At 42.9% G+C, this 71795-nt stretch overlaps 4 protein-coding genes across 9 annotated transcripts in view; all 4 read left to right on the top strand.

Moving 5' to 3' along the window:
• Nucleotides 1-6050, top strand: part of LOC311060592 (thyroid hormone receptor alpha-B) — a 169922-nt gene extending 163872 nt beyond the window's left edge. For all 4 annotated transcript variants that reach the window (XM_084078821.1, XM_084078820.1, XM_084078819.1 and 1 more), the window contains 3 exons: nt 1007-1156; nt 2643-2901; nt 5618-6050. In XM_084078821.1, coding sequence (XP_083934947.1) covers nt 1007-1156; nt 2643-2901; nt 5618-5868 — 660 coding nt within the window. In that variant the 3' untranslated portion in view covers nt 5869-6050. The remainder of the gene's footprint in view (nt 1-1006; nt 1157-2642; nt 2902-5617) is intronic.
• Nucleotides 6051-27812: 21762 nt separating this feature from the next.
• LOC311059751 (ATP-dependent RNA helicase DHX8) lies at nt 27813-44660 on the top strand. 2 transcript variants are annotated; one of them, XM_084077788.1, is made up of 23 exons: nt 27813-28009; nt 29593-29678; nt 29765-29837; nt 30519-30610; nt 30971-31077; nt 31778-32161; nt 32902-33046; nt 33448-33648; nt 34466-34553; nt 35546-35643; nt 36528-36675; nt 37098-37279; nt 37530-37724; nt 37843-38028; nt 38727-38937; nt 39385-39566; nt 40625-40765; nt 41373-41528; nt 41838-41975; nt 42164-42292; nt 42402-42598; nt 42770-42949; nt 43139-44660. In XM_084077788.1, the coding sequence occupies exons 1-23, from the start codon at nt 27901-27903 to the stop codon at nt 43356-43358; spliced, it is 3648 nt and encodes a 1215-aa protein (XP_083933914.1). In that variant the 5' UTR covers nt 27813-27900; the 3' UTR covers nt 43359-44660. The 2 variants fall into 2 exon arrangements, with proteins under 2 accessions (XP_083933914.1, XP_083933913.1); XM_084077787.1 differs by having other exon boundaries at nt 30516-30610.
• Nucleotides 44661-45855: 1195 nt separating this feature from the next.
• Nucleotides 45856-71162, top strand: LOC311059752 (ATP-dependent RNA helicase DHX8-like). 2 transcript variants are annotated; one of them, XM_084077790.1, is made up of 23 exons: nt 45856-45985; nt 47754-47839; nt 47922-47982; nt 48347-48432; nt 49046-49152; nt 49432-49749; nt 50466-50610; nt 51472-51666; nt 51829-51916; nt 52035-52132; nt 52335-52482; nt 55096-55277; nt 56434-56628; nt 60758-60943; nt 61362-61572; nt 62173-62354; nt 62671-62811; nt 63542-63697; nt 64435-64572; nt 65689-65817; nt 66077-66273; nt 66618-66797; nt 69371-71162. In XM_084077790.1, the coding sequence occupies exons 1-23, from the start codon at nt 45883-45885 to the stop codon at nt 69588-69590; spliced, it is 3552 nt and encodes a 1183-aa protein (XP_083933916.1). In that variant the 5' UTR covers nt 45856-45882; the 3' UTR covers nt 69591-71162. The 2 variants fall into 2 exon arrangements, with proteins under 2 accessions (XP_083933916.1, XP_083933915.1); XM_084077789.1 differs by having other exon boundaries at nt 48344-48432; nt 69371-71161.
• On the top strand, nt 58529-59724 carry LOC311059754 (calcium homeostasis modulator protein 5-like). Its single transcript, XM_084077794.1, has 2 exons — nt 58529-59002; nt 59187-59724. Exons 1-2 carry the CDS (start codon nt 58547-58549, stop codon nt 59538-59540), a joined length of 810 nt encoding a protein of 269 aa, XP_083933920.1. The 5' UTR covers nt 58529-58546; the 3' UTR covers nt 59541-59724.
• Nucleotides 71163-71795: the final 633 nt, after the last annotated feature.

Raw genomic sequence — 71795 nt, 5'->3', positions numbered from 1 at the left:
TGATAACGGCTGCTTGTGGCTAGAATTCCCGCAAAACACTGGGTCTAAAGCGGTGTGAAGTGTAATATTTTGATATGAGATAGAGGCATTTCCCACCGGCTACATCTTGAACCTTTCACAGGCCCTGACACGCAGCTGACCCAGCGCTGGCTCCATGTTGTGGTTTTGTTTTCTGAGCTACTCCACTTGAGAAGGTGGCAGCAGTTCAGCAGTCTCTCAAGCTGCTCTCTGGCGCTAGGAACATCACCGCCCCCAGACAAAGAAGCCCCGAGCTTTATGTTGGGGCCTTTGCGTGACAAGAAGTGTACTCAATCAAACATTATTATTCTGATTATTCCAATTTTCTATAATTTCCGGGCTCAGGGGGGCGTAGCGGAGCGATTGACTTCAATCATACAGGGTCATACAGTATGTGATATTTCTCCTGTTGGTTTGTGGGTGTACGGGGGATGCCACTTATTATTACATTACAACATTGGTTCTCAAACCGTTCTGAAACCGTTAAAAATATGTTAGGGTCCATTTGGAACCCCCTCAAGAAACCCAGACGATCCCTGGAAGAGGTCTTTTTTTCTGAGCTTGACCCTGATTCAAATAACTCTGTATGCTCATTCTTTTGCAGACACGCTATATGTCTGCTGACATTTCTCATGGACTTGAGTTCAGTCCTTCAGTTGTGATTCTATTTGATGGATATGTTTATAACACACTCAAATCTCTGGTTACTGTGAATAATGTGGTCAAAGGGATGGTGCGGTTCAAGTGCACAAAGTAACACGAGTTTCCCCCCGCAAACCAGAATAACCTTGTTTTACACCGATTTATTTTATAGTCGCGCAAGTGATATGATGCAACGAGGAGCAAGCCTGTGTGTGCATGCAAACACACACTGTACATAGTCACACTCTTAAGTACACTTATACTGTACTATCAATACACTGAGTTAAATTAAAACCAAGGATTATCCTGTAATTGTACCTGTGTATGTGTTTGTGTCGCTGTACAGCCGGACGACATCGGCCAGTCCCCCGTTACGCCTTCATCAGACGCTGGGGACAAGGTGGACCTCGAGGCCTTCAGCGAGTTCACCAAGATCATCACCCCCGCCATCACACGTGTTGTAGACTTTGCCAAAAAACTGCCCATGTTCTCGGAGGTGAGTTTGTGTGTGTGGGTGAGAGAGAGACAGATGGAGAAGTCAGATGTGTGTTTTTAGGACCAGAGGGAAGGCATCTGTGTCTGTCGGAGCTGCCTGCCCTTTACACACTGACTCCCGCCGTGCGCCATGCATGATGTCTGTCTGTGTGCGTGTGAATGCGTGCGCGCACTGACAGTTGAGGGCTTCATTTCAGGTCAATATCAGCCGCTCGTCCAAAATAGATAACATACGTTAGCTCCTGAGGCTCTCCCATTAAGTTTAACAAAGGAAAATGAAGGTCATTTCTCTGGCATTTCAACTTTTTTGCTGTATTGAAAAAAGCACTGAATCTGTGACCCCAAAATATTGTATTGAACCCCGTTTTTGGCCGCGGGCCAGGGGGGAGGGGTTGCCAGCCGAACGGGAAGGGACGAGGCCAGGGCGCGAAAACAAAAAGAAGACGGAAGGCCGACAGGCCTGCTAATCGCTCCGGCCCCAAGGATGCGTTTTGCAGCCGGGGGGGGGGGAGTTCGTGTCAGTCGGGGCGGCCCGGCCTTAAAGGGGCCTCATGCGCTGGAAAAACGGGCGCCCCTCGTTCCGTTTTTCTCACTTGTACTGGTTTCCCACTTGTACTGTAACATATATACTGTATATACACACAGTACATTACATCATGAAGTCCCTCATATATCCTTTATCACCAAAAAAAAACTAAAACATACAGTATATCTCTGCACTAATCAAAAAAGAAAAAACACCCTAGGGGATCATTGTGTTTGTCAATCTTCATGATTTTCCTGCAGAGAATCAACAGCAAAGCGGCGATGTTTGAGTTAGTAATCAGAGGAGGCGACATGTTATACTGTATCCTGTACGCTGCCCTGCCTTAATTAGCAGCTGCTAATCCTTCCTCTTGTTTGCACTGCTCGTAATGAGCCACCCCGTTTGATTGGATAATTATCAGGGTGTTGAATTGCTGGCTCGACTGCAGCGTGTGCATATGTGTGTGTGTGTGTGGGTTCTACATTCTCGTAGAGGAGAAAATAGCAAGTGTATTTTATGACCATTCATTTTGTTTAGAAATATACGGTGATCGTGATGTTACAGATATTTTGGGGTCATGTACTGCAGGCCCTTGCTCGGTCAGATTACTCATAAATCTTTCTGAAGAGTAAGGGGATCTGGAACAATAAAGATAACGTTGCTCAAATGTACTGTGCGTTAAACACAAAAACTACCGTCCATATCCTGGTATAGCAATTTATCATTTATTCAATATTATTAATAAGTACCAGATTACAAATAGTTGTTATGAAACATAACATACATAACATGGTGGTTAGCAGTTTTGCATAAATCAGTTTTGCATAAATCTTCCACTTTTTGGATATTGTATCTCATATTTGGAATAATATATAATTTTTCTTTTAAGAATTAATAAACAGTTCAGCATGTATTTAAAATGCACTAGTATTTACACTTTCTCTCTGTTGTCTGGGCCCAGCTGCCTTGTGAAGACCAGATCATCTTGCTGAAGGGCTGCTGCATGGAGATCATGTCGCTGCGCGCCGCCGTGCGCTACGACCCCGAGAGCGAGACCCTGACGCTGAGCGGCGAGATGGCAGTGAAGCGTGAGCAGCTGAAGAACGGCGGACTGGGCGTCGTGTCGGACGCCATCTTCGATCTGGGCAAGAGCCTGGCGCAGTTCAACTTGGACGACACGGAAGTGGCCCTGCTGCAGGCCGTGCTGCTGATGAGTTCAGGTCCGTATCAGTGTTGATTTTGACAACACATTTTGATTTTCCATTTAGTTTTAGTAATATTTTAGTCATCTGAAATGTTTTAGTTTTTGTTAGTTTTAGTTGACTAAATATCATAAGATTATAGTCGACTAAATCTACAGTTGATTTAGTCAACTAAAACGTATTTTGGCTGGTGTTGATGGCGCAGTATTGGCTGGATTTGCGCTTGTAGATCTGCTATATTCAGAGCGCAACACCCGAGCGCAACCAAATGGCTTGTCTTTTAGTTCTACTGGATCTCTTCTCCACTCGTCCCTCACTAACATTTTATTCTAGTTTTTATTTGTTGACGAAATTATCAATATATTTAGTCTTAGTTTTAGTCATCGTAGCTTCGTTTTTATTTTGTTTTCGTCAGTGAAAAAAGGTAGTCGACGAACATTTTTCGTCATAGGTTTAGTTGACGAAATCAACACTGGTCCGTATCCACGTCAAAGGGTGGCGTGTTACCGTGGAGGTCAAGCCTGATTTCTGCTTTGTTGTTGTCCGACGGTGGCACTTGCCAAAAAAAAGAATCACTTGGAAATCTGTTACTTTCAGAGCGCAACCACGTTGTACGCTGAATTATAAACAAGGCTTTATGATCAAGGGTTACGGCGGCTCAGTAGGTCAGTTTGCATATCCTGTTGATCCAGACTCAAATCCAATTCATGATCTGTGTCACAGGTAATCCCCTCTCTCTCTCTCTCTCTCTCTCTCCATTCCCTCTGGTTCCTGTCTCTCAATACTGTTCTGTCTCACAAAATGCACAAAAGGGGTCCAGATAACATAATTAGAACTCACAGAGTTTCTTAGTGCCCTTTGTATGCCCTTTGTACGCTAAATGTAAAGCTCCCCAAAGGAATTTCCCATCCCAATTAAGTGACATCTGTGGTCACGGGGCTTGGGCTTTCGTCCCATGCAGCCCTTAGTATTGCTCGCTCACAATGTTGACGATCCAGGAGTCAACATTCATTATACCACTGGACTTCAGTGTAAGTCCTTGTGGAGGCAACCATCAGATAAATGCCTGAAATATAAATGTAAAATGTCAGTCTTCTGCCCTCGTGAGGACACAGTTACTTGCCAGACCGTGTTCCTCATCATTAGTAATCTACTGCCTGCTATACACAGTAGCTGTTGCCAGATCAAGCTGTAATTATGGCCCGAGGACTTGGGAATGAGCTACACGGCTCATGAGCTAAAGCCAGAATGCAGGAGGTCAGTGGTCATGTAACAAAACAAAAAAGGGAAATCCCAGGTATTGAGCTTATAGGTACAGTTAAAAAGCCTTCTTCCTCTATTAGTTTGTGCATTGTGAATTAAACATAGTCCTGTTTTGGCTCTGCCTCGTAGCACAGAACACTTTAATTGAGGTCAAATGTCTCCCATAATATATGGGATTTGGAATAATAAGAGGTATAACAGGAAGGAGGGGGAGTCTGTAAAGGACATTTTTAGCGTTAAACAGGCAGAGATACATAATTCATCCCTCAAGCCTCAAGCTCTCATGTTTGTTTCCTCTTTGTGGAAGAACCCCCCCTTCCTAGGTCTTAGTGGAGGGTTGTATTTCTCTTTGTCTTGTTTAAATGTTTTCTAATTCATGGGTTAAGCAGCCAAATTCACATTTCCCTTCCCCTTTAGGGTCAGAACCAAGTCTGCCTTTTTTCTCTTGCCTCTGATTCTGTTTCCTTCTCGTATGATCAAATAGGGATGGGTAAGAAATCAGCCATGTCCATTATTGATCTGCACAGCCCCCACAGGGCGGGATATGCTGTACAGACATATCACATGCAGCTAGAGGCCATTTCTGGTCCTTGTGAACTCTGCAGTATGTTCTCCGTGGACATGAGAGCGGGTCAAAGGAGTGACGTAACCTTGTCACTCCTTAAGCATGAATGCTGCTGCAGGGCCATTTTAAATTGGGCAAAACACAGTAGGTTTATTGGAGCTAAATCTGGTCTCAGACTGCAAAAAGAAACCACATTAAGCAGCGTGCCAAAGACGCTGAAAAGTGGATTGGAATGCACTTGAAATCTGCAGACCTTGTCCGGCATGTTTCACTCCATTTAGCCTGGTCTGTGTGCGTCCTTTTAAAGAGTACCGTCAAGGAGCTCACTTTTGACATTTTAGTGTGTTGAAGCTCATAGCCGTACTTAATTATATCCGACCAATACTGTTATTATTCTATATAAATGTGGCTCAGTATTTTGCAGAGAGTTCTGGGTGATAGCATTCAGTATTCAGCTTTCTCAGATGTTCTGCGTAGCCATACGATATGCCAATTGTCCATTAATGGACGACAGTTATGGCTGAGCTGCCCATGCAGTCTGTAGTGACCATGGGAACTTTAATTAGGACTTGTGGATGGATTCACTGAGCTGGTCATTCATGACGACTTGAACAAATGCAATTTGGCACGGGGTCCCTCTGGGAGGGATGGTCAGGGTCATCTTATGAATTCATAATAAGCACACATTTGCTTGTTCACTTATGCGTTGATGTACAAATGTTTTAATGCTGTCCATCTCCTCATCTCCCTCCTCCTCCGTCCCCCTCCGACCAAACCTCCTGCCCTCCCTTCCTCATTTCTCCCCGCTCCAATCACCTCCTCTCTGCTCCTCCCTCACACTCTCTTCCTCTCTCTCTCTCTCTCTGTCCCTTCCTCTCCCCCTCTCCCCCCCCCCCCCCACTGCAGACCGCTCCGGCCTGACCTGCGTGGACAAGATCGAGAAGTGCCAGGAGACGTACCTGCTGGCGTTTGAGCACTACATCAACTACCGCAAGCACAACATTCCCCACTTCTGGCCCAAGCTGCTCATGAAGGTGACAGACCTGCGCATGATCGGCGCCTGCCACGCCAGCCGCTTCCTCCACATGAAGGTGGAGTGTCCCAACGAACTCTTCCCCCCGCTCTTCCTGGAGGTCTTCGAGGACCAGGAAGTGTGAACACGCCTCTCTTCTCCCTATACTCCTCCTCATCCAACCGAACCGAGCGACCGACTGACCGCCGGCCGACCGACCGAACCGACCGACCACAACCGAACAAGGAAGTTGGGAGGGCGAATTTTCGAAAAGGAAGGCACTGTCGTCGGTTTATTTTTTTCTTGGTTTCTTTTTCGTGTTTTTTTCTGGGGGGTGCGAGGCGCGGGAGGGAGGGTGGGAGGGGAGAGCCTTCACACCAGCAACCAGCAGGAGAGTTGAGAAAAAAAAAAGGATTTTGTTTTTTAACTCCTCCCTCCGTCCTCCTCTCCTTCTTCCTCCTTTCGCCCCGCTTTTTAAAGACCCGATTGGGGGCCCTTCTGTCTGAGCATGATGTCTTATATATAGTGAGAGTTGCAGCCATTTGCCAAGACACATACATAGAGAAAAACACACGTACACACACACACACACACACACACACACACACACACACACACACACACACACACACACACACACACACACACACTTACACAGCCACCTCAACTCCTCAGTGTGGTGCCCTACCTGGAGCTATACAGGGGCTTGAAATCTGTTTTCTAGAAATACAACTAAAACTAAAATGAAGAACCTGGTACCAGACCCTCACCTACCCCATCCAAGGGGGTCGGTCAGCACCTCTCAGTGTTAAACTCTGAATTAATGTCAGACAAAAATTTAGAGGACACAGTCAAACAAGGAATGACACACACACACACAGTATAAATATACGTACTGTAAATACGTACCTGTATACAGGCGTGCGCAAGCGATAGTCCTTCTTTTCCTGTTTGAGCAGATGCTTAAAGCATTACTCTGGCGTAAGACGACCACAGTAGAGCGAAGCTACCACATTTAATAATAATCAACTCCTCAACTCTTAACTGAGCCGTTTTAACTGTTTTTGTTTTGGAGCAGTGAGCCTTTTTTTTGTTCTGTCTTCAAAATAGAATCCCAGTTAGAACCCGGTGCTATATTTATAAAGGCTACTCCAATTCTATGAATCTGTGTCGTCTACCTTTTGGGGAAAAAAAAAGAAAAAAAAGAAAAAACGAAAACGGAGAAAAAAATAAAATAAATGGCAGACCATGGCTCCGTAACTACCTTCAATTCTGTCATTGGACCGGCTCCTGTGACACACACACACACACACACACACACACACACACACACACACACACACACACACACTGGGTAGACTTGCCTTGTCATTGCATGCACTGCTCGTGCCAGCAGCAGGACCCGTTATGAATGACAATTGGGCCCTTCTCGCCGCAAGGAAAGTCACCACAGTGACTGACTGAAAGAGAGAAGGGAGTGGGGGGCGGGAAGCAGGGAGTGAGTGGGAAGATGAAGGGAGAACAGGGAGTAGGAAGATGGGAACATGAAACAAGCGTTTGTGAGATTTAATAGCTGGATGGGAGATTCTGGGCCAGAAGTCAGAAGTCTGTGCTGACTTCTTCCACGCCCAGCCTCCAAGGAGGGTTTGAATAGCAGCAAGCAGGAGCAAGGCAGGGAAGCTCATCTTACACACACAAACACACACAACACACACAAACACGCACGTGCGCATACAAACACACAAGAAAATTCTACCTTTCTGTCTTTTTCTCTCTCTCTTCTCGGTCTCTCTCTAATTCGATCTCTCTCTCACACACACACACACACACACACACACACACACACACACACACACACACACACACACACACACACACACACACACACACACACACACACACACACACACACACACACACACACACACACACACAGTATCACCTCAGTATAACGTGAATGCCTCATTTTACTGTATGCACTGCACTGCAGTGATTATATATATATATATACATACATATATATATATATATATATATATATATATATATATGAATATATATATATATATATATATATATATATATTATATGAATATAGCCCTAACCTGCAGGGTTTGTTTTTAAGAGTCCTCTCTTGTCGGACTCAGCTCAGTGTGAGCCCCTCCAGGCTTCCGTACACATCTGCCTTTTTTTTTACAGCGGGCATCACTGAGAGCAGGCAGGCAAAAGGCCAAGATGGCTGCCATTTACCTCAAAGTGGGCACACCCCCAGGCTGGGGCAGCAACACTGCCCCTGTGGCATCAGGCGTCTACCTCACCTCTCTGGACACAGGGCAGCTGCCCACAGCCTCCATACTCTACAACACACACACACACACACACACACACACACACACACACACACACACACACACACACACACACACACACACACACACACACACACACACACACACACACGTACATGTACATACAAACAGATACACTTCACGTGTTTATCGGCATGTTTATAGTAACACACAAATGTGCATCATTTTGCATGGATGCAGCAGTAGATGTACAAAAGAACACAGACACAACCTCAGTGCTATGACTCAGTCGAAACAAAATACCACTGAAGACAGGAGGGCCGGCCGTTCCCCCGAGGCGTCTCAGTGTCGCTAGCTGGCCTCAGGGAATGGTACCCATTTCATTCGGGTTCGGTCTTTTTTTCTCCTTTTTTTTGTTTTTGTTTTGTTATACGGGACCAAGTGTCATCTTTTGGAATTTGGAATCCCTTTCTTTTCTGTCAAAACAGAAGCGGTCTCGCAGAAGCAAACGAAAGACACTTTGGATGTACTGCCCAGCATGCCGCCTAGCGTAACACGTAGCTGGAGGAAAGATATCGAGGAACTGAGAACCCCACCCCCCTTTGCCCCTTAAGGTGGTCACGCCCAGGGAATTAGGGTGGATTGAGGAGGGCACTTACGCTCGTACCAGAACGATGACCAACCGCAGAATTTCGACAGTGTCGTCGTGGAGGTGAGCTCTCTTACATGCATGGACAGTGTGTTAGACACAAACATTTTGGAACGTTGCAACCGAATCGCCGGCATCTTCAGTGGTAACTCATCAGCTTTCCGGGTCTCATGCACTTTACCGGTGCTCGTCTCCGCGGCGACAGTTTCGAACATTCAGTGGCACGGATTTCAAGTGTACTGGCAAAACTGTTGTTGAGCTTGAACAACCATTCAAGAATGTGGATTAGAAAATGAACTGAGAAATAGACACAAGACTAAAAATCTGTTACTTTCAATGCCAAGCAGTAGTTTATGAAACTGGGCAATGGGACAGGGTGGGTGTTCAGCACCACCCCTCTGAAGTACCAATGTGGAGGAAACGTGCAGAGTGTTGAGTGACACTGGGAGGAGACCGAGATCAGACCTCAGAGCCCTCTGGTGGGAGCATCACCCCGACTGACTCTCCTGCCCCCCCCTCGCCACACACACCTCCCACCCCCACCCACCCAGCTCACCATCCATCACTCACTCTGCCCCGCCCTGTGAGTCCTGCCTCCTCTCCGCTCAGACAATACCCCATTCTTGTGGAGCCTAGCTCTCAACAGACCGCACCCCACACCACCTCATTGTTATTGTCACGACTCCTCCCCAGCCAGGCTGGTGGGGAGTTTTTGCACTACTGCAGTGGTCCTCAACCCCCCCCACCCCCCCCCCATCTGAAATATTGTACCTGACCTCCTGTCTGTAGACTAAAGCATGCCCCTCATCCTGTCCCTGACCCGCTCTGTCTAACAGAGGCTCGCTGACGCCAGTGGGCTCGGTCCCAGAACCTGTCATGTTGTCAGTATTAGACCAACAGCAAACCTGCGCCTTTCCCCGTGAACTCCAGGGGCGGAGGAGGACAGAGGAGGGCAGGGGGAACGGGGAGTGAGGGGTGCACACCAAGGCACTCTCTGTCTTCGCAGCAGGGTCGGCCCAGGAACATTTCAAACACTCTGCCCCTCCCAGAAACAGCCCCCCCCCCCCCCCCCCTTCTACCTATCCGTGCTTGGGAGACCCGTGAGTCGGCCCTAGCATCACTGACACCAAACACGGAATCCAGGCCGCTCCCTTGTGAGACAAGGCTGGCCATAGGCGCCCTGCAGAGCGGCGCCACCACCGAATGAATGTGAACGTCAAAGCAGCAGCAGTGGGAGAGAGAGGTAGAGAGAATGTGAGTGTGCAAGAGAGAGAGAGAGAGACAAGAGAGCGCTTGGACAGACAGAAGGTCAAGGGCCTCGGCCCTCACCTCCATCGCAGACGCAGACACGCGTCGGAGGAGGCGGGGTTACGCAGGACAGTCGTTTAGACACTATTACGAACACTCTGGATACGGGAGGGGGGTGTAGACATGGTCTCGTCCCCCTCACCCCTCCTCCAAGCATACCCCGCCCTTCGTCTCCTTCAAAGGAGGGCCTCCAACTTCACGTGGTGATGGAGAGCCAAGATCCCTCCCCCCGGGACCCACCGCCGCTGGGATTCAATTCCAACCTGTTTTTTCGGGGTGGGAAAAAAAATACTTGTGTAAATGACTAAAAAGATCTTGCAATAGTGATGTCCTTCGTTCTCGTGAGCTGACTGGGTATGTGTGAGTGAAAAATAGGGGTTAAAATGCTGCTTTACCTTCTGAGTCTGATTTAGATTAAGAAAAAAAGATATATAAAATGATTATAAACCCATAAAACAAAATGAAAAGATGACTTTTTTAAAGACTCCAGAACAAAAGGCTTGGAGTTTGAGCTATTTTGTTTTGTTTTTGTTTTTTTTCATTTTATCAAATGTTTTTTCTTTTCTTGTTTTAGTTTTTTTATGCTTAAACTGCTCTGTGTAAAAGAGAAAAAACAACAGCCGTAGTCACTTTGACCATGCGTGCAGTGTAACATAGAAACCTATTTCACTTCTTTTACACATCATCTATATCTGTGTTGATAAGCCAACTGCTCTGTCGTTTGTGTATCTGTCCGATTGTCCGTCCCCTTTTATCAAGAGGAATTTACAACCAACAAAACAGGAATATTTTCTTTTTTTTATATATATATATTTTGTTTCCTTTTTTTAAATGAACGAAGACTTTGGGGAAAAAAACACAAACAGGAAAAATAATGCAACAGAAACTGAAAATACAAAAAAAGAAAACTGAAATACAATCTTGTCATACCTCACACAACACAAAACTCAAAGGAACGTGGGAGGAGTCACACTTTGCAGGCACATGTGAAAAGATTAATAGATATAGATATACTATATATATATATATAGATATATATATATAGGACAAAATGTACGTAAAAGGTAAAATGTGCATGTGGCGCGTATGCATCAGTAATAGTTGCAAAGAGTTCCTTCCCTTAAACACTGGTGCTCTTTAACCTTGAATAATTTGTTCTTGGGCGATAGAGGGGCGCGACAGAAACATCCAGAAGATGCCCTGGCATCATTGAGATTCTCTTAGTCACGTGGGATCCCGCATAAATGGTGCAGTACATGCAGAGTAAGGTGGTAAAGTTAAATGTGAATCGCCCGGAGTTAAAGGGACAGCGGCTCTTTGTAATGGCTGAGTGCTTTATGGTATTGAATGTAGCTGACAGGAATGGGGCTGGAGTTGAACCAGCACCCACAACCTTACTTCCACACACCAGCAGAACGGACAGTGGTAGAACTTACACACCAACAAACAGACAATATATTGCCACCATCTGCAAGGTGCAATACTATGTTCTGTATTTTTTCTTTTTCTTCTTTTTGTATGTTTTTCTTTCTTTTTATTTTTTATTTTCGGTTGATTTTCCTTTTCTTTTCCTTTTGGCCATAACCAAGGATGTAAATACAAAAGAAAAAAATACAAGGAAAATGAAAGATAAAATCAGTTTATGTAAAACCATATGCAACACTCTCAAATGACCAGATATGGTGGCAGATAACATTAACAACAAAAAAAACACACAAAAAAAACCTTTGTCCGCTCCATCCCACCAACCTGTAAAGTAAGACGAGAAAAAAAAATCTTTGCAAAGTAATGTGTAATGCTACATACATCTGTACGTGTGCGTGTGTGCACTCCCACACTCGCATGCTGATCCATTATACAGAAAGTGCCCCGTGACATGAATCATACGACCCTGTGCCTCCTCTTGTTTTGCAAAGAGATAGCTACCCACCCAATCACCCCCCCCCCCCCCCATATACTTTGGCCACAACATGCAACATGTGACACAGGAATGCCCACAGTGTGTGCGTTCACCTATGGAAACACAGTGAGCTCTACCTGGCTATTGATGTGAGTGGCGTTGCCGGCAGCCATGTTGGGTCAAAGGTCAGGAAGGCAACAGGGGCACTCCGTTGTTACAGGGATTTTGTAGTGGGAGGGAAATAAGACCATGGGGGAGGTAAAAACCTGGTTAGGCCTGAACCTCAGCTAACCTGGCCCTGGCACGCCCAAATATCATAGTCGGGGAAAAGTGCAAAACGGACACCCCCTACCCCCCCTCCTTCCCAATCCGTCCCTAGCCACCCCTCCGTAGCAGTCTTATCCTGGTTCAATCTAACATGTTGACCCATTGGACGAGATTGTCTGTGACGTTTTTGGTTTTATGGTTGTGTTTGGTTACCTGCCCACCCTCTCCCAATGCCAAATGTAGAGTTTGTGAAGACATGCAAGTAGCAAGATGTCTATGCAATTTCCCTCCAAAACAGTTCATGGTTAACTGCGAACTGCTCCAGCAGTCTCGTTGCCACAGTGATTGGACAAAGTCTATTTTCAACCTGACACACCTGTATCCCTAAGGTCCTTTGTTTGGCCTGGAATTAGACCCTTGCTACTTAGTGTGAGCGAGGCTCAAGATGGCTCACACAGGCTGGTCCCCTAAGTCAGTTCACCAGCTGGTCCCTGGGGTCCAGCCCTGCGGTCGTCAACTCTTTGAGACAGTCCAGGTCCCAGAAAACGTGTCGGTGGGGTGGCAGGCAGTGGTGGACAAAGTACCCAACTCCAGTGCTTGAGTATAGATATTCCTTGTCAAATATTACTCAACTACCAAGTGAAAGTTGCTCTGTCAAATTTGTACTCGTTAAACTACTGGAGTACTTGCTTTAAAAAAAATACTTAAGCATTCAAAAGTACATGCTTTTAAAAATACTTGAGTATTCAAAAGTACAAATTACAAAGTATATTTTATGTTTAATGTCAATGCATTGCTGTATTGGAATTCAAATTTTCAAATTCAATAATAGTGAAAATAGCAGATCGACAAGCGGTGTGAGTTTGCAGATCGGCTATTTTCACTGGGGCTTAAGTAGTTCATTCATAACATACTTTTTCCCTTCGTACAAATGTAGTGCAATCAAAAGTACAATATTTGTTTTTGAAATGTAGTGGAGTGAAAGTCATACATATCCAAAAATACAAATACTCAAGTAAAGTACAGATACTCAAGTGAATGTACTTAGTTACTGTCCACCACTGGTGCCAGGGATGATGTTGTGGAGGATGAGATGTGCTGTTTTTGTAAACTGCTCCGAAAGTGGTGTGTGTGTGTGTGTGTGTGTGTGTGTTGGTGTTTATATGTGTGTGTCTATGTTTAGGTATTATTTGTGTGTACTCAATCCAGTGCTCTCATTGGTCGGTGGGTCAGTGCTAGAAAAGACCACACAGCCTTAAATTTCAAGGCTCGGGCTAAGCCCTAAATCCTGTCACGCCATCAGAAATATATGTAACGCTAGTTGAGCTTTAAGGATTTAATCCCATGGCCAAATGAATGTAACGTCAGAATATCCTTAATAGGTAGTGAGCGGCATTGCTTAGCAAGATGCATGTGATGTGTGCAGTGGTACACCTGACTTGCAGTCAAAAGCCAATGCACCGATGAACAATCAATGAGCGAACTGTGTCACCTTGGAGAAAATTGCATCTTAAACCGATTGGTTACCGATTCTTAAGGCACTTATTTGAGATGCACTTTGAAAACCCCAAACCCAGCATTTGAGGAAAAATCTTAAGTGAATAATGATTGTGACAAGATGAAAGAAAAAAAATTGCCAAATGGCTCTTGCACAATTTAAAAGTTACTGTTTGAATTCCCTGAATGATTGAAATTAAATCAGCTGCCACTTGGAGGCAAAGGTAGTCTAAATTTTGGAAGTTGAAAGTATTATTATTATTTTTTAGTGAAGTGCAATAAGCGAATGAGTGAGTGACACTTTTGTAGTTTTACTAGTCATGTCCGACCCCTTTTCTTACAATTTTGTTTAAAAAACATTATTTAGCTTGTTGGTTTTCAGACGCATCCACCTATGAGAGCATCACTTAGGACACAGCCTCACTTCACAAACACACAAACACACACAGTGCACAAACGTGCACAGACCGCTTTTTATGACTGGGTAAAGAAAGCTATTGAAGGATTCTCTCAGGTAAAAGAACATTTTCTAATAAATGATGATAAATCTTAGATGAACCACCATTGTTAGCTCATCTTTATTTGTCTTCTGGAGAATGAGCATTGTTTCCCTTTTTGTGTTCTGTGGTCCTTTTCTTTTGATTTCTCATATCCTGTCCTGACAAATCAAGAGTCAGTGAATGTGTACACTGTAGACCTCCTGGTCTTGAGTGATTATAGCCGAGCATCTACTGCGTACACACAGATACAGTTCCATGTTTTCCCTCATTGCTCTCTAAAATCTAAATGAGAAAATATTTCATGGTGTGTGAGAGAAACGATGTGTACCGTATGCCCGTCTTTTAATTTGAATCTTTTTGCCTTTGTTTTATTCGAATGCGTGTTTGTGAGTTGTGTTTGCGTGGGTTTTGGCGGTGCACACTGTGAAAACACACAGAAAACATTTTAATTATTTCCTTTATTTGGGCCAGCTTAACACCTTCATTTTAATAATCCAGCTTCGCCATGTGATGCTGAATAAATCACGTATTTTTCCGCCTCTTCTCATAAAACACATGCTGAGTGTACAAAAGCAATTTTCGGCCCCCACAGTCAGCGGATTCCTGTTTGATATTCTGGTCTATGCGCTTTCTCCCGTTACGGTCAAAGTGCCAGCAGCAATACCCTGCTCTCTCTTGCCCAGTTGGCTCATGGTATACATGCATGGCTCCCATCCAAGCAGGCAACATTCCCCCAAGGCAGAGCAACAAGCTTTGTTCCTCTGTCCACAGGCCTGTTCTATTTTGGTGTGCTTAACTGGCTAAGACTATTGCGATGTACTGCAAGCTTGGTATGGCTGACATTAAAAGCTGTGCGTGTATATATGTGTGTGCATGCGAACGTTTAAGACTCTTATGTTCACGTGAGAACTGTCGTTCTGTGTGTGTGTGTGTGTGTGTGTGTGTGTGTGTCCGTGTATGTGTGAGGGTTCGGCTTTGAACGTTTGTTGTGCTGATATCTGACCGACCTGCTTTGCCCCCCCCCCCCAACCCCCCTCCCCAAAGAAAAAAGAAGAACCCCGGAAGCACCCTTTGAGGCCGCACCACGAGACAAGGCCGCTGTGAAACAGAGCCTCGTCACTGACTTGTATTATTTCCCTTGAAGAATGTAACCAATATTGTGTTGGGTAGGCTTGCGGGTGGAGAGAGTTAAGAGTAGGGGGTGGGGATCTTGGGAACTATTTGGGGGGAGTGAAAGACACTAGAACAGAATGCAAGCGTGGGTAAGACTTTAAAGGAGAGGGGGGCTGGAGTGACTCTTGGCCTGCAAATAGAAAGCAGACTGTTTCTTGTGGTACAGAGGGAACTGGTTCTTTTGTTGGCATTTGAGGCTTTTTTTGCCTCTAAAATGGCGGCCTTATTGATTGCATTTTGAATCCTTCCTCTGACTGTGGGATTGCCCTGCCTTGTTACATACAGTGATAGAGGGTTGGCGTGGACATTCACAAAACACATGCAGCACAGTAGTCTTCATTAGTGTGCGGGATTGTACGAGGAGAAAACTCCCATGAGTGAGTTTAGGTTATTGTTACACGCTGTATTAAATTACAAAATCTAAGCCAATATCCCCCCTTAGCATAACCCTCTGGTGGAATCGTGAACAGTTGAGAAAACGTAAACTGTTAAAACCCTATATACTTTATAGTGAAAATAGACGATCTACTTCTACTGTATAAGATCACAACGCATTGCGATGCGACACATTGTGAGGTTGTAGATAGGCTATTTTCCCTGTTTGTGACATTTGATTTGACATTTAAAAAAATGTGCCCAAAATAGGGACATCAGCATTAATGTGGTTAACTTTGTTAACTTAGCTGAGCAAAGTCAAAGTGCCATGCTGGCATATTAGCATCAGCACTGTCTATAGAAAAGGAGAATCATGTACGTATTACTGTAGCCTGTGTGTGATTCTGTGTTGTGCGGTACTTGTGACTGTTAATTATTGACTGTTGTTTTGTTAGCCCCCATCTGTATGATGTTCTTTCTGTGGCCATTCTAGAGACTGCAATTGAACAGACAACTGTATTTTTCAGTGTAATCGCACTATGACCCCTGCTTATAGCACAGAAAGCTCTATTCACTGACCCGCACTATGGACTGGACATTACACCCTAACTCAGGCTTGGATAGCTGTGATCTCGATGGCATATGAAGACCTTAGGATTAGCTCTAAGGGGACAATAAAATTGACCCGTTTTGAGACACTTGCCTACCAGACCAAATTTAGCCAGAGAGAGAATTAGTAGCACTTATAGTTAGCCTTGTGAGAGACGACTAGCGTAATGAATTGATTGGCGTAGTGCTGCTTTGAATACCTACGTATGTACTATGTCTGTTGAGATTTATAAAGATAGGGGTATTTTTGTAAGAGGGTGGGAGGTGACATGCCTAGACAGCAAAGAATGTAATCAAATTAGCTAATCTATTAGAAACTTAATCAGTCAGAGGTGGAGGGGCAATATTTTTTGATGACTAGATAATGAGTTGTGTGAGCAGAATAATAGTGTTTGTTAGGCGATCTGTGTTTATGAATTGATATGCAATGTTTGTCAGTTTGAAAAACGGGTTTTTGAATCGGTTCGGAAATGCTCAGGTTCGAAAGGCCAGCCTCGAAGGGTGCTCCCTCTCCTCCCTCTCCCCCAACCTCTATATTTTCCACACGCTGTCTCCTGTATTGTCCATGGGCTCTGCTCATTCAAGTACCCACGAAGCACACATCACCGTCTCTGCTCCGTCGGCACATACGCAAGCCCCTCAGATATGCGAAAACCAAATGCTCTCTGCTCAGAGCTAGCTTCAAAACCTAGCAAAAGGGATCAAACGATTCACGTCTTTCCAGTCCGTATCAGGTCCATGTAATTCTGAACGAACGGCACCATAAACACACCACCTCCCGCCTGTCTTAAGGCTGCGTGTCCATCAGGAGCCTCCGTCTGCAGCATTAGCTTCTTTCTGCTCCCTGTGATTACAGTGGAAGGGATGCTGCATATTGCTGAGGGCTTAGCATGTTCTCAGCATCAATACAAAAGGTGCCCAGTGGACACGAGGCCTATAAGCCCGGTATGCAGAAATGGGTGCTCATAAAAAAGATTCCATGTCAAAGTCTCTTTCTTTGTAAGCAGTCCTGAGAGGACTGCAGCTGTATACAGTACTTGGGTTGGGAGGGGTTACTTTGTACAGATGTGTGTAAACTCTGTGTCTTGTTTATTCACCTTTTTTACAAGTCCACTGTCCTGTTACATAGAGAGAGGCCTCATGTGCCAATCTTTATTCAGAAGGTCTTGAGGGTGCGTTTCAAATGAGACACCTCTTTCAAACCTCTTGTGTTTGTATATTTCATCAAAGTTTGACCAACAGCAGCACGCTGAGGGGAACCTCAAAATTCTGTAGGTGTGGAGTTTTCTTGGGGGGGATAAGTTTGTTTATTTGTGTCACTTAAATGTTGTTTCTATTGGGATTTCTATTGTCCTTTTCTCAGATTTTCTCAAGGACTCTGTTCAACTGGTCCACTTGCCAACTCATCCATATTTGTGATTATGGAAACACAGAACAGACTTCAAACCAGCAGTACATTTGTCACAAAAAATAATAATAATGGAGTAGACATGCAAACAAGCTATAAACTACTACCACAAACTAATACAACTACTATTCTTACTTTTGGATTTCTTACTCTTACTTTTGTATCACTTCTTCAAGAGTTCCTTACTTCACTTTGATTGCCGAGGCTCCTCAGAAAATGACGATGCTCTTTACACATGCTAAAAGGGATGCGATCCGATTTGTCAGGCCTGCCTTTGAATGCAGAGTCGGAGCCTATGACTGAGGAACACTTTCTCACTCCTAACTCGTCATATACGGACGCTTGGTCAAGAGGTGTACTTTTGGTGTACTTTTTAATACATCGGGTACCACTTTAGCCTAATTTTTCAATGTGCAGGGTAGTCTGATTTGTTGTCACATTATGTCCGAATGTGGAAGTTTGTCACGTGTCTGATGACGGAATGCGGACGTGATTGAGAACAAGGCAACATTGCCATTAAAACATTGAAAACAAGTTAAAAACAATGAAAAGAAGGTAGGAGCGCTATCAGAAGTAGGCATGAGCCCCAGGAGGTGTGAAGGATACGTGAACGGTACCTGACCAAGCATCAAAATATGACAAGTTGGATTGAAAGTAACGGGCATGAGCGATTTGAGCGAGCCTCTTGAAGCTCAATTTATACTCCATCGCATGACGGTGCCACTGGCCGAATATAACTGCAACACTTCGTAACGCGCTAGCTTGAAGAGCAGTTACTTTCAGCCAGCGACCCCGTCATGCAACTGAATATAAATTAGGCATTAGACGGAGATTATGGAGGATGGTTTTCTGGAGAAAATAAGCAGCCAAAGGAAAACATTTCCAGAGGGGTCTCTTGGTCTGGAGGTCCCCTCTGGAAAATAAATTGTGTGATTGCAGTGTACAAGATACACTAGATAGTAGATAACGGTGAGGTCTCAAACTGAGATTGCCGTAAACTGGTGGTGGGAGGGCACAGTATGTAGACAAACAATGTGGCCATTCACTGTAAGGGGTACACAACAAAATGGGTCAATTTTGACATGCTCAGAGTTAAATTAACACAATGGATTTGACCGTGTAGGGATATCTCTTTCTGTCTCTATTTCTAGTTTGACTCTCAGACCTGGGTCAGATAGTAGGCTATTTGAAATGTTAGACAGTCAAAGGAAAGTATTTGAAATGGTGTGACCGCTGGCATTCCACGCAGGTCCAAACAAAGTTTAAGAACTGCTTGCGATTGATTTGACCCAGGTCAAGTTCTTTCTTTCTCTGTCTCATCTACCTTTTCCTCGGATGCAGCCACTCTCACAGACATGCCAAGCAACAGGAACAGTATTCAGGACTCATAACCCACAAAGCACAGGGGCAAGCAAACTAGCAAGGACAACACAGTTACGCTTCAGGCAATGCTCTGGGCAAAAACAAACACTGTCTCTCTTAAAAAACAAACACACACACTCATGGGAAACCTCCGAATATCTACTGTGATCTCCTCACACCACCCACACCGTCATCACACCTGCCACCACCCGACCCCTCTCCGAAGGGCTTTCCCAAAGCCCTTCTCTCTCCCTCCCTCTATGCCTTTCCTCTCCGCGTACCCCTCCGATTACCCGGATAATCGGACCCCCCCCCTTGCCTGCCTTTCCTCTAACAAGTGTCCAGTGGGTGGTGTGATGTCAGGTTTTTGTGGTGGGCTGCTTATGACAGGTCCAGACAATCAGCGTGTTTGTAAATGTCAATGTGTGATTTTCAAATCTTTGTTTATGGTCAGGATTTTAAAGGAAGATATTTTTATGGTAATTGTCGCTGGTCTATTTTACTATATATTTATGTAATAAATATGTGACTAAATTTACTTCTCACTGACTCTCTGGTCTGTTTTTCCCTCCTATTTCTTCACCACCTGTCCACTTAGCGCCAGGCAGCTGGACAGCTCTGCTTTATGGGCTAATAAATAGCATCAGGGGAAAGTGGTTTTGCTATTATCGCCTCTTGTCTCCCTGTGTTTAGTTACAATTTGTGCACACTCTTGGGTAGAAATTGTTATTTATTTTTGTCTTAATCGAGAGAGCCTATGAAAAGCAATACATTTCAATTGTATTTCAGCCTGTACAATTTATCCACCGACTGTCAGTATTTTTGCCTGCAAACCAGACCACTGAAAATGGGAATAAGAATTGGGAGAATGTGAAGTTGCATCTGACATTCAATCGTCACAACGCAGAAGATGTATCCAACCTCTCAAGGGAAATTCACTATCATTTGTCCATCAATGTATGAGCAGTGTTGCATCCTGAGCCATAGCTAATAGGCATTCCATACAGGGTGCACTGGTTGTAGTACAGATTTAGACCACTCATGACTTTAGAATCTGATGATCATTCACCCTCAGTCCTGTCCAATTCAATCGAGTTAGTGTCCACTAACTGCTAATTAAAGTGCAGACCACTGACACAATGCCAAATAATACATGGATGATCTAGCATCTTAAATTGTAAATTGCTGTTATCCAAAATGAATTAAATGGGCTATTTATAATTTCAGATCAGATTTAGGGGCCACAATGTGGGAAACTTGTTTGTGATTTATTATTTTGTATTCTATGATATCAAAATGATTTCCTCTGCTGCAACGTCATTGTCAACCTCAAACTAAACTGCCTAATTTGCGTGCAGAAAACAGTGTTTTCCAAAAAAATGTTTTAGCTGTTGCAGCCATGCAAGGCTGAAATAACGGCTAAATGAAGAGGAAACGGGCCGGTCGCCTTGCATCACTGTCAGAATGGAAGCCAGCATCTGCCAACACTGCTCAGTTCATCAGTACACGTCACTGTGCCGCCTGTCTGATGTATTGACAGATACATATCAGAAAGTCGCTCTGGGGTCTGCAACCGCTTAGCCACTGACAGACAGTGGAGGTAGGTAGAACAATGGAGCTGCAATGAAATATAACATAAAAATGTATCTTTCTCAACACTTTTGTTGTTCTTCATTCTTCAGTTACCTGTGGAATTTGGCGTGTCATGCGATTTGGATTGAATTGACGTTAAAATAGGCTACATGTAGCCTACTTTAAATTATTTCTTGGGTTTTATTTCCCAGAACAAGTTTGATTTACAATTAGCGATCATGTGGGGTGTCTTCTGCCGTCCTGAAACCTTTAATTCACAGAATAAAAATCAAGAGAGCTCTGCATTTTCTGAGACGTGTATCCCCATGCCAATGAGTGATGTCTGTTTGATATCCTAGAGCAGGGGTCTTCAACGTTTTCCAGGCCAAGGAGCAAGGACCCCTTAGCTGAGAGAGAGATGAAGCAGGGACCCCCACTACATATTGTATGGAATTGTGTTGCAGATTCAACTTATTCATAGATTTCATAGATATGTTCATAGACTTGTTTGACAGTACTATCATCAGTGTTGGGTTCATGTTAATGTGTATTTTTAGACAGTTGACGACTTAAATCCTCAATACTTTGAAAACTTGTACTTGGTCTGGTATTTTTTCCCTCTACACCAAACCTCTTTGCCGAAAATAGCCGCACAACGAGGAGTTGTGAGCAAGTAGATCTGCTATTTTTTGGCTAATGTTCCCCTGAGAATAGGGACGCTTGGGTTCAAGTGGTTATTGTAAAAAAAAAGATCTTATCACACAAATATTTGGCGACCCCCCTGTAGTAACTCTGAGGACCCCCTAGGGGTCCTGGACCCCCTGTTGAAGACCCCTGTCCTAGAGATAGACCTGGGTTGTAGATCCATATTGGAACCTGACCTATTACAGAGGGTATTGTAGCCTATGGGCCTAAGACGTGTCGTAGTCTAAGCCTATATATAATGGTCTCAATTCCTACATACTGTATGTGTGACCCCCAGGGATGTATTAAAAGAAAGGGCGACCCATCATAACCTGGCAAAGACGTGTCCAGCCTGACAGTGTGTCACCCCCTGGTGGCAGACAGACCTATCGTCATTCTCAACCTTCTTAGTAAGTATAATCGGACTAAATAAAGAAATAAATCCACAGTACCCTGTTGCAATTATAGATTGCCTTGGAAATGTCACAAAAGGTCTAAGATAATTGAACGGAGATACAGAGCTGCAAAACATTGCTGGCTGACTGAGAAGCTGATTATGATAACTTTTTTTGTTGGAGATGGGGCACATTAATATAATTTGATATGCAATGTTCTTATAATATTCCTGTTTGCCTTAAGGCATAACTGAGCTAATTAAAACTTGCGTTTCTCAAACTCAAGGCAACAGGTGGCTCACATTCTAGGAAGGGTTTTATTGTAATAACTCCAGTGACATAAATCAACTGAAATAACTGACACAGCTTAACCCATTAAGACCTAAATGCCTTCTGAATCAGTAGTTCTCAAACTCCCAAAATGATGGCCGCGGACCCCCCATCTGAAAATGTTTGGTGCCAGGGACCCCCAGAAGAGAAGATTTGTGTTAAAAAAAATCAAAATATTACAAAAAACATAACAAATTTGCAGATGTTCAAACACGTAACGCTTCATGACAGAACATGGACTGGACCATATGAACCGCTAGCCTCTTCATGATGGGCATAGTTATAGTGATGTAATAGCGATATATATCGCTTTAATATAACATATACACAGGCAGCTCTAATGAGAATACTGCATTACCAAACATGGCAAAGCACTGAAAACGTTTGCTGTGCCTGATAGCCAGAGATGACCAAGAAACCATGTGTGGGTGATGTTTTGCCAAGGCCCGTCGAGTCATCCAAGTTGGTAATTTGTTACAGCCTCGGTGCTTGTATCTACAATCCTCTATTTTATATCTACTATCTAATGATGAACTTCAGATCATCCTGTTTTCATAAAGGATGCATTGTATATGTTAAATAACAAGTAGCATTCTTCCATGATCATTTTTAAATGATTAATCGAGGCCTGGGAGAAGGTTATATTTTCTCCTACAACAAAATGGCAACTTGTTGCCATCCCAGATCACAAAAAGAATGTCAGATCAGATGGCATAGAATATGATCCACTCGCCATGCAGCATAAGAAAATAATGTAGGCTGCAGGCAGAAAACTGGGTCAGATAAACAGGACGATGGGAGAGGTGTGACGGAAAGGTCTTGAACGGGCACGTGTGTGTGTGTGTGTGTGTGTGTGTGTGTGTGTGTGTGTGTGTGTGTGTGTGTGTGTGTGTGTGTGTGTGTGTGTGTGTGTGTGTGTGTGTGTGTGTGTGTGTGTGTGTGTGTGTGTGTGTGTGTGTGTGTGTGTGTGTGTGTGTGTGTGTGTGTGTGTGTGTGTGTGTGAATAGATAGTTTGCTCCATTGAAAGTACTATTACATGGTACACTGTATAGGATAATTGCCCTATTTTTGCAGAGAAATAGAGAGATCCTCTATAATCTTCCCTAGAGAAGTGCAATATAGTGGACCATTAGAGTGTTTGTAGTAGCAGATGGGAGTGACTCATATCCTAATGGTTGTTGCACCTCCTCAATGACACTCTCTCTCTCTCTCTCTCTCTCTCTCTCTGTGCCTTAAACAGGGTGGTTATCTTAGCATGAAGTCGGCCATGTGGGTGGAAGCTGTTGTAGGGGCTGTGATCTCACAAAGGCAGCTTTCCCGCCAACCAATCCCTTCACTTGATTTTCGGACCCTAGCCCTGCCCCCTCCATTCCCCCTCTTCTCCTTGCACCCCCCCCCCCCCCCCCCCTACACACACACACACACACGCACGCACGCACGCACGCACGCACGCACACGCACACACGCACACACACACACACACACACACACACACACAAACACACCCTCCCTCTCTCTCTGTCTCCATGCTCCATACTCTCTCTCATAGCAGGAATTTTCCACTCAGCAGCAAGTGAACATTGCGGCCAGCTGTGCTGTCAATTCAAGTATATGCTCACATCGCAAATACTGTTCACAGACTCTCTCTCTCTCTCTCTCTCTCTCTCTGTCCCTCTCCCTCTCCCTCTCCCTCTCTTTCTCTCTCTCTCTCTCTCTCTCCCTTTCGCTCTCTCTCTCTCTCTCTGTCTCTCACTATGTCTCTCTCTTTCTTGGCCAGCAGTTGTTTTGTTCTGGCCTTCTCTGCTTTACACAAGGAGGGATGAGAATACACACACACGCGCACACGCACGCACGCACACATGCACGCACGCACTATTGTGAGCAATGCCTTCATACAAGTAAGCAGCAAAGCTCTATTTGATCCACATCTATTGCTTCCTCCTTGCTTACTCTGCTAACATACTAGGAGATCACAAATAAACCATGAAAAGCCTGTGCATTCCACTGCCTTTACACACACACACACACACACACACACACACACACACACACACACACACACACACACGGACACGGACACGGACACGGACACACACACACACACACGGACACGGACACACTCGGACACGGACACGTGAACACAAGGGGATCGTTTCCCATGACATTGGAACAGAAGAATGTGAACTAGGGGAGCCAGGATGGCCTACTGGTATACACAGCCACACCACAACACAACCACACCGAAACACCTCCAACAGTAGCTCTGTCTTCTCTGCTAACTGTTTAGCTCTCTGTCCCTTGTCCATCATCTCTCCACCTCTCTCTCATCCTCCCCATGCCTTCATAATCACCACAGGCTCAGTCAGCCCCTCTCGCTCTCTCTCTCTCTCCCTCTCCCTCTCATCGGCCATGAATACATTGACGCCCACGTACATGTAGCCTTGTGTGTCCTGCATACATTAAAAGCGTGCCAGTTATATAAGCGTTCCCACACTCCCTAGACTCCCCCGCCCTCCCTATACGTGTCCTCGGCTCCTCTCTCCAGTTAGGTCAGGTGAGGACAGGGGAGAGGGATGGAGGGAGGGAAGGAAGGGGGCCCTCTTTTCTGCACGGTACCCCCCCCCCCCCCCTTCCATCATCCCTTTCAAAATATATACATGAACCTGGTAGCCTATGCCGCCCTCGGGAGGGGGAGAGGACGGGATCCAGGAGTGATTAGGGTAGACGTTGACGGGGGCCAGGGCCTCGGGGCTGGGGAGTGGGAAATGAAGAGGGGCCAAAGAGGGAAAATGAAGCAGTGGCGATGAAGACGAGGGATGATGCATGGTTCTTTAAAAGGCTCCAGTCTGTTCATGCAGTATGTATGGCGCCCCTCACTCTATTCAAACACTCAGGCCTTAGGCCTGCTTACTTGCTCTGTTTACATTGTGATGTTGTCTCTTTTTTTCCCCGAAGACATTATGTCACTCTGACACTGAATTTGATACACAGATTGACCGTCCATGACAGCTGCATAATGTTTACATTCGTGGTGTGCTGGAGCAAAACAGACCTTTATAATGAGTACTGACGGTTCCAAAGCCTCCATTTTCCATCTGCGAGTCCAACTCTTCAGGAACGCACAAGGATGTACTTTGAACTGTAGACGGGTCGAGTAAATCTTGGAATGTATCTTTAAATGCTGCAAGGGGGAGAAATACTTGGAAAAGATCATATGGGCGTTTTGTGTAAAGAGGTCTTGGGGGGGAAGTCTCTCAGAGGCCAGCTCACTCAACATAACGAGACATAAACAATCCATTACGCTTCCCTCTAAGGAGTCGTATGACATCAAAAGGGTGCGATCATGAGAAATATTGTGCAATAAAGAGCAAAGGAATTGCAGATCAAAGTGATTATTTGCTTGTCTTGTATGCATGTTTTATGTGCACATACATGCTGTAACAAGACAATAAAGTCCCAGCCTCCTTCCCCTTTAAAGAGCTCTAAAACAATCAGCGTTAATGTGTTTAAGTGGTGAAATGGTGAAGCGACGGAGGGGTTCCCAGACTGTTGTGATTCCGTGTTTAGTGGCGGGCATGCTTGTGAATCAGCGATGGGGAATTAAGTATCCTAGCTCCGGCATAATGAGCTTAGAGCCGGGGGGGCCTCAGCAGGGGGGCGTTCACTGTAACTTAAACGGGATGCCTGGGCAGCGAGGACAGAGAAGCACAGTGACAAGAGGAAGACGTGTGTATTTGCGTGTGTGACTGTGTGTGTGTGTGTGTGTGTGTGTGTGTGTGTGTGTGTGTGTGTGTGTGTGTGTGTGTGTGTGTGTGTGTGTGTGTGTGTGTGTGTGTGTGTGTGTGTGTGTGTGTGTGTGTGTGTGTGTGTGTGTGTGCGCGCGCGCGCGGGGGTCCAAGTGACTGGGTCTAATGAAGGGTTACCCCGGGACACAGGCAGGAAGGATGTCACCCGTCTTTGGCTGCTTACATTATACCTTTATCAACTCACATAGAAATTACACTACACGGTAGTGGTCCCTCTGGTGCTGCATGTGTACAAAGTGTTACTTCACTTCATGCCGTCTTAATTCTGACTGTACAGCGAGTTCAGAGACAATGCTGAGGGAATAGAGTAACAAGAAGTTGGATGTGAAGTATATATTATTCAAGGTACATGTTATCCAGTTGGTGCTCAACACATTAAGGGGAGTTCTCATGACTCACAGGGGCTATTTGACCTAGTTCGCCGGGTTCATGTCTCAAGGAAATGGTGTATGCCTATTTACCGCCTGAGCACAACATCCCTCCACATTTCACATCTAAGAGCCATGTAAGAATTTCAATAAATTCTTCATTACTCCACATCAAATTATATAGGCCGCCTGATGAGGCTAGACAGAATTTCGCTTTTGTTATGCATGCTCTTGGATCTTCACAGACATTATATTAAATAAAACATCAAATGAGTTTGCATATTTGCATGCTTCTGTATTTGGTGTTGCATCTCGGGTATATTTCCATCACAGCCTTTTATGGGTCTAGATTATTAAATATTAACATAGTTATAAAACAAGCGTTCAGGATACTCATAAAAGATAACATTTCTCCTATCATACATTAGTTGCAATGGGCCTGGTCTGGTCCTGGTCTACAAGATACACTACACCACAAAGACACCCATGTACCTGTCAAACTACTTCAAACATGTCAAAGATGTCCACAATCACAACACCAGAGGGAGCTCCACAAATCACGTTCAACACAGATTTGGCTCAAACAAGGGGTTACATTTGTTCTACTATGCCAACAAAATGTGGAATGCCCTACCAACAGTCATAAAAAATGTGAATCCTTAATCTCCTTCAAAACCGCTCTAAAAGAGTACTTACAGGTGGCTGCAATTTGGAACTGGCCCCTGTAAAAAGTCAAAGCCTTGATTGCTACTAATTTTTATGATGTTTTTGCATGGTATTGTATATCTGTCTGTCATTAAATGTTTCAATTAATTGAGTACGCAGGGCCCCAATGGAAACAAGCCACAGCGCTTTCTTGGGTATAATCCTCTTAGCAGACCTTGTATTGAACTGTACTTTCCTCCTCCTTCCTGTGTTTTTTTTTGCAAACTGCTAATAAAGTATTCAATCAATCAATTAGTTATAACTTTATAATGATAATCTGCTTCAAAAAGTGATGGTGGTCCAGGAAATGATCTGCTATTATGTTGAGTGGAATACTACATTTTGGATAAATGTAAAGGCTTTGAATAAATAAAGGCTTTGAATGTACAAACAATGTTTGAAAACAACCCCCCAAAAAAAATCCATATGTCCACAAGTCGACTGTGATTGTTTTTGGACAAAGTGTTTGGCGCCATCTTGTGGCGAGACTGACGACCTGACCAAGGTATATAAAAAGAAGGTACAGACATCTAGTCATTTTCGTCGGCTGGGAGCCAAACTGCAATTAAATTGGAGTCTATAGACTATGAGAGCCATATGGTGGACCAGCTCAGTAGAACAAACACTATTTTTTTAACGACTGCGACCATTGTGAAATATTTGGCCCAGGAAAATAAAAGAAGACATATTGCTCATTGTTTGCTGCTGTGTTGCTTTTCGATGTGTACAATGTTGTACAAGTGTATTGAGCTATATGGTGCATATGAGGCATTTGAAAATTGTTGGAGGCAACAGTCTGGCCACGCGAGACTACCTACCTTGGAGCTGACGCAGGTTGAGGCACTTCCGTAATTGGGAGGAAGCGGAAGTAGCCCGTTGACGACGTTGCTCAACAAACATGGCGGCCGTTGTCTGAAGACTGTTCAGATTCAGAACAAAACAACAACTCGTGGAGACAGAATGGCAGACGTCGGAGTGGACGAGCTGCAGCAGCTCGAGTACCTGTCCCTGGTGTCCAAGGTGTGCACGGAGCTCGACAACCATCTCGGAATAAGTGACAAAGACCTCGGTAAAGGACTTTTAATCTAATGTCATAGAAAATAAACACATTGTTGTCGTCGTAGCTTAGCCACGCAAAGCTAGCACGTTAGCCACTGCTAAAGAGCCACAATGATACAACTAACCTTGTAGCAGTCTATTAATGCACCATATGAGAACTTTATGAATAGCCATGTCCCGTTATTCATGTCCCTTTGTATTTATTGTAAATATGAAATAAACATAAACAAGCAGTAGTTTAGCCACATACAGCTAACACGTTAGCCACTGCTATACAGCCACAGTTAACTAACCTGGTAGCAGTCCATTAATGGACCTGAACACTTTATGAATGTTCATGTCCCTTTTGTATTGTATGTAAATAAACGCATAAACATAAACACGTAGTGGTTTAGCCACAAAGCTAGTAGGTTAGCCACTACAACTAACGTCAGAGAGGAGTCTAGTTCATTGGTTCTCAAAGTGGGGTCTGGGGGTCCTTGGGGGGGTTCCAGGGGGTCCCCAGCAAAATGATGGATAGTTGGGAACCAAATGGTTGTAACTCTGAGAGTGTATAAATGGACCCGTCAGTTCAAATCTTACTGCATATACACTATAATATACACTGGTGTTAACACTGATTTTTACAATATAAATTGGGGTTTTAGCGATAGAAATGACATTAAATGGGGGTCCGTAGCCTTACATGTCAAACTGGGGGTCCTTGAAATAAAAATGGTTGAAAAAACAATCTTCTCTTATGGGCGTCCTTGGCATATTTTTTCAAATGGGGGTCCGCGGGCTAATAAGTGGGGGGGGGGGGGGGGGGGTCCTTGACATGAAACAGTTTGATAACCACTGGTCTAGTTCAATGAACAATATGAAAGCTTTCTTTAAAGTGTTTTTTTTTTAAAGAGAGGATATAATTTCAACAGTGTAACTTTAACTTTAACTTAAACTATTGGTGGGAAAAGTACTCAAATGTTTTACTTAAGAAGAAGTATCAATACTGCATTGTAGAAATACTCTGTTACAAATAAAAACCCGGTCATCGTAATTTACTTAGTAAAAGTACAAAAGTAATGGCATCAAAATATACTTTAAGTACCAAAAGTAAAAGTACTCATTATGCAGAATGTCCAGTTTCACAAATCATATGTATAAAATGTATGCATTTGAAAATGGCAGATCTACAAGCTTGTAGATCAGCTATTTTCAAATAGCCAACGTTTGAATGGGGCTAAAGAGGGCTAAAGAGGTTAATGTATGTTTTGTAATAATAATTCAAATCTACAAAACGTTTCCAAATAATTGTAGTGGAGTAAAAGTATTGAAAATGGGAAATACTCCAGTAAAAAATACCTCAAAATTGTACTTAAGTACAGTACTTGAGTAAATGTACTTAGTTACTTTACATCACTGCAAAATAACTACAATGCAACTAACGCCAGAGAGTAGCCTAGTTTAATGAGCGACATGAAAACGTTCTTAAAGGTAATATTCATGTCCCTGTGTATATTTCAACAGAGTAACGTTAATCCTGTCTTGTCTTATTTACCTGGTGTTCAGAGTGGTGGTTGAAAAGTTATTAATGAATGTCATTATTGTTTTCAGCTGAATTTGTCATCAGTCTTGCTGAAAAACAACCGACATTTGATGGCTTCAAATCTCTTCTGCTCAAAAATGGAGCGGAATTCACTGTAAGTGAAATGCTAGTAAACACAGTTATTATCTCTTTATGTCCGTCTCATATAACTGAGGAACATTATGCTCTGATCATTTTTAGGATTCTCTCGTCGGCAATTTGCTTCGACTCATCCAAACTATGCGACCCCCTTCCAAAGCATCTACAAGCAAAGGTGAAGTATTAATTCATTATTATTATTATGCATTATGCCCTGCTTATAAGAACTGAAACGGCATAAAGGGTCCAGCAAGCTACCTAAAAAAATATATTTTCTACATATTTTCCCACTCTGCCAACAGATCTTCTGGTTTAATATCCAACACTTAGTTTGTATTTGGAATTACTTGTACTTCAAATAAATGTCTCTACAATGAGCCACCACTGACTCTATGGAGAAGGCGGAGTGCTGCTATTAAAGGGACTGCTTCTCACGATTCCCCCCCTCCCCCACATACTTTTGGTTCCATATCAATCCCCCATAGATGATAATAATTACAAAATGACTTTATAATGACCAAAAAGGCAAATATTTGATTGCATTAAAGTAGACAAGACAGTTCTTTTGGCATCCAGAAGGCGCAGCAGTAAAGTTCTTGCCCACCACCATAGAGACTGAGGTTTATGTCCTCCATGGTGCCTCCCGCTCCGGCTTGACAATGACCGGACACAAACACGTACAACAAACACAACTGATCGTTGGCGGTCATATGGAAGGGGAGGGTGATCTCTGTTGCAGTATTAGCAACTCCTATAGGTCTTTGTCATTGATTTATGTGTTGCTTATTCTCGTTTGTAACGCCGTTTGTTATTTGTATATATATATATTTTCATTTCTAATGTATTCTTCCAGCAGACTCTGAGCAGGAGGTCAAACCAAAATCGGAGAAGGACAAGTTAAAGGAGTTGTTTCCTGGACTGTGCAGACCAGACGATCCAGTCCCTAGGGTAAGTTACTCTTAACACTGTCTGATCATTCATATTGGACTTATTACACCGCTTTTTTTAGGCTGAATACTCCGTTGTGATTGGGCAATCAATGTATTTTGCGGACAGTTTTGTCCTGTTACCAGACCGTTTTCCTCATGAACAGACTGATGTTGTCTCTGTCACCATGTCTGTAGGGCTGTCACGATTATGACATTTTGCCATACATTATTTTGCTCAGTAAACTGCATAAATAGCGTTTGTGGAGTTAAAAACAAATCAAGCAGACGGTAATACTGTTCAACAGAACAAAGCGTTAAAACTTCAAAAGCACATATTATTGTCACAATTAATACCATTTTCTCTCTTTGAATCCCACAGAAGCTACTGGATGAAGATGATGTGAAAGTAGCAGCAGATTGCATGAAAGAGTTAGAGATGTTTATGCCCAGTGTCAGTGGGTCGGACTCCAAAAGCAGCAAGAGCAGGTAGCAAGATGTTCAAGTCTTCATTTACAGTTGCTTGAGAAATTGGTTCTGTCGTAGCTGTCAAAAGTTATCAGTAACAGTAGGTACCGTAATCACGGCCTAGTAATAGGTCGGTGTTGGCCTTAATATGTTCAGTATGGAAGTTCAAGAGATGGCCTGCACAGTATTTTCTACTCCACAGACACCTTTGATTAATAAGCAACCAACGCTTCGATCTTGTCAAGTATCTGACAGAACATTGTTTTTTTTGGGATGTTTGTGGAGTATTGTATTGTCTATCGCTCTCTTTCAACCCAAGAATGTTGTACTTGTTGGAGATCGAGAAGAGTGAGTTATTGTTGTGGTTATTTACCGTCTTGATTAATTACAACCATCTGTTGTAATTAATAAGGACAGTGGGGATGGTGTGATGGGGTCAACGCAACCTGTTGTATTTAGAAGAACTAGACCTGGGCCGGACCGCTGACATAGCGGTCCGGGCACCTAGGCTCAATGTAGCCTGACAGTCTGTCGCAGGTTCGAGTCCCGACAGCCATTGCTGCGTGTCACTCCCCATCACTCTCCCCAAATCCTGTCAACCTACAGTATTATAATATCAATAAAGGCATAAAAAAGCCCAACATTTGACCAGATTTTAACTAACCGTCAAAACGTCAAAAAATCCAGAGGCCTGATATTTCTCATGTAATTTGCCTCCCAGGTCAGACAAGAAGAGGCGACACAGCAGGAGTCGTAGCAGAAGCCGAGACCGGGATAGAGACAGAGAGCGTAGAAGACGCCACCGTTCACGGTCCCGCTCCAGATCGAGGTCTCGCTCCAGGGACCGTGACCGCCACAGAGGTGACAGGGAGCGAGACAGAGATAGAGACCGCAGCAAGAGGCGTGAGCGGTCGTCCCGCTGGACTGAGCGATCTCCAAGTCCCCGCAAAGAGAAGGACCGAGAAGTGGACAAAGACTCTAGCCGCTGGAAGGACAAACACGTGGACCGGCCTCCACCAGAGGAGCCCTCCGTGGGGGACATCTACAATGGCAAGATCACCAGCATCATGCAGTTTGGCTGCTTCGTCCAGCTGGAGGGACTCAGGTCAGCGCCTATACATACAATGTGGTCATTATGGAATGGCTCTGTAACAGTGTGGGAAGAGGCTGATGCATAATGCATCAATATCGATAAGCCTTCGCAGTATACAGTGAGCGTCTATTGAGGGTGTAACTGATGTAACGTGTACGCTGAGAATTTCAAACGGTCTCCCACCTTCTTTAACGTTCTAGATTGTTTGAAAACAGCATTACTAAACTGAATATAATGGGGCTGCTGCAGTTCATTGATTATGTGGATGTGTCGTGCACCAGTGGGCAATCCCAGTGGCAGACCTTCGACCTGCCCACTTTGAATCAGCAGTGAGAAGATGTCTTCTCAATCAAAACAAAAGGCAATAACGGGGTAAACACTATTGTTTAGAGGGAGGTTATGGACTGTTAGACCAGGAACCAATTTTATACACTTGGATATCTATGTGTAACTGTGTGTCCCAAAGACATGTTGTCCTGGAAAAGTTGGTTTACATCCAGTAATTAAAAGGAATTACGTTTTCTAAGAAAGAACAACCAGTATCTTAATTATGTCAAAAGGAAACCTCTCCAGGTAAGGTGTTACAGATATATACCTGTATACTGTAGAAGTTTGCTGAGGAGTGATTTACACATAGCGTAGCAGCATGTGCACTACGAAAGACCTTCGTCTTTTCCATATTCTTGTCCATATTATTTTCCCCTGGCTTTGGAACTACTAGGGAACTCAATCGAGTGTTGTTCTATTTCTAGGAAACGATGGGAGGGTTTGGTCCACATTTCAGAGCTGCGTAGAGAGGGTCGCGTGGCCAACGTGGCTGATGTAGTCAGCAAAGGACAGAGAGTCAAGATCAAGGTGCTGTCATTCACCGGCTCCAAGACCAGCCTCAGCATGAAGGTAAGACAGCCAAACTGACTATAAAGCAAAGTGTTTTTACTATGAGCAGGTGACCACTACATGATTAAAATACCACTTTAACTCTATATACTTGACCGGGCTCCCCCAGGGTTTTTCTACTTGCTCATGTACTTTTTCCATCTATACTAAAATACTTCACCATAAATAGCCTATATAAATTGTCACTTTAGACAATTTGTGCAGATACCATGTATATATACTTATACTGTATGTTTGTTTGTTTACTGTTGAGTGAGAAAACAATGTTGCACATTAAGCAACTCATCTGGGGACCCCCCCCCCCCCCCAAAAAAAAAAAGTAATAATAAATGACCTAGAGCATACCTTTACTGTTGCCTGCTAACCTCCAAATTTGCTCCCCTTTCTCACCTCCCATTCAGGACGTGGACCAGGAGACAGGCGAGGACCTGAACCCCAACCGGCGTAAGAACGCAGGCCCTGAGGAGGAGACCTCCATGAGGAATCCTGACCGGCCCACCAACCTCAACCTGGGCCAGGTGCCCGAGCAGGAGCAGGACGACACCCTGGAGCGCAAGAGACTCACCAAGATCTCTGACCCTGAGAAGTGGGAGATAAAGCAGGTGGGATAGCACAGCGCTGGCTTCATTCATCAGCTGCTCTTTGGTGGTGGTGTGTGTAAATAATATTGGTCCACCAATATGTGCGTGTGTGGTCAATAAAGCCAGAAGCTTTAATTACAAAATCGTCACATCAATTGTGCTGAGAACAACCCACAGTGGCACTCAGTGTGCTACAGTGACATAAAGACCAATTGGCAGACGGGGACATTTATACAGTTAAGTGGCTGTTCTTAATGCATTTGTGTCCTCAGTGGGTTGGTAGATCGATCGGAAGTAGATTGAAGCTGATTTTTAACTTCCCAAATGTAAGCTGTTCCACAGCCTATGGATGTGTAGTGGCAGTTGTGGTCTCAAGTATCCACATTAGTTCAATGGGGTGCATACATACATCACTGGGTATGGACTAGTCCTGCTTTAATACACAACTCAATGATGTCTCCCCTTGTTGGGCGTCTCTGTGAAATCAGATTTCTGCATAATGCAGGTTAGAGAGGAAGCAATTGAGCGTTTCGATAATGAATTTCTAACCACCTCAACCTTATACTTGACCAGACTCCCCCAGAGCTCTATACTAGGCGCCGCCTTGTTTTCGCTCTACACTAAATATCTTCGCAGATCTACAAGCTCATACCAGGACACGTCGTGAGCTTGTAGATCTGCTATTTATTTTAACGATCGCCCCCCAGAATAGGGATGCTGGTCTTCTATACTTACCCTACTCATATATTGTGCTTCACCCTCTTAGCTGTTTATTTTAAAAATGAACGCATAACATGTTAACGCTAGTTAAATGTGCCTGTTTGTCTTGTGTCCTCAGATGATTGCAGCCAACGTCCTTTCCAAAGAGGAGTTCCCCGATTTTGATGATGAGACGGGCATCCTTCCCAAAGTGGACGATGAAGAGGGTAAAACATTGAATTGGAGCATTGAATCTTGTTGTTTTGTTTTTCTTCAGCGAAGCAAACTAAGATTTCTTCTCTATAATAAATATTGATTCGATCTAGTATTGAATCTTTTTTTGAGAGTGGTTGTGGGTTAGAGCCGATATATATCGACCATCAGCATCTGCAATAGACCCCACCCCAATAGTGATTGTCCAATACTAGCTTTGCAATAGCAATAGATGGAGACAGTGACTTCCAAAATGAGTGAATTCCAATACCCCAACATTCACACTTGCGTCCTTCACTCACGCCTGAGCCCCGAATTCAACACACCAGAATAATGGAGCTACGTACTTACCTACTACTATACTATTTGTAGTTTTACTTAACCTGCGGTACATGAACACTCCGGTGATAATGTTGTTAATGTAGTTGATTGATATTAGATGCGGTTTCTCCCTCTTTCTTTGAGAGTGATAAACATTTGACTGTATTTTGTTTGTTGAAATAGCAATGTCATGCACATATTTTTCCAGTGCATACTGCAGGCCTGATGATATAAAAAGCAAATCCTTTATATCCTTTATATCCCAATGCAAACCAACATGAGTACTGGCAAAACGAAGGCTGTTAGTCCAACCTAGGGGGTGGAGCGGTGGGGGGCAGAGCTTAGTGAAAGGTCTATTATGCAGCCGATGTGTTCTAATTTGTAACCACTGTCTACCTGGTGTTCCCATATGGTCATGTCATTATAGGCAAAAATGTTCAAAAGTTTCAAAAATAGCAGATCTACATACCACATCGGCTATTTATGAATCTTATATTTTTGAAATTCTCTGATCAGTAACAATTTTTTATTTATTTGAACAAAATATCGGTCAAAACATATGTAATTGGTGGTCTAGGACTCTCCAAAAACAGATCACTATCAGATCCACAAATCTGGTCGGGCTATAGTAATGACTATTTTGTAAGAGTTGTGATGCTGATTGACTTTTCTGTCTGTTGTTCAGATGAAGATATGGAGATTGAGCTGGTGGAAGAGGAGCCTCCATTCCTGAGGGGACACACCAAACAGAGCATGGACATGAGCCCTGTCAAGATTGTCAAGGTACTGTACTGGCCAATGTACAGGTGCACTGTGTGGAAAATATTGTGTTTACGTCACATGATGCATTCTAATCAGGGAAATTGTTTGTAGGGGTGTGTGTGGTGTGCTGTTTTAAAGAGGTGGCCTGAATTGTGATTGGCCATTGCTAATTACACCCCCCTTGTGTATAGTCCTTGTCACTGTTGGTCTTGGAGATGGTGTAGTAGACCACCACCTGTCTCACTGCACATGGAGTCACCACCTGAAAGTGAGGAGTTTGCCCGGGAGGGCGTAACTGATGCGGAGGCACATGCTGTCCCTCTCAGTTGCCTGCTGAACAGGCGGCCGACAAACATGAAATTTGGTATTAAAAACCTATGTGATCAGTGTTAAAACTAAACTACATCAATAACATTAATATTAAAATCTAAACTACATGAAAGTGCATAACAGTATCGGTCAATGTTGCAGCATATATGGCTTCAAGTGCAAAATATTATAACAGTATAGATTAGCATTCGCAAGTCAATCATTGCCTTTTATTGGCCCGTTTTCAGGAGCCACAGGCCACATATAGTCCGTGTATTATCTCAGTGCTCAGAGCCTGATGGCAGCCAAGTAGAAGTACTCCCCAGTCAACATCGCCCTCCCTAACTGCTTCCAAACTGCGAATATGGCTAGTTGTATTTGTTGGCGGTGACCGTGGATAAATGGAACCCGAGTCTTCACTGTGGTGGGCATGGCAGGAACTTTACCCCTGCACCAACCACCCAGACGCCCCCCCCACCCTGCATGACACTTGATGCTATTGTAGTAGAGTATGTCTCATCTCTAGGCTGTTAACCAGTCAAAATGTCACACAACCCTGTATAGCATACATATACCCTCCCTTTCCTGTCCTATAGAATCCAGACGGCTCCCTGTCCCAGGCGGCCATGATGCAGAGTGCCCTGGCTAAGGAGAGGAGAGAGCTGAAGCAGGCAGCTCGAGAGGCAGAAATGGACTCCATCCCCATGGGGCTCAACAAACACTGGGTGGATCCACTGCCAGACAGTAAGTCCCTTTTAAACATCAGCTTGATGCTCATTTGAGCCTCTTGTCTAATTTTTTTTTTTGTTATTGTTTTTTCTAAATCTTATTGTCATTTCTGTGTTCTTTATCTAAAACACCACAGTTCAGCTTATGTGTGTGACATTAGACTTCCTCAGCAGTGGCAGGCTGTGGCCCTGAGGGGGACCAGTGCTGGAGATATCCATCTGTGTCTTCCTGTAGCCCTCTAGTGAGCCGGATGCAGCAGTATGTACCATACTGTGTGCCCACCATGGCCTGACAGGACCCCATCCTGCCAGACCCGGCTCTGACTCGGCTGCTCAGTGGGTTGATAGAATGATAGGAGGGGTGGAAATCAGGGGGGGGGAACACTTAGTCAATGGTTTTCATTTTTATCAAGCAAATTTCCTCTCTCTGTTATACAGCTGATGGAAGGCAGATTGCGGCCAACATGAGAGGCATCGGCATGATGCCCAACGACATCCCAGAGTGGAAGAAGCACGCCTTCGGGGGCAACAAGGCCTCCTACGGAAAGAAGACCCAGATGTCCATTCTGGAGCAGAGAGAGAGCCTGCCCATCTATAGGCTTAAAGAACAGCTCATTCAGGTCAGTAGTGAATTAAAGCATTGAATTAAACATATGAACCCTAGCATCCCTATTCTGGGCATGGCATAATAGATGAACATTATGTTCATGTAGATTGGCTATTTATGGCAAAGAGTTTTTGTGTATAGTGAAAGGGGGGGGGGGAGTATAGAGTGGTTAAACAGAAATGTTATCGAGAGAATGCTTGCTTCAGTAAGAGTATATGTTAGGGTTTTTACACAAAGGCTGCTTCCTTGTCCTTCCCTTCCAGGCTGTCCATGACAACCAGATCCTGATTGTGATCGGAGAGACGGGCTCTGGCAAGACCACCCAGATCACCCAGTACCTGGCTGAGGCCGGCTACACCACCAGGGGCAAGATAGGCTGCACTCAACCCCGCCGTGTGGCCGCCATGTCTGTGGCCAAGAGAGTCTCTGAAGAGTATGGTTGCTGTCTGGGACAGGAGGTGAGGGAACCTTTCTCTGTATATTATACATAGAACTATATTTGTCTTTCGCTGTTGTGTGGAGAAAGAAAGGTATCAAAGTGCAATAGATGGCTGATGAGTGGTCTTTGTTCTCCAGGTGGGATACACCATTCGTTTTGAGGACTGCACCAGCCCCGAGACGGTGATCAAGTACATGACAGACGGTATGCTGCTCCGAGAGTGTCTAATCGACTCTGAGCTGGGCCAGTACGCCATCATCATGTTGGACGAAGCCCATGAGAGGACCATCCATACTGACGTGCTCTTTGGTCTGCTCAAGAAGGTACGCAAGATGTTCTACAGTATCATTTCTGCAACAGCAGAAGTATATTGGGGACTGAAATCCATTTTTCAAAATGGTGTGAATTCCCCACTAAGATGCTTCACGTAGGGGGGATGTTTACACTTTGGGGGATACTATACATATTAACCTTAGGCTACACTCTAGGTTTTACATTGTCGCTCTACTCCAATTTAAAGGAGGTGTGTGTGTCTGAGAGAGAGCGAGAGGACAGGAAATGAGAGATGGATAGAAACTGTTGTAGCCTACAGTTTCGATATTGATTTTAAAGTAGAAGTGAGTAGGTCTACTAATAAACATAGCAAACGGAGAGGGGAGGGGTGCTCGCAGAGAGAGGCAGACAGGCGCTCTGGAGAGAGCACCAGCCAGTACATAGTCCTGCATTCTCCTCAGCTCTTATTATATAACAAATACACTTAAACATCGCTGTATGAGTGTCTCGCATTATGTGCTACATTTGTGGTAATCAATTAAAATATGAGCAATTCTCGCAATCCCATGCCAAAATTCAGGCCCTGAATATGACTGAAAAGTGTTTTAAATATTTTCAATGGTTTCGTCAAATGTGTCTCACGAATAACAGCCAAGTATTTCAATTGCTTTTGTATTCATTCTGTACATTCTTAGGAGATGGAGATATTATAGTAGATTTTTAAAATTACAATATTTTCCCCTCTCAGACAGTACAGAAGCGCACAGACATGAAGCTGATCGTCACTTCAGCCACGCTGGACGCCGTCAAGTTCTCTCAGTACTTCTATGAAGCGCCCATCTTCACCATCCCTGGAAGGACATACCCGGTGGAGGTCCTCTACACCAAAGAACCCGAGACAGATTATCTGGACGCCAGCCTCATCACCGTCATGCAGATCCACCTGACTGAACCTCCAGGTACCATCTACATCCTGGGAGCGGTGGAAAGCACACCTGTATAGTACATATACACGTACATATCAAAGCACATAACCACTTAAACCCTAGTGTCCCTATTCTGGCATGTCATAATATGTGAACATTCTGTGAAAATGGCAGATCTACAAGCTCACAATTTGACGCAATTGTGAGCTTGAGCAATGGGAGCAAAATATTTGGTGTAGAGAGAAAAGAGGAGGGAGCCCAGTATAGACCCCTGGGGGATCCCAGTCAACAAAGTACATGGGGTTTAAGTGGTTAATCCTTTGGAACGTCTCATTTAAAGTTTTACATTTTGACAGCAAATCTAACACACAAAATATCCAACTTGCGGTCTTGTCTTTGCTACAACTCCATACCACTTGAAATTTTAGCTGCTTATCAGTCTTTCACTGTCAAACTTTCACTCTGTCTCCGGGTTTCCAGGTGATGTCCTGGTGTTTCTGACTGGTCAGGAGGAGATTGACACGGCCTGTGAGATCCTGTATGAAAGGATGAAGTCACTGGGACCTGATGTTCCTGAACTCATCATCCTGCCCGTATACTCTGCCCTGCCCAGCGAGATGCAGACGAGGATCTTTGACCCTGCTCCTCCAGGCAGCAGAAAGGTAAGCGGTAGTGATGCGCGGGTCGGGTTTTTTCATGACCCGCCCCGCCCCGCCCCGCGACGGAACCCAACCCGCCTCAACCCGCCCCGCGAACCCATATATAAATCTATGGATTAACCCGCCCCGCGACCCGCGATTTTTTTTTTATTCTGTAAAATCATGGTTAGAAAATAATCCCCAAGTGTATTCAAACTGTTTTATTGTTATTATTCTTATTCTTATTAGGAATAAAGACAAAACAAGAGCATGTGATTTTATTTATTTTTTTGCGTGTGAGAGCGGCTGACCCGCTCACCCGCAGCCCGCATAAAATTCTCCGGAATTCTGACTTGACCCACCCGCGCCGCGGGTTGACCCGCGGGTCCCGCGGGTTACGGGTCAACCCGCGCATCACTTGTAAGCGGTCTTGTCCATGGATTTTCATCACAAAACATTATTTTGTTGTGTTTTCTTTTCTCAATAGTAGATGGAAGGTAACCAGGCCAACTTGGTAGTGATGGGCTTGTCATGCTTTGGTGATAAGTGGCTTGTAGTACTGTTATAGAAAAATAGCATGTTGACCTTTCTTTGCTTATTTTGTTGTGGCACCTAAAACAAATTGAAACTCCAAAGATTTCACAGAAAATATATTTACTGAGGCATTTCAGTCCCCGTAGTATATCTGAGGTAGCTGCTGACTAACTATGATAAATTGACTGCATTTATATAGTCAATACTCAAATGCACTTTACAATGTACTTTACATTCCCCCATTCACACACACCCTAGTGAAACTCTGTTACACATTACGTTTTACATGCGTTACACACCTTCACACACTGACCGCAGAGGCAACCATACCAATCACGAACCTGCTCATTAGGTGCAGTTATGGGTTCAGTGTCATGCTCAAGGACATGCAGTGAGGAGCTGGAGATCAAACCGGGAACCTACCTGCTCCCAGACTGTACCTTCTGCACCACTGGCTGAGCCACTGCCGCCCCAGCGATAGATTTTGTATTCATGTACCACTGTTTAACTGGAAATCAAACACTGAAGGACCATTGATTTTTCTTCAGGTGGTCATTGCTACCAACATCGCAGAGACCTCTCTGACTATTGATGGGATCTACTATGTGGTGGACCCTGGCTTTGTCAAGCAGAAGGTGTACAACTCCAAGACTGGCATTGATCAACTGGTGGTGACTCCAATCTCACAGGTAGGAATCAGTGAGCGCAACATGTTCACCCGAACATCCTCTTAGGCTATGGCATCACAACTGCTGGCGCTACATAAAGAGGGCAATATGTATCAGTTGTTTTAATAATCTAAACGTGTTTTATTTGATTGATGAATGGGGGAGAGTACCCCTCCCCCATCTGACAACGTTGTCAGCGGTCTGTCTGATACATTAGAAACTTAGAAACATATTCAACTCCTTTGAACACAGTTAGATGTTGGATTGTTTGTGCCTGTAAGAGTGCATGAATAAATCCACTAGTGAGCTTTAGATGTGATGGGCACCTTAATTTAACTCTTGAATTTAATATATATATTTTTGGTAATGTTTAGTAAGATGCAAGAGTCATGACGGTACTTTTCGAGGGTTTTAGCTGGCCACAAGCTGGTATAATGTGTCATTTCTTGTTTTAATACAAAGCATGAGCTATAAATGCCTTGTATTTGTTTTGTGTAACCGTCTAAAGTTTTGCTGAGCAATCATTGAGCTTATTTGATCCGGGGTGAAGACAGTCTTGCTGGTTCCTGAGACCGTATTGATTGAACATGGCTCTTACTACAGTCTGATTTAATCCTACCTTTCTCAGGCCCAAGCCAAGCAGAGGGCAGGCAGAGCCGGCAGAACAGGGCCTGGGAAGACTTACAGACTGTACACTGAAAGAGCCTACAGGGACGAGATGCTGACCACCAACGTGCCTGAGATTCAGAGGACTAACTTGGCCAGCACTGTGCTGTCTCTCAAGGTGAGTGCACTCTGTCTACTGCTTTGCGTTTAACTTGACTAAATAATTTTGTTCACAAATTTGATATTTAGATTTCTGTAAGTACATTACTTTACCAGCCTAGGAAATACTGCAAGCAACTTTAGCCATAAATATGTAAATCTGATCATAACATACAGCTGAAATGCACAGTCTTTATCATGTCTTAGATTTTTCTACTGCATTTTGTGGGGTTGCCTTCTTATCTATGCCCCACTATTTGTCACAATGTCTGAATTTACTCTCTGGGATCAGTAAAGGTTTTAATCACTTCCTGGTTTTGTCCACCAGGCCATGGGCATCAACGACCTTCTGTCGTTTGACTTCATGGACGCTCCTCCCATGGAGACACTGATCACAGCCATGGAGCAGCTCTACACACTGGGAGCTCTGGACGATGAAGGTCTGCTCACAAGGCTGGGGAGAAGGGTAAGGAACACTCATCACACATCACATGGAAAAAGCAGCCAAATGGCAAAATAAGTTGGAAATGAATGTCCGGAAAATGTACATCACTTGATACTGCATTTCTAGGATTGATCCATTTTGAGTTCCCATTGTATTAATGGCCACATTTGTTTTGTCTTCTTTCTCCCCCTCCCCCATCTGTCTTCAAGATGGCTGAGTTCCCTCTGGAGCCCATGCTGTGTAAGATGTTAATCATGTCTGTCCATTTGGGCTGCAGCGAAGAGATGCTCACCATCGTCTCCATGCTGTCTGTACAGAATGTCTTCTACAGACCCAAGGTACACATGCCAGGGAATGTCACGGTCTCAATGAGAGATGCAGGTATAGAAATCCATAAGTAATTGATTTGTAGGCTAATAAAACATTTTGTTACTCTTTGTGATTCAGGACAAGCAGGCCTTGGCTGACCAGAAGAAGGCCAAGTTCCACCAGGCTGAGGGAGACCATCTCACCTTGCTGGCCGTCTACAACTCCTGGAAAAACAACAAGTTCTCCAACCCCTGGTGCTACGAGAACTTCATCCAGGCACGCTCCCTGCGTAGATCCCAAGACATCCGCAAACAGATGTTGGGCATCATGGACAGGTACAGAAGCTCTTAAATCATCATTATGGAGAGTGTTTTCTTGTCTTCAACAACATACCCAAGATATGTTTTCTTCTTCTTACAAATGTGTATTCGCAGAAGTAAGAATGTCAAAAGTGGATAATTGTTTTCCAGCTCTTAGAAACAATTCCCCATTCCTCTCCTCCACAGGCACAAACTGGATGTGGTTTCATGCGGTAAAGCCACCGTCCGGGTTCAGAAAGCCATCTGCAGTGGTTTCTTCAGGAACGCAGCCAAGAAAGACCCGCAGGAAGGCTACCGGACCCTGATCGATCAGCAAGTGGTCTACATCCACCCCTCCAGTGCCCTGTTCAACAGACAACCTGAGTGGTACAGCAATTCATCATGGACCTTTTTTTGCAAGAGAATATGTATGCAAGTTGTAGCTGTAAAAACAAAATGGGAGTAACATTTTGTCACTGAGAGAAGCAAGCCTCTATAAGTAAAGACGGCACTTCTAAATGTCATTCTAATTTCCTAAATGTCATTCTAATTTCCTAAATGATTTCTTTCCCACAGGGTTGTGTACCATGAGTTGGTGCTGACCACTAAGGAGTACATGCGGGAGGTGACCACCATTGACGCTCGCTGGCTGGTGGAGTTTGCACCGGCCTTCTTCAAAGTGTCCGACCCGACGCGCCTCAGCAAGCAGAAGAAACAGCAGCGCCTGGAACCACTGTACAACCGATACGAGGAGCCCAACGCCTGGAGAATCTCCCGCGCCTTCAGACGACGTTAAAGCGCTGGACATGATGAGCGCCGGTGGCTAGAAAGACATGGACACAATCCTATACGTGCTACTATGTCAAAGACCGCAGGATACCATCCCGTACCTGCCATTTCTTTAAAGACACAGCGGGGGGCATTGGAACCTTCTGATTGATATCTATATGTTCCCGATTCTAAACCTCGAGTTCTCCATTCACTCCTGTTGGAACTGCGTACCCCACACAATTTTTTTAATGTCTATTTTTCCATTCTCAACAACCGTTTTTATTGTTTTGGAAAGTAGTTGTTTCCCTTTCTTGGGCTGGGTTTCCAACATGTCTTAGCATTGAGTCTGTACATGAATAAAGACAATGTTTGGTTTAGTTTCAAAATAGGGTTGCACAATTAATTGCAAGTAATCACAAATCGTGAACTTTTTGTTTCGCAATTATGTAATTGTGAATCTTGGCAATTCATTAAAATGTGTTAATTTGGTCAGCTGTTTTACCTTATCCTGGTCTCCTCACCGTTACACAAGGTTTAATATAGCCAGAACAATGTACAACCCATCTCACCTTTCAGGTTCACAGAGCCACGATAAAATCAGCGGCCATTACATACTATTTGCTAAAGATAAAAATCATAATGAGGCATTATCTTTATGTAATAGAAAATAACCTTTTCCCACCAGAAATCAATAATTGTGAAGTGATCACAATATTCAGCCAAATAATATCATTTTAGTCATCAACTTGCAGCCTACACTGACATGCCACGGCGAGCAAACTGACATTGACTGCCAGCCATGTAGCCTGTTGAGTGAAGTGAAGCCAGCCCTACATCCAGACAGCCTGGACACTGCATAAATCAGGAAAGGGGAAGAAGACAATTGGTTTTAAGATGAGTTTTCTATGAGAAGACATTACGTACGTTTTATCTAGCACTGTTTCATACTTAGTTGTACTACGGTGTCTCATGTGAAAATAGCTGATCTGCTGATTTTAGCTTATGACATGCCCAAAATGGGGACGCCAGGTTGAAAGTGGTTAAGGAAAATGTTGCAGCGGACTATTTATTTTGACTCTGTAAATAATTGTTGCTTAATGTCATGCATACGCAAGGCCTTTTGGTAGATAACAGAAATTGTAACGGGACCTGAACGCCATTTGTCAAGTCTTTTAGTGTAGGGAGTTGTGACAGATTACATCTTTTTATATATTTTGTAATACAAATGGCACTAGCAAGTGACTAGCAGTATTTCTATAACATTCTGAGCTTGCTCTTGTCAGTGGAATTCTGAAATGTGTCATTAAATATTGAGTCTTATGTGTGATTTACTGTGTGTATTTTGTGATAATTCGTTTTAGATGTCGTCCCTGTTGGGCAGAAACCTTGCATCTCCATATTTAAACTTTGTGTTTTGCTAAATGAATGCCTTACCTCCTCCTACACAACTACAGTGTCACAATAAGCAAAAATAACTGATTTGCTATTAGAAATACTTAATTTAAAGGGAAAGTGGTTAAGGCTGTCTGTGGGTTTTATAAATATTTGACCAATGAAAAGTAACTTAGCTTGTGACTAACAGGTTATTTTTTCCCCATTTCCTGAGCAGTAACAGTTTTGGACATGCAAAGTTTTGTGCTTATATGATAACAGACCAAGACCTTCATTTATGTCCCCACAGGCCACACATTCCCACCTTTATAAAGCAGTATAGGTGCATTCATCCAAGGATTAAACATTCAGCTAATTATCAATTTCATTTGCATCAGCTGTCATAGTTGTCACTCATTCTCACGTTTGACTTTCAGTTACTCTCAGTGGTGTAAAGTAACTAAGTACATTTATTCAAGTACTGTACTTAAGTACAATTTTGAGTTATTTTTCACTTTATTGGAGTATTTCCAATTTTCTGTACTTTTACTATTCCACTACATCTCAGAGGCAAATACTTTTACTCCACTACAATTATTTGAAAACTTTAGTTACTACTTTGTAGATTTTGATTATTGTTACAAAACATACATTAACCACTTCAGCCCTGTATACAATTCGGCGATTTGAAAATAGCCGATCTACAAGCTCACAATGCCTCGTAATGCGACCCATTGTGAGCTTGTAGATCTGCTATTTGCAAATGATTTTTATACATTTGAAAACTTGTGAAATGGGACATTCTGCATAATGAGTACTTTCTACTTTTGGTACTTTCAGTACATTTTCATACCAATACTTTAGTACTTTTACTCAAGTACATTTTTTATTCCTGACTTTTACTTGTAAGTAGAGTATTTCTACATTGCAGTGTTGATACTTGACTTAAGTAAAAAATTTGAATACTTTTCCACCACTGGTTCCTCTACTACACAAACAATACACAGTAACAATATAGCCTACTCTATAAATACACATTATTGTCTCTCGAACGGTTTTATTGTAACGAGTCCGCCCACAGGTAGAGGGCAGCAGCACTTCGCCCAGCTGGTGGTGTAACAGCTGCAAAACAAAGCGAATGAGAATGACTTCCGGGTTAGTAAAGTAAACAGAAAAGAATGGCTGCCTTAGAAGAAATAAAGCGTCTTGAATATCTGTCTCTGGTGTCCAAGGTGTGTACAGAACTGGAGAATCACCTGGGAATAAGCGAGAAGGATCTTGGTATGTTGTGTCGTTTTGTTTCGTTTTTGTTATTTATCTAAGCTCGCTGCAGCTAACTGCTAGTAACTAGCATTTACTGCATCCAACCTATGCTAGTTTAGCCATAAGATGCAGGCCTATCTAAGGTTTGTAAGAGTTTGTTCAAATGTCTTTACTAGGACAAACCCCTTGAGATGTACCATCTCCTTTTCTAGGTGGTCCCAACATAGATACATATTGCACATCACAATCACTGAATAAAAAAAAGAGAGACAAAAAAAGTAAACATGCCCTCTATACATACACCAGACAAACAATAACAAAACAACAAAGAAACTACGTACCAATGAAAATCTTAAAAAACACAACAGCCAATGGCCATATTAGGCAAAGAGTTGTGAGATTGGATCAACAATTACTAACAATTATCAATTCCAAAACGTTAATGAAGTCCACGATCATAACACCAGAGGCAGCTCCACGAATCATGTTCAACCCAGATTTGGCTCAACAAAGGAAATGAACTCGTTCTCATTTTATTCAACAAAAATGTGGAATGCCCTAGTACCAAAAGGAGTGTAAAACCCTACTTACTTTCAAAACTGCCCTAAAGATACACCTGCAATTCGAAAATGGCCCCTGTCTAAGTCTTAACCCAACCCCCACCCCCTCCCCGATTCTTTCTTCTCTTGTACATATTTTTCACTCTTCATGCCAGTAACCTGTAAGCTGATTGTATGACGTTCTGTATAGTAGTGTGTATATCTCTGTCTCTTAAATATCATCATGATTTGTGTGCATGGGGATCTCATCTTAAACAAGCTTAGTGCTTTATGAGTCTTCCAGTTAAGTAGACCTTGTATTGTGAATTTGTACTTCCATGTACTGTTGTTCTCATGTCTTACTAAATAAAGTACATCAATCAATCAATCAATCAATCAATCAACCATCAGGTATTGACATTGGAGAGAGTATGTTTAAACAGTAGGTTCAATACAGTGAGTATAACGTGATTATTACTACCTCATGATAACAAGAGCAGTCCATTTCAAGGTAAGAAGACAGGGCATCACCATGCTTTAACATAAAAATTATTAAATGGATCTAATGTCAACCGGTAAACTATTCCAGTCTGAAGGAGCTTTAAACATAAAGGCTTGTTTACCAATTGCTTAATCGATTAAAGGGACAGTAGAGCTGAACAGAGTGTCTGACTTGATGATTAGTAGTAAAAGGCACTAGATATCGTTGCAAGCAAGAAGGGTGCTTCAAATGAATACGAGTTAGATATGTTGAAGCCAGTGCTTATGTCTTCTTAACGTTTAGACATGGCCTTTGAAGTGTCATACATTGTACAGTGATGGGTGAGAAAATGCATCCAAGGACACATTTTCAGAGTCTATTATATGCTGACGGTGTTAAGTGGAATACACACTGTCTGATTTTGAGGCATTTTGGTAGACCACATCACAATAGTAAAACATTGGAAATATTAGTTGCACAGCCAGTCTCTTACAAACATTGTAGCAATATCTAGATGGATACAGACCATTGATTCCAAAGTTAATCTTATGGTCTATCTATATGAGATTTAAATGAGAGTTCAGAATATACACCAATATATTTAATGTCATCTTTTTTATTCAGAGGAGTGCCTCAGTGCCATCATGAACCGGTTTTGGATTTGAGTTTCTGTCTGGTACCAAAAATCGTGATTAGAATAGCGTTAAACATAGAATCCACGTTGTGTTATCAATCATATGCAATTCAATATGGCTTTCCTTTGCAGCTGAATTTGTCATTAACCTTGCTGAAAAACACGATTCATTCGACGCATTCAAAGCCGTTCTGTTGGAAAATGGAGCAGACTTTACAGTAAGTGTGCAACATCTTCTGTGTCACATGACATTGTAACATTGTGTGCGTGATTTTACTCATTCCATGTTTCCTGTTACAGGATACCCTCATTGGCAATTTGCTCAGACTTATCCAAACCATGCGACCATCTACAAGTAAAGGTATGGCAACATGTTGTTGTGTCAAACCTGCAACAGCAAAATCCTCAGTGTTAATTTAACTTTGACAGCGGGACACATTTACGTGACTGCAAAGACGAAACGGAAATGGGGGGAGGCGGACATCTGCTGTAGTTCTTTTCTCATTTTCAGTGCTTCCGTTGCATATACAGTTGGCTGTATGACTGTATGGCAGAAACATTTTTTTTTGAACATTGTGTGAGCCAACAGAACATTACATTTGTGTACTCTAGAGTTACACATGGACAAATGAACACTTAGGATTTTACTGTGTAATAATGTCAAAACAGCATTTTTTAAATCATGATTAAATGAATGTCCTTTCTGGTGGTGTGTGTGACAGCAGCTCCGCCAGCGAAACCAAAGACTGAGAAGGATAAGCTGAGAGAAGCATTTCCTGGTTTATGCAGGCCAGACGCTGCTGTGTGGCAGGTGAGCATCACTGGTGGAGGTGTGGCCAAATAAGACAAGGAATGAGTGTTTTTTATCAATTATGAATGGCGTATCAAAATTAGTTTTACAACTCTTGTTCAATTGGTGATTTTGTTTTTTAAGTCTTTTATTTTGGTAAAAAAAATACTTATAAAATATTTTTAAAGGAACACTTCACCCATTTTCAACCTCATATAATCTTCATATAATTATGTATAATTATATAATTATGTATAATTATATATCTCCATATAATTGTGTGGATCCACTAATACTCATTATGAGATGGCACCACTTCCGTCTACTCGCTCTGAGTCTCAGAAGTGGGCTGTGGTGGACAGTTCAGAAACATTCCTACCAATGACATCAGTGGGGATGGAAACTCAGCCTTCGTCCTCCTGGAAAGTTGGAATGTCCCTGGCAGACCAAGGGTGGAATGTCCGGAATGTCATCCCCTTTCTCTACCTTTTTTTTTATTTTTATCATGCTTCAGTTATTGTTGTCAAGTACATTTTTATCTCCTGCTTAAATGTTTTTGATTGTCCGGTTGATTTTAGTAAGAGATGCTGTGATGAGTATTATTTTTTTTAACCACTTCCTGTCTCTCTGCTAGGTTTCCTCCAGGGTTCCCGATAAAGAAGATCAGATGGTTGCAGCAGCCGCCATGAAAGAGTTGGAGATGCTCATGCCCAGTGTCAGTGGTACAAGCTCTGACAATAGGTGAACACGAAAGACCGCTGAAACGATAGCTCCACCATTTCAAATGATTGAAACCATCACCTTAAAACGTGTTTGTGAAGTCCTTAGTTGACATTTGTACTGACTGAATATTGTGACTAGATATTATTTTATACAAGGGCTATTCAAAGTCCAAACTAACAAAACACGTAGTTCTGACCTTATTTTGACATTTTTTAAAAACAAACAAAGTTACACATTAATTGTATCACTGGACTGAATACGAATCACCTGACTCCGACCGTATCTTCCGGCCCTCAGGACAGGCAGGGACCACCAGGAGGACCGAAGTTGGGAGAGAGACGGGGGTGGCGGGCACCACCGGTCCCGTTCACGGTCCAGGTCGCAAGAGCGAGACAGAGACGCCAGCCACAAGCGCAGGAGGAAGCGGGCGTCCCGCTGGAGCGACCGCACACCGAGTCCACGCAAAGATGAGGACAGGGACAGACACGAAGACCGCTGGAACGACAGACACGTGGACCGGCCGCCACCAGACGAGCCGGTGGTGGGGGACATCTACAACGGCAAGATCAGCAGCATCATGCAGTTTGGCTGCTTCGTTCAGCTAGAGGGACTCAGGTTAGTCAGAGTTGCTGGGTTGCCTCTAACTACTCCTAAGCCCAAGTATCTACACTGTTTTGTGCACAGCAGTGGTTCTCAAACCTTTTCATGTCAAGGACATAATCGTAAATATTTGTCCATGGACCCCAATACAAGATTTGTATTGTAAATCTTTTTCAAATACCGGTATATTCCAAATTGTTGCAAATCTTTCAAGATTTTTTGAGATTTTACAAGTTCACAACGTGTTGCATCGTGACACGTTGTAAGCTTGTAGATCAGTTATTTTCAATTAGCCAATGTATATATTGTTGAACTGATTTTTATGCCATATTAACAAATTTAGCTTGGGAACCCCTGGAACCCTCCAAGGATCCCTGGTTGTCCCCGGACCCCACTTTGAGAACCACTGGTGTACAGTATGTGTGCTAGCTTGCTTCACACATTTATTTGTACAAAGGTGCTCCCAATAATTTCTAATCTAATCTGATCACCCCTCATTATTTACTATTGTCTCTGCTATAATGTGGATTTGAAAAGTGTCACCATTATCCTAAATGAACAATGCACGTTTGATGTCACTTGTCCTTCAAAGTTCTAAAACGCTGAGCTAAGGTGTCAGCCTTGTTTTTGTCCTCAAACATTTAAAACATTCTAGCATTTCTTTGCCTGCCCTCAGTCTGAGTATGACAGCAGTGTTAGTATAATGAGTTAATTGTGCTGATATCTTACAGAAAACGCTGGGAAGGTTTGGTGCACATCTCTGAACTTCGCAAAGAGGGACGAATAGCTAACGTGGCTGATGTTGTCACCAAAAGTCAGAAGGTCAAGGTCAAGGTGCTGTCGTTCACGGGAACCAAAGCCAGTCTCAGCATGAAGGTAAGAATGTAATGTGTTCATTATGCCTTAGTCTAAAGAGTCTAAATGCATAATGGAAGACAAGACACACGTGATTGCAGTCTTGATATACATTTTGTGTCTATAGGACTGCTATGAAGTGAGTGCTACTATTTTTCTACTTTTGGTATTTCATCTTTTGCTAGAAGCACCGTCCCTTGGATGAAAAGACACTAAATATTGGAGTAGAGCACATTTAGTTTGAAAACCATTGTAAAACTACCAAGTAAACCAGGTGTTAGTGTCCAGACGAACAGTCATGTGTTAAGAGTCAATTCTGTTGCAACATCCTCTGGTAAGTGGTCATATCTGTTAGCAAATTGCCTGGAATAAAATAATAGTAACTAGAGAAATGAATGTGTTTGTTGTGCTCAGTGGAGCACATACACTGTATCTTCACTAACACTGGGTGTCCAGTCTGGCATCAGTCACTATGACATGACTCCATATTTGGGCATGGTTTCTGCCCGATCCTGCCACCATTCACTTCCACTATGTAAAATTGTGGGAAAATGCATGGTGGTACTTCCTTGGCCTACTGGCAGCATGCACAGGACATTTGGCGCTGATCGGTCCTGTGGTTTGCTAGATTAGCCCCAGACAAACTGTAATCTCCACCCTTGCCTTTGGCCTGGTGGAGATAAAAAATAAAATGCAAAAAAACACTGTTTATGATAACCACTGCTGACAACAAAGATCATCCCCAGTGGAACCAACATATTCTTTTTTTTGTGGCTATGTAGAAATGGGGGAATTTGAAAGAAGAACTAGTTTACGCAGTATGAGTCAGTATTCCAGATACTGTGCATGTAAACATAAGAGTGTCGCTGTCTCCTCTCTCAGGACGTGGACCAGGAGACAGGGGAGGACTTGAACCCCAACCGGCGGAGGAACCAGGCCCTCTTTGGGACCGGTGATGAAGCCATGAGGAACCCTGACCGGCCGGTGGAACCCAGCCTGCTGGAGCTGGAGGAGAACCCCACTGAGCGCAAGAGGCTCGCAAAGATCACCGACCTGGAGAAGTGGGAGATCAAGCAGGTAATCCACTGAGCGCACCGAGGCACAGCACAAATCCATAGTTATTTAGGTTTAATTTGAATATTATCCATGGTGAGCTTGGTCAACATGTGGTTGACCAAGCGTGGTCTTTTTAATCCATTATTAAATTGACATGAGCGAAACTGTGCCACCCCCACTCAGATGATTGCAGCCAACGTTCTGCCTAAAGAAGAGTTCCCTGAGTTTGACGAGGAGACGGGGATCCTCCCTAACATAGATGATGAAGAAGGTACAGAGTTCAGACAGTGTTATTTTATTTTATTTTGTAGAATGTTCAGCAGATGGTAATACTGCATAGAAACTATAAAGAGTGGAATATGATGTATCATTCTGACCATGTCCAACAGATCAAGACCTGGAGGTTGACCTCGTTGAAGAGGAACCACCGTTCCTGAGAGGACAGACCAAATTCACCATGAACTTGAGTCCTGTTAAAATTGTCAAGGTATGTTGATCAACAGTCCAACTATATATATATATATATATATATATATATGTATATATATTTTTTTACATTTTGACAAATGTAGCTAAAGACTATTGACTCAATATGAGTTAACCATTATGATGTGCCACTGAACAACCTTCCATATCTTTTCAGTTTCAGCACCCTTTCCTCTCCTTTTCATTATGTCATTGTGTGTTAGAATCCAGACGGCTCGATGTCCCAGGCGGCCATGATGCAGGGTGCCCTGTCTAAGGAGAGGAGGGAGCTGAAGCAGGCAGCTCGCGAGGCAGAAATGGACTCCATTCCCACGGGTCTCAACAAAAACTGGATAGACCCCATGCCCGACTGTAAGGCCCTGGATCATTATCCACTTGTACAGTACCCTAGCATCCGTGTTCTGGGGGCAAACATTTGGTGAAAATGGCCAATTTACATCTACAAGCTCTCAACACGTCACAACGTCACATGTTGTGAGCTTGTAATCGGCTATTTTCGCCAAAGAGATTTGGTTTCGAGGGAGAAAAGGAATGGGCTTTGGGGGACCCCAGTCAACTACGTATATAGAATTTAAAGCACAATTACATTTTGGCAGAGGTTTGGCTTGTGTAGTTACCTTGCCATGATGCATCTCCAAATATTGGCGAGATTTCTTGCGCCGTATATTAGAAATCGATATTCCAAAAATAGCCTTCTTATTGACTTACATTGCACCGTGAAACAGACTACACAAAGCAGTTTGAAGATCCTGATCCATCTGGGTCTTCTTTGTAATACAAATGGCAAAATCAACATGAAGTTGATGATAAAACAATTTCATGCTGGGTTTTTGTGATGTTATATATTATTATATAAACAACGCATTTATTGTGTTGTTTTTGTGCTAAAAGAGTAACTTTGAGACCTGTTTCACTGTGCAGTGCAAGTCAAACGAGGAGACTATTTGGGATGATACATTTCTAATCAACAGAGCAAGATAGCTCACCAATATTTGGAGTTGCATCATGGAAAAGTGACTACACAAAGGAAACCTCTACCAAAATGTCATTGCGCTTTGAGGTTAATCCCAGCATACAGACTTCGATGTGGCCAGTTCTAATGAGGGTGTAATGGTACTGTGGTACATGACATCTCCGGCCGGTAGATCCTACCAACTAAACAAATATAGTGTTGACTCTTGCTTGACCCGAAGGGAAGCGCACAAGTTCAGCATGAGTTGAGTCAACTTCCCAGACAACTCATTATTACTGAGAAGAAACTCGTAAAAAGGAGGAAAGCAAACACAATGGTACATATTTAATCACAAAAGAAATAAGAGGTCACCCCAGCCTTCATCCATCCTGTGGAGCCAGATGTCCTCTAAGCTTTACAGTCGCTTTCACCTGGAAACAGTGACAGTGACTTTAGGGAACCATTAGAACCCTAGACGCTAACCAAACGGTTTCTGATTAGCATCCATGAACAGACGGGCACGCCCGCAGCACATTTCCCTGCATGAGTTGAGTCAACTGTTCCCATACACTTATTATTACATACAAGAATGTTGTTAAAACGATGAAAGCAGTCACAACGGACAGATCATATGTAGATCTGCAGTTAATTAATGGCAAAGAAAAGTCTCCCATCACTCCCAGCATCCATCCATCCATCCTTTGGAGCCAGTGCTCCTCCAAGCTTTACAGTAGCTCTACCCTGGATTACCATGCCGTGGCTGGAGATGATTATCTGCCTTCAGGATGACTTTTAGAGCAGCTTGCGGAGACATAATGTGCTGCATGTCTGCGTCTTCCATAGCCTGAGGCAGAATAGGAGATTATACGAGAGAGAGAGAGAGAGAGAGAGAGAGAGAGAGAGAGAGAGAGAGGGGGGGGTGAACCGGTTCCTTCCAGCCCTGGCACACTGGCTCTGACTCATAGTTTAATACAAAAGGCAGCCTGTTTGGAAGTTAATTATCAGGGCTGTTCGTCTTGGTTATACAAAAACAGTAGTTTGCGGGGGGGTTGGTGGGGGGTGGGGTTGGAAGGATCCTGCCGGAAGGTTGCATTGGCTCTAATTCAAAAATAAAAGATGGAATTTGTAGTGATAAACAGGGGGAAATCAATTCTCTGCATTGACCCAACTGTGTCTTACTCTGAGGGAGTGTCTTTCTCAGGGATATTTAACCAGTCAGCACAGCTTGGAGGAGCCCAGGAACAAACCGGCGACCATCCGATTCCCCGACAGCCGCTTCTGTTCTTACAACGTTACAGATAAATAACTTTTGATTTACGATTCTGTCCCTATCGGGACGTAACTCGAACGGCGCTGAAGTGGACTTCGCAGCGTTCGGCACGGCGACTGGCTTGCCTGAGGTCGCTCGGTGTTGCTTCTCGTGGCCCAAGTATGCTTCAGACGACGGGCCTCCGTTGCAGTGGCGCAGCCATGGGTGGGCCTGGGTGGGCCGTGGCCCACCCACATAGAAAGCTGGCCCACCCAATCGATTTTGCAAAACAAATATGGCAAAAATAAGAATTAAATAACATAACCCTAACCTAACCCTAAAACTGAAATAAAGTTACAAAAAAACACCCAAAACGCCCAATAACCGCAAATTTTCGCTCACACAGGTCGGGGACACATGCACGCTCGCTCATGCGTGCCCACCTGCTCCTCCCCAGCCTATACTAGCGTTCTGGTTGCGCCACTGCTCCGTTGTTGCTGTCCGAAAACAAGTGCTCCGTTACGTTGCACCTCCTACGAAAACAATATAAGCCCCCTGGACATAACGCTAGTATGTGACAGGGACTTAACCCTAAACCAAGCATTGATGATGAGTGCCAAGCAGAGCAGGTACAAACTGACTTCGCCGGCTATTGAACCCCGATCTTTCAGTCTCAGTGTGGACACTAAACACAAAGCTCACTGAGCTGATGACAGGTTTGCTTTACACTTATTTTATGCCTCGCTCTCTCCCCCCCATGCAGATGAAGGAAGGCAGATTGCAGCCAACATGAGGGGGATCGGGGCAATGCCCGTTGATCTTCCGGAGTGGAAAAGATACGCATTTGGGGGTAACACGGTGTCCTATGGCAAGAAGACAGAAATGACCATCCTGGAGCAGAGAGAGAGTCTGCCCATCTTCAAACTCAAAGAACAGCTTGTACAGGTGCTTTTTAAAATGTTATGTTCTACTAGCATAAAAACCTTACTAGAACGACAGCGAAGACTGATAGAATATATGTGTGAGAGACATGGAGGGAAATCTTCGAATGAGCAAAGGTCAGTGGTCCGTAGCCCCAGTCCACCAATCCATTAGAACAGGGGTTTTCAACTGGTGGTCCGTGGACCATTGGTGGTCCGTGGAGGTATTGCATGTGGTCCCTGATCATGCATTCAGTAATGTGAAGATGTGTCCATGGACAATTGATAGAGGAACAGTCTTATAAAGGGTTATGTGTATTTTAGTTCTTATAACTATAATCATACAGTGTTATAAGCTGATTATAATGCATTATAGACATGGGATGCATAGAAGTGTTACCAAAAACACTAATCTTAGCCCATATCCTCACCCAACACAACAATGGTCCCCTGGTTGATTCTAAGTCAGGGTGGTGGTCCCTGGTTCACAATCAGTTGGAAACCCCTGCATTAGAACACTGGTTCTCAAAGTGGGGTCCAAGGACCCCCAGGTGTCCTTGAGGGGGTCCCCAGCTAAGTGATCGATAGTAAGGAACCAAATGGACTCTTAACTCCAAAAGTGTACCGTATAAGTTAAGCTTAACTAGACCATACCCGGTCGGCGCAGCGCATCCGTGGGGGGATATGCGCACATGATCTGGTAACCCGGGAGGCAGTTCGTCCCATAGCTGGGCAGGCCCGTAACCATGGCGACATTGTTTGACACAAAAACGCTAATAAGAAGCTGAGATTTGATGAAATTGAAAAACGGGCTTCACAGTTGCGTTCAGATGGTAATGGTCAATGGCTGTGTGCAAAATCAGAGCAATTGCTCCAGCCACTGAGGAGAACCGGGTAGCTTCACTCACGTACTCACGTACTCACGTACTCACCTACTCACCACTACAGACAGAGGTTACTAGAATTATAGTAGGCTGAACCCTTTGGCTCCATTTTGTACACTCTGAGACACTCAGGTCTGTGGCCTAATGCATATCCAACCGCGACCCTTGAAATTAAAAAAATTGAGAATCACTGTATTAGAACACCCAAGGACATTTATTCTATCAACACATTTCTACCCGTTGTATTTGCTTATGCGAAGAGACCCTCCAATCATATCTTTTTTTGTGTCTTTACAGGCTGTCCATGATAACCAAATCTTGATAGTAGTGGGAGAGACAGGCTCTGGCAAGACCACCCAGATCACCCAGTACCTGGCTGAGGCCGGCTACACGGTCAGGGGCAAGATCGGCTGCACTCAGCCCCGCCGGGTGGCCGCCATGTCTGTGGCCAAGAGAGTCTCTGAAGAGTACGGTTGCTGTCTGGGACAGGAGGTGAGTGAACCTCTCAGACTGTACACCAGATGAAAGCAGCCTTTTAGTTTTCTAGTTGGCCATTTTTTCCTCTCCCTGTTTAAGCATCATGTTAGTCAATACCACTTTGGAGGGTAACCAACCAGGGAATTGAACGTAAAGTAAATGTTACTTGAAGATTTTCATGTGACATACTGTAACAGGTTGAAAGTGGTTAACTGTTGCAGCCCTATTTAGTCTAGGACCTGACTAAGATATGCATGCACTTAATTTAGGAAGAATATCTCAACTGTTCTTGGCTAATATGACCCCCGGGAACAACTTAGGAACTGTGAGTAATAATATTACTCACAGTTAGAGAATAGAGCATTATTCTCTATCCTGGACGAAATACCAGAAAATGACCTTGCCCTTTCATGTTTTTTGACAATTAGAAACATGTTCCAATGCTTATCTTTATGATTTAATCTATCTAGGGGACTCTTAATTTGCTTATCACAAATATGGCCACTATGTTATGAAACAACCAATGTATCTTACAGATGTAATTTTACTGAAACAATAGAATGATTTAAGAGTAGAACTCATTCCTAATGATACAGCTACAGCTAGTACAGTATATGCAACAATGCTCAGCATAAAATGTAATACTATATACAGTAGTATTACTATTCTATACACCTTTGACCAGTATGATATCATACTAGTTCATACAGGTTTGGTTTAGCTCAGGATAGACCATTCATATTTTTGCTGTCCTTTATAATTGTGTAGGCTTCATGAGAGAATATTAAACGATTACGTAGATAGATACAGTGAGTGCGTCGTCCTACTACAACACTACAAGGGACATTCAAATATAAAGTTGACATGCAGCGGGGATATCATTGGAGGCAGCTGTGCATAATTGATCAAATAAGCAACACATTGCAAGAATTTCAGTGCTGATTAGACCACCTTACGTTGTGCAACAGAGCCATATGAATATTTTTTTAGTATTTTAAATTACATATCATCCTTCAATAAAACAACATATGACAGTTTAATTGATGACATCAGACTTTGTGCTGCTGTACAATTCTATATTCATTAAATGACTCACCTGCTGCTATGTAGGACGAAAGAGAACACACTTTTTCCAAAGTGTGTTGGCCTACATTGTCTAGCTCACAAGAGCATGGTTTCCATATCATAAATATGAAGTTTAATCCATGTCAATTTTGTTTACGTTTGTAAACAAAAGGGAAAAGGTTGAAAGGACTAAAGAAATTAGTATATATTTTGGGTTGATTAAGGAGTTAACACATTAAAACCGGGAAAATGCATCAAAAGTAGCAGATCCACAAGTGTGAAACATGGTGTGAAGCGACGCGTTTTGAGCTTGTCGATCTGCTAATTTTGATGCTTTTGAATTTGAATCCTGAAAAGTAACAGTTTTGGACAATTAGTTTCCACCTGACAGAGACCATTTGTCTGCAATCAATTAATTGCATAAAATAGAGGGGGAACCCAAATGTACTAAATTAGGTATTCTAGTGTTTTATTTTTGTTCTTTGCTTGTACGGAATGACAATACAACTCCTTGAACCTTCAATTGGTCCACCTCTCTATTCACCAGATCACCAAAAGTTGCCGAAACTGAAACTAAAACAGAAGAGAGCCAGAGGAAAAAGCGTGGGAAAGGGTGGGGAAGCGTGGTAGAGGGGCAGAGCGAGGGAGGTATAAAGCCAGAGCTAAAGGGCAGTCAAAGGAAGTTACACAGCAGATGTCAACTCACAACCATCATTGTTGGAATACAGATTCTAATCTCTCCTTCTCATGTTTTCATTTACTTTGCTTTACTTACTTAATTTCTATTTTACATTGATTTTTGTGGAGTGCATCTGGAAACATTCTCATCGGTAATATGGATAAGTTCCAACCCTTCCTGAATTTCTTCATGACACAGAAGACCATCATTGGTTACGGTGTCATGGCTCTGATAACCGTCGGCGGTGAGCATATCTTCTCCGTGGTCTCCTTTAATTGTCCCTGCAGCAAAGAGAACTTTGAATATGGGATGACTTTCCTGTTTGGTCCGGCGGCAGTGCTTCTGATTCTTGGCCTTTTCTTCAGCACCAGACTGTGGTGGATCTACACAGAGTGTTGCAACCGCAGGAGGGTGCAATGCAAATGGCAATGGGAAGACTGCAAAATCTTCGTTCGTGCCAGTGTAGTCCCTATAATATGGCTGTGTGCAGCTCTGTTAAACGGCACCATTTACGAGTGTTCTGCCAGCGGCATGAAAGGGTATTGTTTAAACAAGACAGAACATTGTCTTCAGGAGTTGGTCAAACTGCCCTGCGACAAATCCAATGGCAAGGAGCAGATTCTAAGGTTCAGGGCACACTCACAGGTAAGCACTGCTCTGCGTCTTGAATGAAATGTGGGCATTAATTTGTGAAGCACAAGCACATATTGTGCAGGATTGAGTTAAAATATCAGATTAACAGCATAACATATCAACATAACATTTTCTTTATGTCCATTCAAGCTTCAATGCTAATATGTAAGCGGGTGCTCTTTCTATTCATCCACAGATAATGGGCTGGTTGCTCATTATTGGAGCTGCCATTGTTGGTCTCCTTGTCATTTGCTGCACAAACTTCTGCTCTCAGGAGAACTATCCCCAGCGTGCATACAAGAAACACTATGCAGAGAAAATGAAGGAGCACTTTGATGCCTTCGCTGTGGACAATGCCAGCAGGCTGGCCAAGAGCCAACTCAAGAGCTTCTTTGAGAAACACCTGGACGCCTTTGGTAACCCCACCAATTGGGAGGACATCTCACCTTACGGCAGGCTAATTGGAGGGGATACAGACCCAGAAAAACTGAAAACCATAAACACAGAAAACCTGGGGATAGACAATGAGATGTTTGAGACACCAACATGAGAGCTCAGATTTACGCCCTACCACCAGACATCGAACGGCTCCCCATCCTCATTCAAAACCACCGTAAAAGAGCACCTGTCTACAATTTACAACTGGACCTAGTTAAATGTCTCAGTTATTACTATCATGCTTTCATGATTTTAGTGTCTGTATGTTTGACTTGCCCTTTCAGCTCAGTTATTGGTAAACACTGGATAACCACTACTTTCTGTTTGCCTTATTTTTCCTTTTTATTTGTTTTGTCCACTATCCAATTATTATAAATCTTTTAGCAATAAACCTTTCTGATTCTAATGTAAACATATTTTTCAAATGTCATCCACCTTTGACTATTATGATAGTATTCAATATATGCTGAGCATTGCTGTGTATACTGTACTGGCTGTTATTGTATCATTTGGGTTCTACTCATAATATTCGGTTCTACTCAATATATATTGTTTCAATAAAATGACATCTGTACACAGGTTATTTGTTTTCTCCAGTTTGAACTCATTCCCACAACTCTACACTCAAGCTGGATGAAACCTTTTTGGTATAGTGGCCATATTTGTAATAAGCACATCTTATGCTCTATATAAATATGAGCATTCCAATTTGTTTCTAATGCTCAAAAATCATAAAATAGACACCAAGTTTGCCAAAAATGACAAAGATTAAGGTAAGTAAAAAGAATACAGATAGTCGCTCAAATAATCTTTGAAATATGCAAAATGGAAGTCCGGCCAAACCCAGTCATAAAGATAAGCATTGTATCTGTGTATCAGTAGGGGGGGACGTATCTTAGCAACATTTTTTTGCTTGTTTTTCTGGCTTGTTTTTGGAGATGTTTCCTTATTTCTCCCACGAGCACTGCTGACAGGCTCCAGCACATGTGTCAACGAGACACACACACACACACACACACACTGGACAGCACGGACATCGCGCTGCCTGTCATTCATTGAAAAAAACTCTTGATCTACACTTCTGGAGTAAATGTTTGGAACCGAATTAACCGAATTAAAGTAACAAAAAGAAAACAAAAATGTAACAAACCCGGAAAAAAAACGCATGCTGTGCGAGCGTGCATGCGTAAGGTGTCCTCTTTTTGGGAATTCAGAATATGGTCACCCTATTTTTTTATACCATATTTAAATACTGTATTTAAAAACAATGGAAGAAAAAGAAAGAAATGTCATTTTTATTAACTATTGCTTCCCTATTTTTCTTTTGAGGTGGGCTACACCATTCGTTTTGAGGACTGCACAAGCACGGAGACGGTAATTAAGTACATGACCCATGGTATGCTGCAGAGAGAGTGTCTCTTAGACCCTGATATGAGTCAGTACTCCCTCATCATGCTGGACGAGGCCCATGAGAGAACCATCCACACTGACGTGCTGTTTGGCCTGCTCAAGAAGGTATGCGGATACATACGGTAGTTCAACTGTACTGGATATGTTTTAGGAAAGCTAAATAATGTTCCTATAGTGTTATACTGATGTTTAGTTGTCGATGCCCATTGCACAGATCAGTCAGAAGATAATCTTTATATGAAATGCCTGTTGAAAATAATGGTGTACCCAGAGTAACTAAGATATTGTACAGTCCCAATTATTTATGGACAGTTATGGATAAATGGATAACATTTGTGTCCCTCCAGCCGTTCTTTAGAGACACATTGAACACCTAAAACATTTAGTCCCAAAATAAATTCCACAATTCTATTCACATTCTATATTATCCTCTCGAGTGTGGAATCGTTCTTAGAGAGTGATGCTGAGTTCTAATTCCTTTGCCCATATGAAATCAAATGTAAATAGCCGCACACTCTCTTAGACTATACAGAAACGTAAGGACTTGAAGCTCATAGTGTCTTCGGCCACACTGGACGCCGTCAAGTTCTCTCAGTACTTCTACGAAGCGCCCATCTTCACCATCCCTGGAAGGACATACCCGGTGGAGGTCCTCTACTGCAAAGAACCCGAGACGGATTATCTGGACGCCGGCCTCATCACCGTCATGCAGATCCACCTGACTGAACCTCCAGGTAACATCTACATCCTGGAAACAGGAGAGGTGGAAAACACACTGGTGTTCCACGTTTGTCATTGAGACCAAGGGCAGGCATACAGCCGTGCCCGAGGTTGGATAAGAAGATATGATGGGCAATGTCGAATGCAGAATAAACCTTAATTCCCCTCTACATCAAATTAGAGCATTTAACCATATTATGAACCCTAGCGTCCCTATTCTGTGGGCTATTTCCAAGGGGTGGGACAGGCACCCGCGGGCACCCAGGCACCGCGGCTTATGATTGTGGTCAGTGGGGGGCCAGTGTCTTCCAATGTAAAATTTTAGTCACTTCCTGACTTGCCTACGTAATTGGTGACGTTTTGGAAAAAAATCATCCGAACTGAGCGAATCCGTTTTTTCTTGTGCCCAGAATAGTGACGCTAAAGGGTTAAAATGTGACAAAAATAAAATAACTACCCAAAATCCAAATCTGATCAGATCAGATAGGGATTGAAAGTTTTGAACTTGTGGGCCGGGATAGGGTTTAAGTGGTGAAGTGTGCAGGCTCCCTTTTTAGTTTTTCAGGCTTCCAAAAGCTGTAGTCAAACCTTCCTCCATCTCCTCCTGTGTCCAGGTGATGTTCTGGTGTTTCTGACTGGTCAGGAGGAGATTGACACGGCCTGTGAAATCCTGTATGAACGGATGAAGTCACTGGGACCTGATGTTCCTGAACTCATCATCCTGCCCGTATACTCTGCCCTGCCAAGCGAGATGCAGACAAGGATCTTTGACCCTGCTCCTATAGGCAGCAGAAAGGTAAGGTTAGGGATGGGAAAGAGTTAGGGATGGGTCATGGGTAGCATATAAAGATTTTCCATAATTGATTTTGGTTAAAATTTGATGTCTGCCACATGCTGTTTCCAAAACACGTTGTTGGTAAATGAACGCTGACTTAATTTCAATACATAGTCAGTTATTATATTTGACCATATATATTATATCCCTTTTTATATAAGGATTTTGAATCCTTGATGACGGATAAATCAACACAGGACCAGTCTCAACCCTGATTCTCATACCTTTTCTATAGATTCCAGTTCTATCATTCTCCACTTTGTTCTCTTGCTTGTAGGTCATCATTGCTACCAACATCGCCGAGACATCTCTGACCATTGATGGGATCTACTATGTGGTGGACCCTGGCTTTGTCAAGCAGATAGTGTATAATTCCAAGACTGGCATTGACCAACTAGTGGTGACTCCTATATCACAGGTAGGCTAGTTTAACAGGATGCTTAACTTCATGAATCAATACTATTATCTTACTTAATGGCATAACTAGGGATGTCCGATATTATCGGCCTCCCGATATTATCGGCCGATATTAGCATAAAAATTGATATCGGGAAAATATCGGTATCGTTTTTTTTTTTTGCTTTATAAATAAGTTACAGGAGTTCTTACTGTATATGGTGTGTGTGATATGAAATTTGAGCTTACCCTAATCACAATAATCCCCGCATATATCGGTATCGGTTGATATCGGTATCGGTAATTAAGAGTTGGACAATATCGGTATATCGGTTATCGGTAAAAAAGCCAATATCGGACAACCCTAGGCATAACCCATTAAAACCTGGGAAAGCATCTGTGTAATTTTTATTTCTTTGGCAATTAAAATATAGCAGATATACAAGCTCATAGCGCGTGACTTCGTGCCACACCTATGAGCTTGCAGATCTGCTATTTTTTTTTAAATCAGGATTTTGTTTTTTGCAAATCTTTCAATATCATGTATTTTTTAAAGCGAACATTTTTAACTCAAATCTTTGCTTCTGGGTGTCCCTGGAACAAAATATTTTGAGATGGGGTCGGTGGCCAAATACATATAATTTTGGGGGTCCTTGACTTAAAAAAGTTTGAGAACCACTGATAAGGCAACATAAGTTTTTCAGAAAACTGTTAGGATTTAGAAGACATTTGTATATCTTTGTATTTTTCAGGCCCAGGCCAAACAGCGGTCAGGCAGAGCTGGTAGAACAGGCCCAGGAAAGTGTTACAGACTGTACACGGAGAGAGCCTACAGGGATGAGATGCTTACATCCAATGTACCTGAGATCCAGAGGACCAACTTGGCCAGCACTGTGTTGTCTCTTAAGGTATACAGTACATGTGATATAGGATTGGTTGACATGACAATATTTTAGCGACATTAAATCTTAATTAGGATGTTTGGGACATTCAGAAGTCTTGATGGTCATGATTCACCAGGACCCTGGATGTCTTGATTCTAGGCTTAAATTAATTGATATAAATATGTTTGGAAATGTCAATGGGAAAAATGCATTGAGTATTTTGAAGTGGAACCAGAAAATGGCCGCCACTGCTATGCCCTATAGCTACTGTGATGCTGATTCTTATTCTGTAGAAACAGAGGAGGGGAAAGCAAGTCATGACAGGATTTCATTTCACGTCCATCACTGAGCCAAACTTTGCTGAACTATGAGTTCCGCATAATTAATTTGCCGTTAGGTCTGCAACTATCGATTATTTTCTTAGTGTTTGTCTGTCGATTACTTTTTCAATTACTTGAATAATCGGAAGCATTTTTTTTTCTTCTATTTCGTTGTATATCAACAAATCGATTAACCACTTAAGTCCTATTTTATACTTCTTCGCACAAGGTGTTGAGGAAAAATAGTTAAAATAGCGATCTACAAGCTTTCTAAATAATTGTGCCTATAATTATATGCCCAAAATAGGGATAGATTATTAATCAATTTATTTATTCAATGATACATTTTTTATTTTTCATAATCGATTTAATCAATTGGTTCAATTAACTGTTGCACCCCTATATGGCATTGGTCATTACCTGCTGTCCTTTCTTCACCAGGCCATGGGTATTAATGACCTGGTAGCGTTTGACTTCATGGACGCTCCTCCCATGGAGACACTAATCACAGCCTTGGAGCAGCTCTACACACTGGGAGCTCTGGACGACGAAGGTCTGCTGACAAGGCTGGGGAGAAGGGTAAGGAACAGGGGAACATCCATGTTGCGTATAAGATTTGTAAACACATCAGGTAAATATAACTGGATATGCTGAAGACTTACTATATAATGGTGAAATTCTGAGATGCAGTCAGACTCACTACTTTGGAAGCAGATGTCAGAAACAGAACTAAATAGACTAGAGGACATCCTAAAATGTCCCATATATTGTTCATGACAGCTGAAATAATGTAATCTATTCTGGGGGAAAATAATGTTATAGAAGCAGAAAATGCAACAAATATGGCCTTGTTAGATCTATTTACCCCTTAGGCTTGTCAGAAGCACAGCACACTTGGGTGACACAGACAAGTTGTTAATCATTTCCTGGAAATGCCACTTAAAGCCATGTATTGCCCTAAGTAGGGCTAAACTATTTTGGAATAAATGTCGAGGAGAAAAAACCTGGAGATGATATCTGATAAACCAACATGGTTGAATTCTTTTTTTTTTAACTGTTACCATTAGTTTTCTCACATTTTTGAATGGAACCAACTTCAGAATCAAAAGAGATTATTGTCCCAAATTGGTAATTTGGTTTCCGCCTCGCGTGAGCTTGTAGATCTGTTATTTTTGGCTTAAGTTCTCCTCAGAATAGGGACGCTAGCTAGGGTTCAAGTGGTTAATTTAAAACATAAAAATTATATCGCACAAAGATTTGGTGGCCCCCCTGTAGTAACTCTAAGGACCCCCTAGGGGTCACGAACCCCCTGTTGAAGACCCCTGGTCTAAAGTGTATGCATTAAGGACATCAGGTTGAGAGTTACTTCCATTTACACAAGGTTTCAGCATGTGACATGAATGGAGGTTTTTGGATTAAGTTTACGGTCACTTGGACTATAACCTGAAGGAAGTGGCACAAATCTTCCCCAACGGGGAACGACTGTAGGATAACCTGATGTTCTGAGCTTTGTTCAAGACTTATGTTGCTGATGTAGTCTGCTTTTGGAGAAGATATGTTAATTAATTATCGTAGTTGTTTCACAACCACACCCTGTGCATGCACTTCATCGTGGCTTAACTATGTGTTTGTGTGTGTGTGTGTGTGTGTGTGTGTGTGTGTGTGTGTGTGTGTGTGTGTGTGTGTGTGTTTCAGATGGCTGAGTTCCCTCTGGAGCCCATGCTGTGTAAGATGTTGATCATGTCCGTCCATCTGAGTTGTAGTGAAGAGATGCTCACCATCGTGTCTATGCTGTCTGTACAGAACATCTTCTACAGACCCAAGGTAATGCACAATCAAAAATAAAAAAAAACGCTATTATCTGTTGCCTCTAGCCTCCAGTGTTAGCTGTAAGTAATGCTAACTAGATTCATTTGTGAATGGGCTACTACTGAAACTGAGAAGAGCGTAAAAAAACCTGCCCTGTTTTACTTATCAATAACATGGCAAAGATTAAAAACACTGAAGGCCAATGATGTTTAAGCTCCAATGTGCTGTGGAACAAAGGGAAAACGGTAAAACAGTCGCATTGTTCTTTCTACAGGACAAGCAAGCCCAGGCTGACCAGAAGAAAGCTAAGTTCTTCCAGCTTGAGGGAGACCATCTGACTTTACTGGCCGTCTACAACTCCTGGAAAAACAACAAGTTCGCAAACCCCTGGTGTTTTGAGAACTTCATCCAGGCACGCTCCTTAAAGAGAGCCCAGGACATCCGTAAACAGATGATGAGCATCATGGACAGGTATCCCACACCGGACATGTGTCTTGTTTAATTTAAATCTTGCTGTTTTTGTTTTTTAAATTCAATGGTATTCATTGAAATGTTTGATGGGGGAAAAAAACTATGTATACTGTATATCTATGGTAGGTGGCTCATGTACATTTAATAGACAAACTTTTGACCCGCAAAGACATTTTATTAAAGCTTCACCCAGCTGATGGCACGGTCAGATGGTCATGATGAGCGCTCTGGGACAATTGGGCATGTACACTGGGTGGACTGGGGGTTAATCTGTGACCTTCAGATTAGCAGAGGGCCTTCACCCATTAAACTATGGCACCCAAATGTGGCTTCACCTTTCTCAGACATAAGCTAGACGTGGTATCCTGTGGGAAAGCTGCCATGCGGGTTCAGAAAGCCATCTGCAGCGGTTACTTCAGGAATGCAGCCCGCAAGCACCCTCAGGAGGGCTACCGTACCCTGATAGACCAGCAGGTGGTGTACCTCCACCCTTCTAGTACACTCTTCAACCGACAGCCAGAGTGGTGAGTCTACGCTCATTCCATGATGGGAGGGTTTGGTTACATTTTTGTAAGAAGCAATGTGATGAAAACTAATGTAATTATTAGCTGAACATTGGTCTGTTCAAATACGTTAAAGGAGTAGTTCACCCAAAAAATACTTATTTTCTATCAATTACACACCCCATGAAGCCTTGAATTCATGATTTTTTTTTTTACGCATTCCTAAACCAATAATTTGATGACCGGCGAAGTCATTTTTGGGGTAAACTAGTACTCCTTTAAGGGATACCTTTAGATAGTGGTACACTGATTGTCTCAAGTTGTACCTGTCATCAAATGTTTTTTTTATTTGACACAAAATAGTCTATTGCTATTTTAGTTTCCCTCCCTTAAAAAATAAGGTGTTATTTTTTCCCCATTTTCTTTCCACCACATTCTATAATCCAAGTTGTCTTTACTTGTCGGCTTGATAGATTTTAGTTTTTTTTCTGATTGACATCTTATTAATAATTCTAGTAAGCTCACGGTGGTGGTGGTGGTGGTGGTGGTTGGTGGTAGAGTGGTCTCTTGATCAAACTGCGCATGCGTCGTTGTGTGCCAGGTTTCGCGAGAGAAACAAGCAGCGAGGTCTATGAAAACGAGGCCAAACCAAACGAACCCTATAACACCAACATTGGCCCTAAAGCGCTTACAATCGGCGGACATGGCAACACCGACGCCGACCCTACACCATAGACCCCGCCCACTCTCTGCTGTGGAAAGTAAACACTCCAGATTTGTTTCCCCACACACGACACGATGCACATTAGCTCCATAAAGAACGGTTCTATGTCGTTCTCTTCCAGGATCGGGCGAACGTCCGCCAAGGCTCCGCTGTTTACCCTTTTGTATACATCGTATCCCAAAACTAATGGTAGATTCTAAACCGCACGGATGTTTAAGGTTTGGTCGGCTGCATAATATTTTAGGTCGCCAGCGAAACTACCCGTTTAAATCGCTTATTTAATCAGCCTGTGGCCATGTTTCCCATTGTAGCCAAACCGAGAGCAGTAGTGGCAGCGGACGTAGGGTTTTTTTCCGGGTTGAATGGGAAACATGGCCACAGGTTTCGCGAGAGAAACAAGCAACGAGGTCTATGAAAACGAGGCCAAACCAAACGAACCCCATACCACCAACATGCAACCTGATAATAATGTCCAAAGCATGTCTGTGTATGTTTACATCCATTACTGTGTTGGCGTTAGTTGGGATTAATGTTTATTAGCCAAACCAAGTTAATATGAGCCGTTAGCGTGATGCTAAGCTAACGGACGTTTGGCGCTAGCATGCGGCTAACGCTAATGTTAACCAACGCTGCTGTCGTCACTCAAACGGCTACGTTAAACATCTTATCAACAACCTGTATGAACGTCAGTATGGTCAATGTCATCAATGCTAACTAATTAGCCCGTTGAACAGTGTTCATTTGGTGACTTCTGGGGGTTTCTGACTGTGACACAATGTCACGATGTCGCGGACGCAGCTCGCGGGAATCGCGGCCTACTGCGCCACCAGAAGCCTCGGATCATGGTAGTGGCCCTGTCCCCCAATCAACGTGCTTTCAGCACGCACGACAACAACACATCTACCGGATGTACCATCTCAAGAGTGTTATGTAAACACGGAATGAATAGCTTAGCACTTCCGGTGGTTCCTTCACAATAAAGGTTGAAACAAATACACACACCATGCAATGAAATAATCATATGCGTTTCTTAAACTCTAAATTGATACATTCCTTTATTAACTGTTTTAACTACTCCTGCAATTACATTTATATGAAATAAATCACAACACCCCCCTATAACATTAAAAAAACGCCCAGTGGTGGACAAAGTCCTCACATTTTCAACTTAAGTAAAAGTATCAATACTGCAATGTATAAGTACTCTGACACAAGTAAAAGGCCTAAAGTACAAAAGCATTGCCATCAAAATATACTTAAAAGTTCCAAAAGTACAAGTACTAAAATGTTTGAAAATACCTCATCATCAGGCTCACAACGCGTCGCCATGCGTTGTGAAAATAGCAGATCTACAAGCTCACAATGCCTCGCAATGCGTTGTGAAAATAGGGAGATGGAGAGAGAGAGAGAGAGAGGGACGGAGAGAATACTCAAATACCTTGAGTAAACATAATTCAGAGTACTCAAAATGAGTAAAAATACTTAAAAGTACTGAAAATGAGTAAAAATACTTCAAAGTTGAAAAACAAAGTACAAATACTTAAAAATTGATAAAAACACTAAAAATACCTAAAAGTTGAGAAAAAACGTAAAAATACTTACAAATAGGGGGGCGCCACGACGGGGCGCGCGCGGGGGAGAAACCGCGACAGGACGTGCATTAACCCCAACTTTGCAACTACTTTCGCCTGCGCCCTTCACCGGGTATGGTCTATCATCTTAAACCCCCCTTGGATTTCTAATTGTTTTTATCGAAATTTAAATTTTCACAAGTTTTCTTTTTCTCCCTTTCTCTCTTTACCTCGCATCTGTGCCATGCAAATGAATCATAATTTTCACCCATTCCCCTCTATATGATCCTGTTCCCCAGGCTAGTGTACCATGAGCTGGTACTGACCACTAAGGAGTACATGCGTGAGGTGACCACCATTGACCCACGCTGGCTGGTGGAGTTTGCCCCGGCCTTCTACAGAGTCGGCGACCCGACACGCCTCAGTCGACAGAAGAAGTTACAGAAACTGGAGCCTCTCTATAATCGCTACGAGGAACCCAACGCCTGGAGGATCTCCCGCGCCTTCAGGCGACGCTGATCAACCGCCTTTTGCAACTCTGTTACCACAGGGACATACAGTGGGTTCATATTGAGAGCTGCCAGCTGACAGCATTTTTTACCCTTTTTCTGTAGATTATCTAAGCAGTGTTTGAGGTCATGAAATATAATTTATTTTCCTTTTTGTTGAAGTGATACTGTCCTTAATTGAAACTATATCCAGTTGTCAGTGTTGGTATACTCTATGAAACACTAGTTTTGTCGTTTCACTTCAAACGGGGAAAAATACACACACCTAGACAAACATGGCTATTGACTACATTTCATTTGTTGTCACCAACTGGGTCTGAGACCGTTTTCTGTTAAATCTGAAACATTATTTTCCTCCCAACATCAGGATAGCTCCTTTTTTATTTTTATTTTATTTTATTGTTTTACCTTAAATTGTTTTTTTGTGCTTAGAAAAACATTTGTGCTGTTTTAAATACCGGATGCTTTTCTCTGATGCCAATTATCTTCCGTTTTATCTGTGCACACATCAATGCTAGGAATGCTTGTTCCATAAGCTCTCTACAACCACAGATTATCAGAATGGAATGTGATGCAGAACAACGGAAGAAAGAACTGCTTGAAGTCTTCTTAGAGTAGTGATATTGGTCTTTATTAAGCAATCTCTTTAACCACAATTATGTTTATGGATGACTATTTTATACAGTGTGTGTATATAAACTCCTCACAAAAAGTTTGGAAACTTAACTTTGGTTGATTTTTTCTCCCCTTCAATAATACCAAGTGGTATCGTATTTTATATAATTTTTTATCGTTGATTAGTCACCATTACAACGAGGTATAACTTGTAAGGATTGTGCAATCGTGGAACGAGCAACACAGTTAAACGTGTGGGTAGGGCCCCAAATGTTTTGCCAAAATCCCCCAATATGCTTCAGTTGGTAATCGCGCTCGTTTTGAGCGACCTGACAACACGCCTGTGGCATGCATACATATGTATACGTATGAGGCAGCGGTGGCCTAAAGGTTAGAGGAGTGCACTTGTTGCTGGAAGGTTGCCGGTTTGCTTCCCTGGACCGGCAGGAAATATCTGGATGAGGAAGTGAATGATCACAACTCACCCTACCCCCATCACCACTGAAGTGCCCTTGAGCAAGGGAGCTGCTCAGTGGCCGACAGTGTGGTTGTACTGGTCAGTTCCCAGGTTTTAATGTCAATGTGCAGGGCGTTGCTGAACTACCCTGGGTAAATAAATAAAAAAGTGTGTATATAAACATTAAAATACATGTTAAAGTCATGTTTTTAAGGTTTTCAGGAAAGAAGAAAAAAAACCACTTTATGCCTAAAGTAATCTAGTTGACTTAGGCAATCATGAGAAAAACATATTTTGCTTAAGTCATGTTTATCTGCCTTTATTTATATCTGCCTAACTCTACTCGCCTAACACTGCTGATTCATCCTGCCTTATTGCCAATGTTCTCATCAGAAGCCTTGTTATATTCAAAAATCACGTGTGTGTGTATATTATAGTAATTTGCAATTAAAGTGTGCTGTAGTAGCATCACATGACATGGCACATGGTTAAGCTGTTGATCAAAACGGTTACGAATTATAATTTCCACCAGTACTTTATTAATTGTCACCGAGTCATCTCAGCTGTCAGCTCTTATGCACAGCTTGACAATGGCCTATGGAAATCCATAGGTCCAAAAATGTAAAAAAAAAAAAAAATCCCACAATGAAATAAATAAATATCCACAATAAAATAAATAAATATAATGATATAAATAAAAAACATACAATTAAATAAATGTATTTATTTATTGTATTATGTTTATTTCATTGTTTTTTATTTATTTATTTCATTGTTACTTTTCATTTCAATGTTTATGTATTTCATGATGCCACTTTTAGCTATTTCATCAAGTCCAGTATAATACTCAGTCTTTCAGCAGAGAGTTTCCATTGTCAAGTTTTAACAGCTAAACTACAACTCAAAAGCACTGAAAGACACACGCGGTCAAACAGGAAAGTTACATAGTGAAGCTTTAAATGCTGGAGTATTTAAACTTTACTAACTGAACGCTATTGCCAAGAGACCCATGTTGAGGTTAACTGTGTGATGGTGTGGTGGTCTAATGGTCTGAATTTCACCACAGAGAGTATGTTGAAGTCCCAGTCCTTTTACTATTATTGTTCAGCGCTGGAGTACTTTGAAATAATAAAGGTCAAACTA

The sequence above is a fragment of the Gymnoscopelus microlampas genome, assembly GCF_963454915.1.
Source record: "Gymnoscopelus microlampas genome assembly, chromosome: 14".
In the NCBI taxonomy this organism is placed as follows: Eukaryota; Metazoa; Chordata; class Actinopteri; order Myctophiformes; family Myctophidae; genus Gymnoscopelus; species Gymnoscopelus microlampas.
This window is presented reverse-complemented; position numbering and strand designations above follow the sequence as displayed.

Coding starts and splice junctions, on each gene's coding strand:
- LOC311059751 (XM_084077787.1), top strand. CDS start 27,901: ATGGCAGACGTCGGAGTGGACGAGCTGCAGCAGCTCGAGTACCTGTCC. Junction 28,010..29,592: donor AATAAGTGACAAAGACCTCG/GTAAAGGACTTT, acceptor TATTGTTTTCAG/CTGAATTTGTCATCAGTCTT. Junction 36,676..37,097: donor GGTGGATCCACTGCCAGACA/GTAAGTCCCTTT, acceptor TCTGTTATACAG/CTGATGGAAGGCAGATTGCG.
- LOC311059754 (XM_084077794.1), top strand. CDS start 58,547: ATGACACAGAAGACCATCATTGGTTACGGTGTCATGGCTCTGATAACC. Junction 59,003..59,186: donor GGTTCAGGGCACACTCACAG/GTAAGCACTGCT, acceptor ATTCATCCACAG/ATAATGGGCTGGTTGCTCAT.
- LOC311059752 (XM_084077789.1), top strand. CDS start 45,883: ATGGCTGCCTTAGAAGAAATAAAGCGTCTTGAATATCTGTCTCTGGTG. Junction 52,483..55,095: donor GATAGACCCCATGCCCGACT/GTAAGGCCCTGG, acceptor CCCCCCATGCAG/ATGAAGGAAGGCAGATTGCA. Junction 62,355..62,670: donor CTCCTATAGGCAGCAGAAAG/GTAAGGTTAGGG, acceptor TCTTGCTTGTAG/GTCATCATTGCTACCAACAT.